Source organism: Tamandua tetradactyla, chromosome 24, assembly GCF_023851605.1.
Source record: "Tamandua tetradactyla isolate mTamTet1 chromosome 24, mTamTet1.pri, whole genome shotgun sequence".
Taxonomy (NCBI): domain Eukaryota; kingdom Metazoa; phylum Chordata; class Mammalia; order Pilosa; family Myrmecophagidae; genus Tamandua; species Tamandua tetradactyla.
Genome location: NC_135350.1, coordinates 45,978,717 through 46,050,805, shown reverse-complemented (window position 1 = coordinate 46,050,805; position 72,089 = coordinate 45,978,717). Strand labels below are relative to the sequence as shown.

At 38.7% G+C, this 72,089-nt stretch overlaps 1 pseudogene; it reads left to right on the top strand.

Annotated features, from left to right (window-relative positions):
* Positions 1–44,198: 44,198 nt before the first annotated feature.
* LOC143667954 (COP9 signalosome complex subunit 5 pseudogene) lies at positions 44,199–45,188 on the top strand (annotated as a pseudogene).
* The last annotated feature ends 26,901 nt before the right edge of the window (positions 45,189–72,089 follow it).

Sequence of the window (72,089 nt, the reverse complement as noted above, 5' to 3'; positions counted from 1 at the left end):
CACATTTCTAAAGCGGGAATGACACTACTCCTTATTTCATAAGGTTGTTGCAGGATAAAACATGACAACACTAGGAAATGCTTAGTAAATGAAAGTTCTCTCTTAATGGGTCATGGCAATTGATCCTGATTCTTCTTCTTACCAACCCCTCAGAGTTCAATCAGCCTTTTGGCTAATTTCTACAGGGCAAATTACTTAAACTCTCTAAACTTTAATTTTCTCATCTGTAAAACATAGTTATTAACATATTTTTGTTGGAATTTGTAAATTGTCTCTCAAAGATTTCATTTGCAAACCTAACATGACTTACTAAGAAGTAAAAGCACAAGGTCACAAAATTGTTATTAAGACATTTTCTGTTTCAAATGTGGACCATCTGTCCTATGCTTCTGAAGATGGCACAACAGGGCAAGACACTGGAGTTGTTTTCAACCACAGGGACTTTTTTTTTGCCCCTATCATCCATTCCCCCTTGTCAGACACTGCAAGCATATGAGAGGACCTGTTTGGATTCAGTACTCTCTCAGACAGAATCTCCTCCGTACAAATCTAATTAGTCTATGTAGGAAAGAAAATACATTCTTGAGCACCTTCTAACCTATGTGAAACCAAGGACCATTCAATTATGAAAATATCTATCTCTTCTTCTGACCTCCCTGAACTAAAAGGTAACCTCCAAAGTTGGAACTAGACATTGATGAAAACAAAAAGCTGCCTAAAATTTTCTCAAGTGTCCTAGCACTTTCACTTTTAGAAAATGAATATTTACACAGGTTTAAGAATAACTTTCTTACACATTTCTCTCCTTTCCAGATGTAGAAAGTTCAACAACTGCTTCTCCATCTATGGGTAAGAGCTTGTTGAAGGGGTTATTGCTGAACCTGAAAAGCAAACAACCTCAAAGCACATCCCTGACTCACTTATTGATCTCTTTGGGTATTGATTTTCCCCATGGGTAGAAAAGGATGATCATTTAACTTCTTCAGCAACACTAATTAAAAGCCATGCCTGAGCAGAGTGTGTTAGGTTGATCCAGCCAACACTGAATCAAATATTTGTAGAAAGAAGGAGGGAGCAGAGTCTATAGTAGCTCCTGCCTCAAGATTGGTGGAAAATAACACATAAGCCAGATACTAGGAGTTACCAAAGACCAAGGGAATTACCACGAGAATTTTCTTTCACAAGAGCTCTTCAAATACAAAGCAGCCACTCATTTTTTTAATTGTCTAAATATGTCTCTGATTAACTGTTAAAGCTTCCACCTCCCTGGAATGATTGGAGGACACCATTCTAAGAAATCAAGCAAGGCATCTATTGTCTGGAGGATAAAACAGGTAGGAATATATAAGCAAAGATCAGTACAAACAATTAAAATTGCTTTGGCATGGATTTTGGTGATTTAAGAATAAAAACCCAAATCCAGGCGCAGAGAAAGCCAAAGAGAAAACCAAGCTTAAAGGAGTATCTCAGGTTTCTGAAACGACCCCCAAATGCTGCTTAACATGTGCTTCAGGAAAAGCAAACAAACCGTGATGGTATATGCCAAGAGAGGCAGTTAATTTTAACTACAGGCCTGGGATACTTAACTTTCCTGAGCTCTTTGTTTTATCTAAATTTTAGTCTACCAAATACCCAGGCATTCACCCACTTTTCTCTTGTTTTTCTGGTATGCTAAGCCCCTCCTCATCATCTACTATTGGGATTTCCCTGCTCAAAAACCATTTTATAGACTTGAAAAGAAATTTCTCGAAAGAAGATACACAAATGGCCAGAAAGCACATGAAAAAATGCTCAGTATCATTAGCTTCTAGGGAAATACAAATAAAAACCACAATAAGATACCACTCCACACCCTCTAGAATTGCTACCATTAAACAAATGAAAAATAACAAGTGTTGAAAAGGATGTGGAGAAATAAAAGTACTCAATATAAAATGGGGCAGCCACTGTGGAAAATAGTTGGTGATACCTCAGAAAGTTAAGTAAATGACTTAACAATCCCAGTTCTAGGTATCTATCCAGAAGAACTAAAAGCAGGGAGTCAAACAGATATTTGCACAACAATGTACATAGAATAATTCACAATTGCCAAAAGGTGAAATCAACCCAAGTATCCATCAACAGATGAACTGATAAACACAATGTGGTATATATATATACACAATGGAATAGTATTCAACCATAAAAAGGAAGTTCTGATGCATGCTGCAGCATGGATAAGCTTGAAAATATCAAGTGAGTGAAATCAGTGAAACACAAAAGGACAAATATTTTATGATCTCACTTATATGAAATAATTACTATATGTTAATTCATAGTGTCAGAAATTGGGATTGTTACCAGGGGCCAGGATGAGGTAGGGAATGGGGAGTTAATTCCTAATTGGCACAGACTCTATGTTCGAGGTGATGGAAAGTTTTCTAATGGGTGGTGGTAATGGTAGCACAAAGTTGTGAATCTAATTAACACTGCTAAATTTTATATCTGAGTGAGGATAAAATGAGACAATATTCAGAATAAAAATTTTAAAAAAAGAAAAACCATAGAACTGTACAACACAAAGAGAGACCCCTGGAGTAAACTAAGAACTATTATAAATAGTACAATCATAATAATATTAATTTATCAGTCATTTCAAAGGTACCACACTAATGCAAAGTGTTAATAATAGGGGAACTGTGTGTGTGTGTGGAGGTATATGGGAACTCTGTACTTACTGCATGATTTTTCTATAAACCTATAACTGCTGTAATAAAAATAAACACTTTGTCACAAAGCAGAGATGACAGGCTGGAAAGTTGAGTTCCAAAATCAAATAAATATGACCTTTCAACCTCAAAAGGAATGAATACCTACAATTGCCAAAGATGAGAAGAGACCCACATGCAGCCAGCAAAGAGGTTGGGTTTGAAACCTCAAGAGTTACCTTGTTTTCTCATACTGAAGGACAAGGTCCTGCATTTATGAGGGAAGAGACCAAATTCTGCTTCTCTCAGGCTTGTCAGGAAAACTATAGACAGAGAGGGCTGGGACAGCTCTGGAATAGCCTTGAGGCCCACTGGGAAAGTTGTCAGACCCCCATGACTAAGGAGTAAGCAGACCTGTGAATGCACACACACTGCAGCATTGCTTAACCTGGTCACAGCTACATCCTTTGGTCCAGGGCAAAGTCAGGCCTACTTGTCCAGCAAGCTGTTGGGGTGGAGGGAGTAGATATAGACAAAGGATATTCTTGGTTCTCTGTAGAGGGAAGGCGGGCTGAGCACTGTGTGAAGCTCTCCCTACTTAGTGGCCAATATAGGTTTCATTTAAAACAGTTGATGCCACCACTCCCCACAGGAGGACAAACAAGCCAAGCATCTCTTAAATGACTCTTTGCAGAGATGCTTACAGCAGCAGTATCACCTCAGCCAGGTACGAACAATTAGATGTACCTGCTTTAAGAATGGCTATTCGTTCACCAGAAGTGGATGTGGCAAGTCCCATTTTAACCCTTTTCATTCCCAGTGTGTCTCACTTGCAAAAGAAGAAATGAGTTAACACAAATGGAGTTTGTCATGTGCTGGAGGTTGGGGGAGGGGAGTGTTTGGGGATAGCAACCTTCTAACCTAAAGACTTTACTGCTAATTATTTTTCAGATTAAAAAATAATAATACAAGGAGAAAGCAAGGGAGGCAGCAAAGAGGGACTGCAAGGATACCACTGATTTTCAAAAACATTCCTGGCATTGTAGGAAAAGAACAACTAGCAAAACTCCAGATTGATAGAAAAGGTGTTCACCTGTTAACTAGAGAAGAAATAAAAAAAGATTCACTGAGGTCCAAGAAAGCAAGAATCAGGTTCCCCGGCTTGCGGTCTCCTCCTTGCCATCCTCTCTCTTCCCCACCCCGAGCGCCCAGGAGGAAACCAGGCAAGTGAGACTGCACACCTGTCAACTCCCGGGGACACCGAGGTTTCGGCCGGCTATCGCCCGCCGCGCTGTCCCTACGAGGACACACCCTCCACCTACCTCAAACATGGGAGAGGCGCCCTTGCTCGGCAACGTGCAGCCCAGGAGCTCGGCGAGAAACTTTGCCATATACAAGCAGTGAGGCAGGGTCTCTCCCGCAGTGCTGGTCCAGTCCTTTCCCTGCTCACGAGCCGGAAGGGAGAGGTCTTGCCCGAACCTCGCTGGCCAGCCCGGGCGGTGGCTGGGGGCGGGAGCGGGGTGGGGAGGGAGTGGGGGGTGCTCCCAGCGGCGGGCGGCGGCTGGACGCACCGTGCGAGCGCCCCAGCTGTCCGCGCCCCAGCAGGCTAGGGGGTTCAAGGGGCGCGGGCGGACAGACCCTCCCGCGCCGCGGGAGCGGGGCGCACCGCTGTCTGCGCTAGCCTTTCCCGCTGAATGTCACTATTACCATAGTAAAGGGAAGGGCCTCGCCGAGGGGGAGGCTGGAGGGCCAACGGAGCCGCAGAACCCGCGGCCGCACACAGGCAAGGGCAGACCTCGGGCAAAGCGCCACGGCGCAGGGACTGGCCCGGCCCACCCCCTGGGCATGGAAACTCTAGCGACACCGCTTGGCTGGAGCAGATGCCTTAGGGCTCCAGGGGAAAATGAGAAGCGGAGGAGGTAGGGGTCTGTATTTGGGATCCGGCTAAGATGACCCCCTTCCCCAGTTTTCCCCTCCTCCCTGCCAATGGATGTGAAAAAGGCGACTCCCAGGGTTGGCTGGCTGACCCGGGCGAGATACCGCTGCCAGCGCGACCGCCCGAAGTGGCTTCCCCGCCCCCCGCCTCCCCGCCCCCGGCTGGCACCGGCCCCACCCTTCCCTTTGGGGAAGGGAATCGGCTCCACAAGCCTAGAAGGGATCCCCTATTCTCACATTAAAGCCTGGTAGTGAATGGAGCAGGTACCTGTGAGCGCCAAAAGGGAGAGGTGACATTGTAGGCTGAGAGTTGGGCCAGATATGCTTCACAATCACTGCTCCCTAGCAAAGATGGACTTGGAGGCTGTACAGACAGTACAGACAGACAGCTACAGATAAGCGGGGCCCTGTTTTTCTTCCCAAAACAATGAGGCTTGTCTCTTAATAAGGAACACACTATTAGGACACAAGTCCTATATTACATATTTATTTTACAGTTATCTCCAACTTTACTATGCATAAGAATGGCCTGGAGAACATGTTTAAAATGAGAAATCCTGGTCTCCTACCTCCAGTGTTTCTGATTTGGTAGCTTTGAGGCGGACCTCAGCATCTATTTGTATACTGGGCACCCCAGGAGAGACTTCTGCAGGTGGTGCCCAGCCTGGATTTTGAGAAACGTTGTCAATTGTGTCAAATCCAGAGGTCAGCACATACAAAAATATAGAAGCACTAGACTTGGTGACAGGCAGGGACCCAGGTTTTGTCAAATCACCTGCATTATGTGCATGGAAACAACCTGAAAAGCTTCCATTCCTTCATAAAGTCAAATTATAATAGTGACACTCTGGGCATATAGTAGGCACTTTATAAATGCTTACTTGACTGAATAGAAAATGAGTGGTTGGATGGATGGTGATGAATAGCTGGGTCCAGAAATCAGGATTCTCATCCCATAATTCTAGCTGGTGCAGCAGTTACACGATGAATTCAGGAGGTAAAAGTTGGGGGCAGAATAGAGGAAGAGACGATAAACTAAATTAGTTTTAGTGCTTAATGCTTCTGAAACTTTCAGTCATGTATCTTTCACAGTAGAGGAATTGTAGAAAGCATAAAGATTCTTTGAAATCTCCTATTTTATCTTTTACATCCCAGCCAACAAAGTATTCAGGTTTGTTATAGGGATGCCTGTCCCCATAGGTAAAACTAATGCTACAAGTATGCTATGTTTATCCGATGGTTTATAGAATTCCCTGCCATCACCAGATAATCACAAGCAGCAAAACTGAGAAATGCTGGAGCTAGGTATCCCCTGAGCTATGCTAAAAAGAAAAGAGAAAGTAAAATGTAATGAAAACCTATGAATGCCCTAGGCATTGTGTCACCACATAAGAGCATGGGCTCCAGTGCCAGTCTACCTCAACTTAAATTTCAGTTTTGATAGCTGTGAGACTTGGTCAAATGACTTCCTTTCTCTGAGCTTCAATTTCCTTCTCTGCAAAATGGGCAATAATAATAATAATAATAAAGGCCTTCAAGTCCTTTTCACACTTCAAATTTCCCTAATTTCCAATTTTACCACCAACCAGAAAAGTTCTTTGATCTTTAAGGGTTTATGTGATTATATTAGACCCACCCAGATAATCTGCCTATCTTAAACTTATTAGTAGCCTTACTTACATCTGCAGATTCATTTTGCCCTGTAATGTAACGTAATCATGGATGTAACACCAGACAATGAAAAGCCATCTAGAATTCTACCTACCACACGATTATTTTGAAGAATAAATAAATGTATGCATTTAAAACACTTTGTAGGTACTTATAATAAGAACTTAACAGTTAGCTCTTTTGTTTTCTCCACATGGTACCTCATTTGATTGTCACTACAAATCTGCATTATAACTCACTTTTTTTTAAAGGTGAGGAACTGAGAATCAGACAGATTGTCCAAGACCACGGCACAGATGAGTGGCAGAGCCAGGAATCAAACTAAGAACTCCTTGACAATCAAGTCTATGCTTTTGGTATTTCATGATTTTACTTTGTTGAAAGCTGGACACTAGGAGGTAGGACAAAGGAGAGACAATGTTCATTGGGGGAATAAGACTTGAGAAGGAGCTTAACAATACTGAGGAGCAGAAGGAATATTTACAGATCATCACCTGTCATATATCAGTAATTTATGGTTAAGTACAAGGTAGACTATTACTCAGGTTAAAAGGCACCCACATTCATTTGCTGCACCAAATACTAACTGAAATAAGAAATCCTTTAACCAAATCTGGTAATTTTTACTGAGCAGAGCCATCTTCTTGTGATATTTATCTTAAGATGCTATATATTCACTTGTGATCTATTCGTTCCTTTGATGGGTTCTTTACACCTCATCCCCCATTTGCATCTTGTAGCATCAAGAGAAAAGAACCATGTCTGAAGAGCAGCCACCCATCAACCCTGGCTGGATAGCAAGCACTTTGCTCAGATATTTTTCAAGGCATGCCCAGGCCTCAGCCACTGTAATATCTATTTCCCAAGGCTACTGGTAGAGCAAGGACAGAGACCCAGGACAAAAGGAAACAAGGGGTAAAAAGCAAAGCAAACAAGCATAAAATCTTATCATCTCTGGTCTCGCTCCACTTGGGACCTTGACTGCCAATGTTATTCACTGGGAAGGTTGTTGATAGTCTTTCCCCTAGTATTTCCATTTCTAGACTTTATCCTGAGAAAATAACCAAAGAACCACTTGAAGATCACTACACTTTGTTTCATATCCACAGTGAAGGTCATTTTTATTGGCATAGTTAACCATAGTGGTTAAGACGCTGCCTGGGTTTGAATTCCAACTCTGTCAATGAACAGCTGAGCGATCTTGGGCTAGTCATTTCAGTTTTCTAAGCCTCTGTTTACCCATCTGGAAATGGACAACTTTGTGAATGTATTTAACACCACTGAATTGCATACTTGAAAGTGGTTAAAATGGGAAATTTTAGGTCATGTGTATGTTACCAAAATAAAAATTAAAAGAAAAAGCATAGAATAATAGAAAGAATGAACCCTAATGTAAACAATGGGCTATACTTAAGTATGGTAATTTTGATTTATCATTTGTAGCAAATGTACCACACTAATGCAAAATGTTAATAATAATGAAAACTCAGGAGGGAGTGTTTTGGGAACTCTGTACTTTCTGCATGGTTTTTCTGTAAATCTAGAACTGCTCTAAAATTTTTTAATTAAAAAAATTTAAAAAATACCTATATCATAGTAATGTTGTTAAGATTTAATTAGTTAATACCATCATATTATACTAACTTAGTGGCATGATCATTATACTAATATATATTCGTGTAATTGCTATGCAATACTAACAAGATACTCAGAAGAATGCCTGGTCCATAGTGATAGTAATAAATGTTAGCTATTAGAGGGTTATAGCTAATGATATATCCTCAGCTCCTAGCCTAGAGCCTGGCACATAGCACCCAATAAAAACTGATTGACCAAATGGCTGGAAGGACAAACAAATGAACAAAGGTATTTGTCAGAGTATTATAAAGCCAAAATTTGTAAACTATCTAAATTCCAACAACCGAATATATGGTTCAATATGTTATGCTTAATCAATAGAGCCAGTAATAAGTATGTTTTAAAAGAATATTAAATGACTGAAAAATGTCCTTTATATAATGTTAGTAGGGGGCAGGAATCACTACATGTAGCATATCCCAATTAAATAAAATGTTTATGTCCGTATATATACATATATAGGGGAAATGGAAGGAAATATGCCAAAGGGCAATAATAGTTCTGAGTGATGGAATTATGGTTTATCTTATTTCTATTTGCACATTCCTGAATTTTTGATTCTCTACAGTGAACTAATTCTAATATTTTAAGATCCCGTAGATAGGAATTTGACATTTTTTAAAAATGTGATTGAGTTCATCTGAACTGATTTTAGGTCTTATCCCTTTAATAAAACATTAAGAATGGATCAATTGATACAACTAAATCCTACTACACTGATACTCTCCTTAAGAAACCTCTGGAATCTGTGCAAGAAGCACCACTAAATACCATCCAAAATTCGGTTTTAAAGACATTCACCTCTATTGTAAGAGCTAACAGTCTAGTTATCAGCAATAGCCATTACCCCAAGGATGGCAAAGACATAGGAGGCAAATATAATCTATTTTTTTAACTTACCTACTTTTCTCTTCTCATTTAGTTTAGAAGCAAAAGTAGAGGTTGAAGAGTAAAGCTCTGGAAATTATCATTTGCCCAGAATGAATAATAATTTGTGCCTGCTGAGCTGTAAAGAATAGCACTTCATTTACCCTGCTTCCTTTGTGGCTCTCAGAGAGAGAATGGGAGTTGCAGTTACTGTAAACTCTATACTTTAATATGGTCAGAAAATAGAGCAGTATGATTAATCAACTATTCTGACTAATTATCATCTATGCAACACATGAATTACCACTTTTCAAAAAATTAGGCTGTCATAAATTGCAATTAACACTAAAACTCTAGTAAAGGTTTCATAATTCTTTGATGATTCAAAAGGCACTTCAGTGTCTCGCGGGTGTCAGGTTCATCAGCGTAAAAATCATTTATCCTGGTAGGATGGATGAAGGGAGACAGCGGTTAATAGGACTTTTCAGTTGAGAGAAATGCAAGTAAGCCAGGTTTTACTATGTTTACAAGGCTGAGTGAATGTCTATTGAGCTCTTTAAGCACTTCCTGAGGAAGGCTCTCTATTTGTCTGAGATGTTATAATTATTATTCCACAGGAATACAATGGTAACATTCTATTTTACAACAAAGAAAATTAGATTACAAGTTATCCTACAACCCTCCCTCCTCCTAGCTAGGATCACACACCGTATAGAGTTACAATGGTGCCAATTACAAAATCCTTTCATGCACTGTATGTTTCTTTGGCTTTTGATGATCCAAATGAATTTCATACCAAATAGCAGCTACTGGCAGCAATCAAAACAATTTGGGGGAAAATAGTTCTATCTTCTGTGTTCAAGTAATCGATTTAGACTTAATATTTGCTTCACTTCTTTCTTGGTACAACAAGCAATTGTGTGTTTCTGTCTGAGCCCCCATTCTACCTTACTAAAAAGGTAGGAAACCCTAATGTATACTAAGCCCATTCTATCACTACCAGTTAGAAGCGAATTTCCATCAAAAAGAGAATATTTAAAAAGATCAGTCAACTCCTCCCCACCTCCATATCCCACATCCCACTTTTTTTTAGAATCAGAGGCACAGAGATTAGTTCCCATGTTTACACAGCTAGTTTGTTAATAGAGCTGTGTCCAGATTCCAAATCTCCTGGTAATCCACACTCTTTCCACTGAGTCATTGCCTCAGTGTCCAGCTTGTAAAACTCTACATACGTCTCTAAATCATGCCAGGGCTGAGACTTAGCCTGAAAAATAACAATTTCTTTGAGCTAGGTTTAAAAAGAAAGAAGAAAGGAAAGAAGGAAAGAGAAAGGGAGATATGGCCAGGGGGAGAAGAACCAAAATGCCATGTCCTGGAGGTACCCCTCCACAATCCTGGCCAAGCTTACCCGTTGCTGCAGGAATTTGAAGTTTTAACCTTGGCACAATGTACACAACGTTTACTTATTCAAAAAGATATGGTGAACAACGCTGGAAGAATCATTGCAGGATATTCTGAAGCTGTTGGCCAGAGACTCAAAGGGATATATTTGACCTTCCCAGCTGTGATAGTTAGGTTCAAGTGTCAACTTGGCCAGATGATGATTCTCAGTTGTTCTGTTGCTGTGGACTTAAATCATCATGTGTCATTCATCTATGGCTGATTACTTCTGATTATTCCTGTTAGTCAGCTAACAGGGGTGCCTTCCACAAGGAGTAAAGCTTAAAAGAGAGAGGTCAGAATAGTCAACCCAGCAGCTCAAACCCAGGCAACTGGAGATACAGAAAGGAATTGCCCCAGGGAAAGCCGCTTGAACCCAGAAGCTGGGTGGAAAAACCAGCAGGTGTTACTATGTGCTTTCCAATGTGATAGAGAAAGCCAGAGGAAAGCCAGCTGCTTAGCCTCTGAAGAACTGTAAATTTGTAACTAAGTAAATCCGTTTTATAAAAGCCAGTCCATTTCTGATGCATTGCCTTCTGGCAGCATTAGCAAACTAAAACACCAGCCACGCCCTGGGAAGGAAAGAGACATGCTTTTAAGTGGGAAAGATTCAAGATTGGAGTTAGGGTAATTAGCTGATCATCAGTACAAAAGGAAGTTGGGCTGTTTAAGAAGCTAAGTCACTCATTTGATGCCTATCATCCCTGAAAGCCATTTGTATTATATCCCATGAGGGAGGCACAGCCTAGGGAAACTGAATTGATAAATGGAAAAGTTACTGTAGTATAGGTGCAATAAGAGACTAAGAGAATAAGTCTCCACCCCCACCTCCAGTTCGGGGCTTAGTATGAGTCATGTTTGTAGGAAAAGCCTGGTTCACCACAATAACAGTAGGAGTGCTTAAGTCAACACTGATAACAATGAAGGGACAGCAGCAAAATTCAAAGTGACCTCAGAGTCAAGGGCAGAGGGCCGAAGTTCACTTGGGAAAAGCAGTAGGGCATTGAGATGGCACCTCTTGGTGCCAAGGGCACCAATGGGCAGCAGCATGTAGGATTGTAGCTAATAACAGATAAAGGAACATAAGGACAAGGCCATTGCCATCACCCAATAAACAATGGAGTCCACAGAGGCCACAGGTGATGGAGCAGAGAGAGGGAGCCAGCAGCTAGAAAGGAGAGCTGCTGCAGGGAAAGGGCAAACACGTGAGCTAGCTTGGATCCTCTGTGGGAAACAGGGAAATGGGTAGCTAAAGAACCAAAAGATTCCCTAGAAGGGAGTGAGGCAAAACTCTTTCTGTCAGCATTTCATTCCTTCACACCTCTCCTTTGACTGGGTCACCTTACAAAGTAATGTGGACTACGACTGTGAAAGTCCCCATGAAAGACAGCTGGACAAGCCAACGGACAGGCTCTTGGCTCTGGCCAGACATTACCACAGGCACCTAAAGTTTGGTTCAGTTTTAATGAGCCACAGAAGTCCAGATGTGGTCTGTAGTTGTTATGCAGTGAGATTAAAGAGTCCTGGACAAGAGCACCCCTCAGAATCCATCAGTCTCACAACCAATACACTTCACAAAGGACTCAAATTGAGACTAAATGGGGCAGTGCAACAGTGGCTCAGTGGCATAATTCTTGCCTGCCATGCCAGAGACCTGGGTTCGATTCCTGATGTCTGCTCATGTCAAAAAAAAAAAAATTAAGACTAAATGAAACACTTCAGTGGTATGGGGATGGGTGGGAGTATGAGATGAGGACAAGGCCAATTTTGGACCAGCCTAAAAGGGAAAAATAGTTCTCATCCAACCACATACCCTCCTGAATTCTATAGCACCCACATATTAATAAACCAAAGTGGTTGGTTTGTGTGCATGGCTTTTTAAATACTGTGTCTAATTTCTTTGTTCCTTTCCCTATCAGGCCCAATCTCTCAATTCTCCATGGACAGAAGCTCTTCCAGAAACAAACAGCAAAAGACATGACTTCGAATCCACACTTCCATTTTTCTCTTTCCTACATTTCTATGGTAATAATAAAAATAGTAATAATAACCAGCATGCTACTATGTGGGAGGCACTGTGCTAAACACTTCACATACATTATTTACAGTATTATATTTGATTGTCTTATCCACTTCATGAGAAAATGCTATCATAATCTCTACTTCACAACAAGGAGAATAGCATGTAGAGAGGTTTTGTTACCTTCACAAGATCACATCAATAGAAAGAGATGGTGCCTACTCAGGTATCCAGGCAATCCCTCATCCTTGCCCTATATCATATCAATATTCAACTAGAAAAGCAGAAAATACAGGGCTCTTTTAGCCTCACCCTGTATTTAGAAGAGGCTGGGAAATAAGTTTGGGGAAGAAGCTTTAATGATGCACAGTCTAATGCAAAACAATGCACATTTTGCTGACTGGAAAGAAATAAGTAAGACTAAAGAATTCTGGCCCCTATGTCCTCAAACCTCACAAGAGAGTATCCCAAATTTATTTCCAATGCTGTCACCCAACTCAACCCTTGCTAGATGAGTAATGCTAGGAGAGTTCCAATGGTATTCCCACCCAACTTGCATTTAAATTAAAGAGCTTTCCAAGTTCTGTTGCCAAATATCTCCGGCTTAAGGGAGATTTCAAGAATTTTGATTGGCTTGTATTTTTCATCTCTTCCAGAGTTTAAGACCCTCTTAACTCAATTACCTTGAAAAAAAGAAGAAAGAGTTCTAGGTCAAAGACCTACCACCCAATTAACTTTAGTCCTAAAATGAGCTATGGCAACTGTGACAGGCCTGTTTATGTTGGCCTGTTGTAACTCAAAGACACATCGAGAGTCACAAGATTTCCCTCAAAGGGGGAGAAAGGTTAAGGCCTCATCCCTCATGAGAACAGCACTGAGATTGAACCTGGGAAGACTTGTCAGATTTCCATGATCTAATCTGCACCCATCATGAAGACTACAGTTTGATCACAACCACCTCATGTGTGCATCACACATTTCCATAGACATTTTTTCTCTTGTAATATGAATTTTTTATTAGAGAAACTGTTGGTTTACAGAACAGTCATGCAGAAAATGCAGGGTTCCCATAATTCTTCCCCTGTTATTAATAACTTGCATTAGTATAGTTTCCATAGGTATTCATTTATTTCCAGGATGCAGTACACTTGGGAATATATGGAGATCAGGAAAGAGAAATCATTTATCCAAATACGCCAGAGCCATCAGAAATCAAAATGGAAAGTCAACGTAATTGTAGAGAATATGACCCTAATAACCTACCACAAAAGATGAGGAAAACACAAATGATCCAAATTAAAAAGGAAAAAGAAAGGAGGAAAAAAAGAAACAGGCTTTTTGTGTTAGATCAGGAAACATATATTATGCTTACACTGAGAGCTGGCAGGCAGATGGTTGAACCTCATACAAAGAATATTAAATCTATTTGGAGCCCTGTTGCTCTCCCGATAACAACACTGCACATGCCTAGAGGGCAAGGCAATGAGCACACAAATGTTTACAAATCACTCAGATTCTGTCATTGACTGGGACATCCTCACTGTGCCCCGGAACATGGAGAGTTTGAATGGTTTGCCCTGTCCCCTCACAGCAGGTCAGACAGAGGCAGGGCAGAAGAGAAGGTCGAGTCTCTCTCTCTCTCTCTCTCTGTCTCTTTCCCTCTCTCTCTCACATACACACAGACACAACATCTGCATTCAGATTGGTTTCTGTCATTACAGCTAGATAGGAAATGGAATACAGAAAATGCACCTAGCATAGAGCTACGTCATAGGGCTCAATGTGCTTTTACAATCTTTTCAAAATAATAATAATAATAAAAGATAATCAGGGGGGGCGGGCCGCGGTGGCTCAGCGGGCAAAGTGCTTGCCTGCTATGCCGGAGGACCTCGGTTCGATTCCCGGCCCCAGCCCATGTAACAAAAACGGAGAAACAGAATACAATAAAACAAGAAAATGTTTAAAAATGTTTCCCTTTCTTCCTTCCTTCCTTCCTTCTATCCTTCCTTCCTTCTCTCTGTCTTTCCTTTAAAAAAAAAAAAAAAAAAAAAAAAAAAAAAAAAAAAAAAAAGATAATCAGGGGGATTATAAAGGCCAGGAGAAATGAAGATTCAACAAACTTTCACCTTGCCCATTTGTCCTTCACTTTTTGTATTCCCCAATAGCCAACAATGGCAGTTCATTCTGGAGGCTATAAGGAAGAATCCACTTCCTTGCCTTTTCCAGCTTCTGGAGGATGCCCACATTCCTTGGCTAGTGACACCACAGCACCCCCACTTCTGCTTCTGTCATCATATCTCCTTCTCTGACTCTGGCCCTCCTAACTCCCTCTTATAAAGACCCTTGTGGTTGCATTTGGCCCACCTGGGTAAGACAAGTTAATCTCCCTAAGTTTTTTTTTAACTTAGTCACATCAGCAAAGTCCCTTTTGCCATGTGAAGTAACACATTTGCAGATTCCAGGGATTAGGAAGTGGATATCTTTCTGGGGGGACTTATTATTCTGTCTACTACAGTCTGTTAGCTACCCCCCGAAGACTCACATACTTCCCATAACCAAAATACATTCACTCCCACCCTGACATCCTCAAAAGCGTCAACCCATTACAGCATCAACTCAAAGTTCAAAAACCATCAAAATCTCTTCAGCTCAGAAGTCCCAAATCTCATCATCTAAATCAGATATGGTATAGTCCATCTTCAGACATAATTCCTGAACCCGATATACTCCCAAAATACAATGGTGGGACAAGGCATAGGATAATAGTTAGAGACATTCCCTTTCAAAGAGGCAGAAAATGAAAGGAAACAAGGAATCACTGGTCCTAAGCAATTCATAAATACAACCAGGCAAATTCCATCAGGTTTCAAGGCCTGGGAATAATCTTACGTGGGTCAAGGTTCTACTCTCTGGCCTGCTGCTCTGGCCTTAGAGTCGTTCTTCTTTTTTCTTGAAGGTTCTTGTGTTTTCATTAATGTGTTTGCAGCTGAGAAGTCTCATCAGTCTGTTCTCTGCCTACAGAATTTTGAGGTTCTAACAGCCTCTTCAATTCTGTCTTCTCTTTGTCCCATTTCTGGGACATTGTTAGCAGTGTTTGTGCTGACACAGCATTCTCAAGAAAACTTATGAGACTCACTTGTTTGTCACAGGGATTCACTCAGTTAGACAAAAGGCTCCATCACAGATCTTTACTGGATAACCTGGTCTTTTGGCTTCTGCAGAAATGGCTGAGGGGATCAATGAGTCACATGCCTAATGTCTTCAAAGAGCACTGTGTGACCGACCATCTCGACATTTTGATTCTGCCAAGTCACTAGCAAAATGTGGTCCAACCGCAATCTTGACTTTGTCTCCAGAGTATGCTTTCCTGACGGTTAATCTCTAATTTAGCATCCTTTGCAACCTGAATAGATTGAGAGTTCCTCAAATCATCAAATCCTGGTTTGTAGTTCATAGTATGGTTAATAGTACTTCCTTCAATTTATCTCTTTTCTCTTGCATTTTAATATATGCAACAAGAAGAAAACAGAATGTACCTTCAATATGACTTCAACACTTTGAAATATCCTCAACTAAATATCCAAGTTATCCTTTACAAATTCTACTTTCCACACAACTGCAGTATCCAATTCAGCTAAGTTTTCTGCCACTATATATCGTGTCCACTTTCCTTTAGTTTCCAATATATGTTCCTCATTTCCTTCTGAGTCCTCACCAGCAGCACTTGTAGTCCATATTTTTACCAACAGTCCGTTTTTGATGGTGTAGGTATTCTCTAGGATAATACAGAGGTTTTTTTTCCATGCTTCTCACTTCTTTCTGAGCCCTCTCTAGCTCAGATTTCTACCACCAATCTTTCCAAGGCAATCTGGGCCTTTTTTTTTTTTATTCAAGATCCTCAGACTTCTTCCAGCTTCCACCCATTACCCAATTCCAAGCCACTTCCACGATTTTAGATATTTGTTACAGCAGCATCTACTTCCATTGATACAATCTGTATTGGTTTCTATTGCTGCTGAAACAAATCACCACAAACCTAGTGACTGAAAACGACACAAACTTATATCTTATAGTTCTAGAGTCAGAAGTCTAAAATGGGTCCACAGGGCTGTGTAGCTTCTGGAGGCTCCAGGGGGCAATCTGTTTCCTAATCTTTTCTGTCTTCTAAAGGCTGCCCACATTCCTTGGCTCGTGGATCCACAGCTCTCCGGCCACTGCTTCTGTCACCACCTCTCCTTCTCTGACTCTCACCCTTTCCTCTCGCTGTGTGATCGCATTGGGCCCAACCAGTTATTACAAGATGATCTCCTTATTTTCAAATCCTTATCTTAATCACATCTGCACTGTCTCTTTTGTCATGTAAGGGAACATATTTCCAGGATCTGGAGATAAGAATGTGGACATTTTGGGGGATTGCATAACTCTAACTACCTCAATGTCCTTGATTCTAAGACACACTTAATTGTAAGATGTACAGCAACTTCGTTTGCTTTGAGAGTTGGGAACTACTACCACATTAAACATATAGTTTTTAATATGTTTCTTGATCTCAACAATATTAATATGTAAAAAATTCTACACAATCTCAGAATAGGGCATCTATGATAATGACAACAAGCACAGAGGAGCTTTGTTTTTATAGATGCTTGGGTTCAGATCCTAAGGAGAAAAATGAATACATTAACTCTATAAATATATCTTTTAATATCTGCCAGGTACTAGACCCCAAGGGTATAACAATAAGAGACACAGTCCCTGCCATCACAAGCTCATTTCTTGTGGAGAGGCAGGCAGAAAGCAGACATGCCGCTGGCGATGAGTGTTATGAAGAGTAAAGAAGAGTTAGGAGAATGGGGGTACCCTGGGGCAGGGAAGGGAGAATCTAGTTCCAATGGAGCAGATCAGGAAACGTATCTAAGGAGGTAATATTTAAGCAAAGACCTAAATGAAGATGTGGAGAAAGGAATTTAGTCAATGAGCAACCAAGCACAAGGACTTGAGGCAGAAAGAAGCTGGAACATTCATCAATTCCACGGGGAAGAGATTTTCCAGCCACCACTGCTCTCACTCAAAGCAGAATGCTGCTGAGGTAACATTAACTATAAAAATGTACTGAGGATTCCATCTTCTCCCTCTTTTCCTTAAGGTTGGGTAGTAGATGTGGGGTGGTAAGAAGGGTATGTTAGTTTGCAAGCTGCTGGAATGCGATATTCCAGAACTGAAGCAGCTTCATTGAAGAAAGGCCAGTGGGTCAGGAACACCTCTGTCAGCTGGGAAGTCCCATGATTGGCATCTGCTGGTCCCTTGCTCTTGGACTTCATTGCTTTCAGCCTCTGTTCCTGTGAGAGTTCCTCACTTTGCTTCTCGGGGACTGGCTTTCATCTCTTGGCTTCCCTTGGCTCTCTCCAGGAGAGAACACGATGCAACCAGCCCCCAGTCCAAAGATAAGTCACTGTAGGTCCAGGCCATGACGAATGTCTGCTTGATTAAAGCCCCATCAAGGGACTTAGTGCAAATCTTAGTCTTTCTCAAGAGGAAGGAAAAAGCCACTTGGAATATCCCCAGCATCATTATGACAGCTACAAATTGCCAGTTATCAATGGTCCCTAATCTAACAACCAGACAGCAACAGGAACTCGAATTGTTAATAAAATGCTGCAGAGGACCAGTTCCAAGAACAAAAGTACAAACCCACAGGCACAAAAACTTTCCTCAGGCAGCTCAAATATTCAGAGTCCTGTGGCTTTGGAGGAAAATCAGAAGGAGAATCATTAGTGATGGGAGGGCGATGCTTCAAGCTGTGGCTTATGACTAAATTTTATAGCAGAACACCTTCTTCTTGACCATGAATTATGTATCTCAGAAATGTTCCTGAAACTATACATGCAATCAAGGTAGCTACAATTAATAGAAACACTATTCAGAATTATGTAGGCAATAGAAATATGATTTTTGTTCCATGTTTTTTTTTATGAAAATATCATTCTTATGAATCTGAAGGTTATCTTACAAATCATTACAAGGATAAAATAATACAGTTTGCACTGATCTTTAGATCAAATCTCCAAATTTCAGAAGTAAATATATATGATTCCATTGTTGTTGAAACAGTCACTTTTAAGTCATATTTTTCTGCATATAAATATTTTGGCCCAAGTCCTACAGGAAATAATGAGCACCTGGAAATTTATAATTGTATTTGACCTGAGCATGAAACTGGAACCAAGAAACCAGGAAATTTTCAATAATAGCCTGGACTAGGCCGATGCTTTCCAAACCATAAATCAGAGGTTTGTTGGACAACCTTACAGGTTAAATGATGCAAGCAATTTTAGTGCAGGCTGGTGTGATGCCCACCAAAATGAAATGTGAACCAACACCTACAGGGAAATGTTCAGCCTGATCCATGAAGATTTAACCATAAGTCACTCCTTAGTGTTAATGGAGCATGGCTTTCAACTTCCAGATGACACCTTGGCATTTTATTGCCTGTAGAAAAGGTAGATCAAGGCAATAGCAGTACCAGCTGTGATCTGGGAATATTGAAGATAAATCAAGCATTTTCATCTATTACAGTTGGAGGGGACAGAGACTCAATCTCTACTTTTACTAAACTGTCAACACAGAGCATTTTATTCAGAACTCATCTGGTGTTTACCCTCAAAAACTCCCTTATGCTGTGGCAATTGTGCCCCCTATATATGTAACTAAACTGCCGAAATAGGTATGGAGGGCAGTGATTCTGTTTTATATTCTTGGATGTTTCAGAAATTAGCTTACTGTTTGGCCATAATAGCTTGCCAGTAAATGATTCTTAATGCAGATGAAAAGGAGGAGTTTATAAAATATGCTCAATTGTCTTGAGTATGAAGACTAATTGCAGATAATAAACAAAGCCCAAGAGAAGGAACAACTTTAAGCAGTTTTCCTCTTGTAGCTTTGTTCTAGTTTGCTAGCTGCCAGAATGCAACACACCAGAGATGGATTGGCTTTTAATAAAAGGGGATTTATTTTGTTAGTTCTTCAAAGGAAAGGCAGCTAACTTTCAACTGAAGTTCTTTCTTACGTGGGAAGGCACAGGGTGATCTCTGCTGGCCTTCTCTCCAGGCCTCTAGGTTCCAACAACTTTCCCCGGGGTGATTTCTTTCTGCATCTCCAAAGGCCTGGGCTGAGCTGCGAGTGCTGAGATGAGGTATGCTGTGCTGCATTGAGCTCTGGTTAAGCACCAGCCAATTAAATCAAACATCATTCACTGCAGCAGGCACACCTCCTAGCCGACTGAAAGTGTAATGAGCAACAGATGAGGTTCAGGTACCATTGGCTCATGTCTACAGCCATAGAACTAGGCCCCTTCACCTAGCCAAGTTGACACCTGAACCTAACTACCACAAGCTTCAAGAGAGTAAGACTGTCTCAGAGCCCAACAACTCCAATTAATCCCAGCTCTAAGTTTTAAAGATGCCATTTTGTCATTCAAAATTTGCCATTGCTGGGCCTAGATGGAGTATGTGTTGGCCTTCATATCACTCATTCAGCTGAGGTTAGTGTAATACATTTAACCTTACTGGGGTTTACCCTACACTTGTTCAGCTAACAGCAAGACATGCCAACTGGATTTTTATTTAAGTGTTCTCTTGGATGGCATCCTATCGTGATAAGAGATAACACAAAAGTAATGTCTGCAGGCACACATTACTAATGAGGGGTGAAGTTAATTGATGTGTGGGCAATGATGCTGATTCCTTGCTTGCACAACCACTCAGTGTCATTAACAAGATTCTAAACCCTGATAATGCTCTCTAATTGTAATTCATAACTTCCTGTCAGAGTTGACAATTATTCTTAAGAAGGATTGATCTTCCTAAATTAGGGGTAGTCAAGGATCTTAACTCACATGGGGGCTTCTCACCCATAGGCATCTTTCTCCTGTTCCAATTAATAGCTTGAAAGATAGAAATTTAGAGAGGTTAAATCACTTGTCAAAAGTTCACATGACTAACAGGTGGCAGAGTTAGGAACTGAACTCAGCTCTCGGACTCCAAAGTCCATACCCTTCTTGGGTACATGACACATGCCCTGACACCTCATGCCATGTATTTGAACTCTCGCTTTCATTTCACTTCCTAAATTTCTCCCATTCTTGGGATGGGGCATGGGGGCAAGAATCACATGGACAAGCAGAAATTTGATTTCTCTCAAAACTCCACCAGGCTTATGATTTAACACTTTGCTTGGTGGGTTGGTTTGCTTGTTTGTTTTTAGTTATATCACATTAAATCACAAGGCAGGGTATTACCGTCAAAGTTAGACTAGATTAAAAGGATTAAATTGCACTTCCTTTGGATCAATTAACTCAGAAAGGACCTAAAGGATTCCCATTCTAAAGAAGTAAGTGCAACACCCATTTATCAAACAAAATGAGTCAAAGGATACCTTCATTTTGAATGTGAACAGAGAGCTGGGCTCTTTGAAGGAAGAATTCTATCCCTAGAGGAAACTTCATCTTATGAAAGTGTTTAGTACTTACTATTGTTGTAGCTGTATAAAAATACAATATGCTCATTTTTGAAAGCTCAGGAAAAGAGAAAAGATGTAAAAACTGAAAATAAACAAAAACCTCATAACCTAGGCACCCAGAGGCAACCCCTGTTAACATTTTGGTATCGTATCTTTCTTTCTTTCTTTTTTCTATGCAGTTCTTATTTAGTTGCATTCACTTCACAAATACAGATTTTAATTCCCACAGAGATTTCGGGAAGGTAAACATATGGGGCTCAATATTAACTTTAGCATATTAAAATAATAAACATTGATCAGAGTTTCTTATGAAAGATTCATTTTCAGAATAGTTCTCAGTTTAAATTCATTGCATTTAAGAGTAGACGTAAAGGAATACAAATTTATTCAAATATTACTATTATAGAATTCCGTCAGATTTCCTAGGTAACATAACTTCATAACTTCCCTAGTGACAAGAAAACCTCTATGAGAATTACAGAATACTGCAGTCAGGAGTAAGCAAAAAAGAGATTAAAAATTGTGAGGAAAAAGACATTAAATAGATACCGTTCATTTGTTTTAATTAGTATAGCTTAATTTTAATTATCACAATTCTTCACCAGACACTAGTAAATGTGCTGAAACCATCTTGTAAAATTAACAAAGCTTTAACACTACAAGGCCTTGTTTAATTTTATTCCAATTTGCAGAGGGTTGAATAATCAGGAATCAGTCAAAAGATACTCCTTAAGTGAACACATTTTATGGGGAAGAACTTTCATTATCCTGCATTGCAAAGGACAAGACAATCTAGACTCAAAGTCCACAACACAACCCAAGCAAATGAGTGTGAGCCCATGAGCAGCAGAGCTCATCCTCTCATCCCCACAAGAACAAATACAAAACCGGCCAAACTGTCCATTGCCTACAGAAAAATGTCTTGTTGCTCTTCATGGTAATATATTTAGGAGGTTAACATCAGGAAGTACAAGTGCAATGGGGTCAAGACCTGTACTTCCTAATCCATCCAAGGTGTTTCCACTTTCCTCATTTTGTGTACCTTTGAGTAGGTCTCCCTGTCTCATGAGGATGGTTTGACCTAATGATGTGATAGCTTTGGACAGGAAGGGACGGGAGTAAAATAGAAAAGCTGCCACATTTAAGAAGCTCTCCTGATTCTAACTAGCACTGTACCATCTTACTCCTGGCTCACTTCATTTCAGTTCTTATTGACCACCATCAGATTAGATCTTGCATTATGCTACTCCTTGATTTTATCATCACATGATTCTTAATGTTCACTTGATTCAACCCATTGCTTCTGAATTTGCTACTGGATTCGCCCTGCCAAGAATATTAGCCACACTCACTCTGACCCTTAAGTTCTCCCTAACCTGCCATTTATGGCTATGCGTATCCCTTTCTGCCCATTTACCTGCAGCCATCAGCCCCACAACCATTTCTCACTCAGAATCACAACCACAAAAATTATTTTCTGCACAGATGTAAACTTATTTTCCTGAAAATGAAAGTCTATCAATTATTATAAAAGGAATACACATTCATTTTAACAAAATTGAGATAATACAGAAAATCACAAAATAGAATGCAAAGTTTCCCCATGATCAGACCCTCTAGGAACAACCAGCAGTATCACCTTATTGCACATTCTTGAGAATTTCTTTCTAATTCAACATCTTTGTTATAGAAAGAAAGGGAAAGTTGTGTTTGTGTTTATCTGACTTCATCCATCTATTTGGATTGAAAGTCACAAGGAGAAGAGACCACAGTGTGGTAAGCACATGATATCGTCAATAAACAGCTTTTGGCACTGGTTGTAGAGTAAATCAATTGCCAAGAACAAAAATGTGAGGGAATTTTCTCAGTTCCACACTGTTTGTCTTCCTAGTTAAATGCTTTAATTTCAATAACGTTTTCATTTAGAATGCTTACAGGTGTCATGCAAAGAGCTTAAAGAGATGCATCAGGATGGGTTCAAGTAATGGTTCCAGCTGAGGGTTTTTTGCCTCAATTTTTTCAATCTACTGGGCTTTCCTTTTTAACTATACAAATTTGATTCTTACTATAAATTATTTGAATTGCAGACCTTGGTTTTTGTAAGTCAGGTGTTATATGGCTTTTAAACTTTAGATAAATATGGTTAAATCTGAAGTCAGGTTAGTCTTTATGGTACAAATAAACAGATTTAAGAAAATCTCTCTGTTCAGTGGCTTGCGTTTCACAAATAGTGTTTTACCAGTGTTTTAATTCCCACAAGCCTTACCAGTCAGATATAACTAATAGTTTGAGATTCTAACACCTCTCATCAAACCTTAAAGCTTTGTTAGGCTAATAATTAACTCTAAAGATAGAAGGAGAGACAGAAACACTATTAATAGAGATGGGTATTATACATTTATACTGGGAACCAAAGAACTGCTTTCAGTCTTTGGCAGAAGTTGTTTAGATGTGTGCGAGTATGTGTTACAAACATTTACATGTACTAACGATAACATTCCATGGAAATAAATGTCCTCCCTTCTAAAATCAATGTATATTAGAAGGTTTGGAGTGTAATCAACTCACCACCTCCCTTCAGGGAATCACTGCAGGATGTAAAATAAGACCACAAAGCTGCACAGTTTTGCCTCTTCCTTCCAGGAACTAAATTTGCATTATCCTTCTGCCATATGTTCAGGTAGCTTTCAATGGTACCTCATGCAGCTGTGTCATTGAATTCCCCAACCTTAATGAATAAACTAATTACAGTCTGAAATGAACTCTTCCAGACTAGCTTTCTCCTGCCATAGATCAAGGGGAGAACTTTCTTTCCACAACTCTCTGCTAATTTGCATTAGCCATAAAAAGTGCACCAGAGCATCCTTCCCTACTCCAGATGGACAGCTAACTGCACTGATAGGATACTATGCCTTTGGTATTAATTCCTCCCGGTTCAGGTTTGCAACAGTAAATCTGCCACTGCCACAGGGTCACAAGTAAAACTGCAACTAAGAAGCTATGGATTTACTTCAGCTGGATGGCAAAGCTGACATAATTGTAAGTTTCATGGCCTTAAATTTTACAATTTAGCACTATTATTAATTTGGGTCTTGAAGTCCTTTTTGTTTATGAAAGGTTTCCATTGGCTGAAAGAAAAGTTTTTGCATCTGAAGCATTTAAAAGCAACAAGAACAATTTTTATCAGAAACAAATACACCTGAATTGACCGCACAAGGTATCAAGGAAACAAGATAAGGAGAGAAGCACTAGACTTAAATTGGCTGTCATTCTCTGAATTCAGCATCCATCCACCACATCCAGGTCCAGATTGAGAGCTTGATGTACCTGTTAATTATAACATGGGTTGGATTCCACCTACAAAGCTCTCAGATGAATACAACCTTATGGTGGTTTTGCTGCCACATTAACTCTTTCTCACCAGCAGTATGTCACAACTTTTCAAAAGACTACCTGCAGAAACCCTTAGTCTCTTTGGTGTCATTCTCCCTCAATATGCTTATAAAGTTTCCCATTAGAATTGCAAAATTTCAGAGGGAAAACTGAGCCAACATGTCATAAAAGTGAAAGTTAGGAGACCTGGATTACAGTCCTAGTTTTCTACATATTAGTTTGGGGACCCAAACATACACAGCCTCAACTTCCTTTGCCGTGAAGTGGGTCATTAGAAGCTCCATTGAGGAGTACACATTGTATTCCTTAGACACCCACATGCATTTAAGATGGCAGTGAAACCATTTTTACTTGGACTTCTCTACCTACTTCAGCCTCCTCTTGTCATTCTCCTTACAGTGTATTCAGAACCTCTCATCCAGAATATTCAATAATTATCACTATTCTAATCAACGTGTGATATTTAGAATATGTTTCAGATTTCTTCCCATAGTTAAAGTATCTTTCCCCGCTTTATGTCGTACCACAGCACAGAAGCACAAGGTTGTAAAGTAATTTATGAGATCATAATGTCCTTGCAGTTTGATAAAAAATTTGCCATTCCATTTTCCTTAGCATTGAAAAGAAGGATAAGACAGGGTATACTAATAATGGCAGGCTATTGAAAAGTAGGATTACTATTGTAAATAATTTCTATTTGAAAAATGTTCCATATATCTTCATTTCCTACTTCATATCTAATTTAATCCACCTGCATATTCTGATATCATGTGACAAAATGAATGAGTGTTTGGTTTTCAGGCAATAGTTTTATATTACTGATAATATGAATCCACATCTTTTCCTGCCATACTTTTGTCGACACAGTTTGTTTTTTTTCCCAGATTTGTAAAACTCTGAAATATATATTCCTGAACTCCTCTCCATTTGCTTGTCAACTTGTCTCTAATTTCACTTCACCACCACCAAATAAAATAAAATTTACAATATAGTGCAATGTGACATTGGCACATATGAGACTGGATTAAGCATTTGTGTAATGTCTCCAATACCAGGCTAGGCCACAACCCCCTTCAGGCCTCACAAAGACCCCCAAGGATTTACACCAGAGCTGTTCTCCTTCAATACAATATCCAAAAGATAGCAGAGAGCCTCTGATGGTTTAGGACAATCTACTCACCTCTCCCAAAAAATAAGAACAATTTCAAAATTCCTGCATGCAGTTCGAATGATGTTAGTAAGCACTATCTTTATCAGAAAGTTTATGGTTTCCTTCTTTAATAGGTCTCCCAGGTTAGTATCTTTTACCACTTCCTAAATCTTGTTCTGAAAAGAGGGTCCAAGATGGTTTGAAAGGATGTATGTACCCTAGAAAAGCCATGTTTTAATCCTAATCCCCTTTGGTAAAGGCAGCCATTTCTTCTAATCCCTATTCAGTACTGTATGTCTGAATCTGTAATTAGATCATCTCCCTGGAGATGTGACTCAGTCAAGAGTGGTTGTTAAACTGGATTAGGTGATGTGTCTCTACCCATAAAGGTGGGTCTTGATTCATTTACTGGAATCCTATAAAAGAGGAAACATTTTGGAAAATGGAGGAGATTCTGAGAGAGCAGAATGACATAGCCTCGAGAAGCAGAATGAAGAAGGAAAACACCTCCTGAGGAGCTTCATGAAGGAAAGCCATCATAGCAGATGATGCCTGTTCTAGTTTGCTAGCTGCCGGAATGCAATATACCAGAAACAGAATGGCTTTTAAAAAGGGAAATTTAATAAGTTGCTAGTTTACAGTTCTAAGGCCGAGAAAATGTCCCAATTAAAGCAAATCTATACAAATATCCAATCAAAGGCATCCAGGGAAAGATACTTTGGTTCAAGAAGGCCGATGAAGTTCAGGGTTTCTCTCTCAAGTGAGAAGGCACATGGCGAACACAGTCAAAATTTCTCTCTCATCTGGAAAGGTACATGGTGAACACGGTCAGGGTTCCTCTTTCATATGGAAGGGCACATGGCAAACATGGCGTCATCTGCTAGCTTCTTCTCCTGGCTTCCTGTTTCATGAAGCTTCCCGGGAGGCATTTTCCTTCTTCATCTCCAGAGGTCGCTGACTGGTGGACTCTGCTTCTCATGGCTATGTCGTTCTTCTCTGCTCTCTCTGAATCTCTCATTTTCCAAAATGTTTCCTCTTATAGGACTCCAATAAACCAATCAAGACCCACCCAAATGGGTGAAGACATGTCGTCCCCTAATCCAGTTTAACAACCACTCTTGACTAAATCACATCATCCAGGGAAGTGAACTGATTACAGTTTTAAACATACAGTATTGAATAGGGATTATTCTACCTTTATAAAATGGGATTTTGATTAAAACATGGCTTTTCTAGGGGGCATACTTCCTTTCAAACCAGCACAATGCCATATTCGCCACATGCCTTTCCAGATGGAAACCCTGACTGTGTTTGCCATGTGCCTTCTCACTTGAGAGAGAAACTCTGAACTTCATCGGCCTTCTTGAACCAAGGTATCTTTCCCTGAATGCCTTAGAATGGACATATTTATAGACTGGTTTTAATTGGGATATTTTCTCAGCCTTAGAACTGTAAATATTTTAAATTCCCCTTTTTAAAAACCATTCCGTTTCTGATATATTGCATTCCGGCAGCTAGCAAACTAGAACAGGGTCCATAGTTGTATCCACAACACAGGGTGTCAGCTGGAAAGAGATGGTACACTCGTACTGCATCTAGGAGACTTTACAAGGGCATGGGCAGGTTTTAAGGAAACTAGGAAGAGATAGAACAATACCCTGGGGCTAGGAAGTTGAGGGAATGGGATATTACCACCTAGGGCCTGAAAAGGCAAGGATAGGATGTAGGTTATCAGAACCCCAGGAGAAGAGCTCTACCAGAAAGGACATAGGTGATGGGATAGTGGCCTTCAAGAGAGGGAAGCAGCCAGCCTGTGGTAACCCAGCAGGAAGCCTGGATGTCACCCTCCTCCCTTTCTTAGATGCCCTGTCCATTCCCTTTATTGGTCAAACCCAACCAGAAGCCAGAGGGCAATGGAAATCCTCAAAGTAGTACTTAAAGGCCGGGTTCCTGAGGTACTGATCAGGCTGGAGGAAGGCAAAGAGCAGATTCAGAGGAGCAAACAGCTTTTCAGCACAGTAGAGTAGTCAACAGCAAAGGGTATGAATTCTCTATCTCTGAGCAAAAGACAAATTAACTTATACCATGAAGTACTCTGCATTAGCATACCATGATATTTTCCCATGTAAATTGTTTTTTCCTTTTATATACACTAATTAAGCATTTTTGAAGTTGGAACACCAGATAAATAAGATGGATTCTTACAGAATATGTTCTGGACAGGAATTCACAGATTTGACTTAAGTCCTTACCTGTAGCCAAATTTATATGTAGATGATCACAGAGAAGAGGTGATCAGTGGTGCTTTTAAAAACTGCCCAGTTGTCCAATCCAATGGCATCTTCTCTGCTTGCATTCTATTTGACCTTGTTAAGCAACCCATTGTCCTCCTGACACTATCTCATGCCTTGGGTTTTTTTTTTTTTATTAAAGGAGTTGTGGGTTTAAAGAATAATCATACATAAAATACAGGAATCTCATATACTACCCCACCACCAATACCTTGAATTGGTGTGGAATATTTGTTACAATTGATAAAAGCACAATTTTATAATTGTACTATTAGTTAAAGTCCGTGGTTTAATTTGGGGTTCACTGTTTGTGTAGTGCAATTCCGTGGGTTATTTTTAAAATTTTTATTCTGTAACCATATATACTATCTGACATTTTCGCTTTTAATCGGATTCAGATAACATATACATATATACATTTCAGTGCTAATTGTGTTCACAATGTTGTGCTACCTTTGCCAAAACATTTCCTTCATTCCAAATAAGAACCTTGTACATTTCAAGCCTCACCCTCCCATTCTCTACCCCCACTCCATCCCCTGGTAACCTATATTCTAGATTCTGACTCTATGAATTTGTTTACTCTAATTGTCTCACATTAGTGAGATTATACAATACTTATCCTTTTGTATCTGAGTAATTTCACTCAACATGTTGTCTTCAAGTTTCATCCATGTTGTTGCATGTATCAGGACTTCATTCTTTTTGATGGCTGAATAATACTCAATTGCATGACCATACCATATTTTATTTATCCATTCATCAGATGAAGGGCATTTGGATTATTTGCTTCATTTGGAAAATGAGAATAATGTTCTATGAATATCAGTGTTCAAATATCTGTTCGAGTCACTGTTTTTAATTCTTTTGGGTATATACCTCATAATGGGATTACCAGGTCATATGGTAATTCTAGATTTAGCTTTCTGAGGAATTGCCAAGCTGTTTTCCACACCAGCAGAACCCTTTTACATTGCCACCAGCAATGAATGAGTGTTCCTATTTCCCCACAACCTCTCCAGCACTTCTTAATTTCCATTTTTTTTAATAGCAGCCATTCTAATAGGTGTGAATTGGTATCTCATTGTGGTTTTGACATGCATTTCCCTGATGGCTAGTGAAGTTGAGCATCTTTCCATGTACTTTCTATCCATTCGTATATTTTCTTTGGAGAGATGTCTGTTCAAGTTTTTGCACATTTTTAAATTGAGTTGTGTTTTAGTTTGCAAACTGCTGGGATGCGATATACCAGAACTGAAATGGCCTTTAAAAAGGGGAATTTTATAAGTTACAAGTTTACAGTTCTAAGCCTATAAAAATTTCCAAACTAAGGCATCCAGGGAAAGATAACTTAATTCAAGAAAGGTCAATGGGTCAGGAGCACCTCTGTCAGCTGGGAAGTCTGATATCTGCTGGGAAGTTGGCAGGCATCTGCTGGTCCCTTGCTTTTGGGCTCCATTGCTTTCAGCATCTGTTCCTGTGGGGGTTCCTGACTGCTTCTCTGGGGCTGGCTTTCATCTCTTGACTTCCCTTGGCTCTCTCCTGGTTCTGACTTGCTTAACATCTCATGGGGAGGCACATGGCAATGTCTGCTGGGCTCCAACATCTCCAAACATCCGTTTCTCTGCTCTCTGTCAGCTCTGAAGTTTCTGGATTATTCCCAAATGTTTCCCTTTTAAAGTCTCTGGTAGCCTAATGAGACCTCCTGGAACAGGTGGAGTCACATCTCTATCCAATCAAAAGGTCACACCCACAACTGGGCATGTCACATCCCCATGAAGATAATTTAATCAAAAGTGTCCAACATACATTATTGGATAAGGATTAAAAGAACTGGCTGCCTCCACAAGATTGGATCAAGATTAAAACATGGCTTTTCTGAGGTACACCATATTTTCAAACCAGCATAGGTTGTCTGTTTTTTCATTGTTAAGTTGAAGGATTTCTTTATATATTCTGGATCTAAGTCTTTTATTAGATATATGCTTTCCAAATATTTTCTCCCATTATGTAGGTTGTCATTTTACTTTCATGATAAAGTCCTTTGAGGTGCAAAAGTTTTTATTTTTATGAGACCCCATATGTCTATTTTTTTGTTGTTGCTTGTGCTTTCAGTGTAAAGTCTGAGGAACCAACTGCCTAGCAGAAGATACTGAGGCTGCATCCCTGTTTTCTTTGAAGGATTGTATGTTTCTAGCTCTTATATTAAGGTCTTTCATACATTTTGAGTTAACTTTTGTACATGGTTGAGGTAGGGGTCCTCTTTTTTATTTCTTTTTTTTTTCTTCAAATGAAGATCCAGTTTTCCCAGCATCATTTATTGAAAAGACTGTTATTTCCCAAAGACCTAAATGGTCTTTACTCCCTTGTCAAAAATCGTTTTGCCATAAATGTGAGGGATTGATTTCTGAGCTCTCAAATTTATTTCATTGTTTTATATGTCTGTCCTTCTGCCAGTGCCATGTTGTTTTGATTACTATGGCTTTGTAATAAGTTTTAAGATCAATAAGTGTGAGTCCCTCAACTTCATTTTGGTGGGGGGGGGGCGGGGGGTACATGGTCCAGGATTCAAATCCAAGTCTCCTGCATGGAAGGCGAGCATTCTACCACTGAACCACACATGCACCTTTCATTCTTCTTTTTCAGGATGGAATTAGCTATTCAGAGCCCCTTACCCTTCCATATAAATTTGATAATTGACTTTTCAGTTTCTGCAAAGAAGGTTGTTGGAATTTAGATTGGGATTGCATTGAATCTCTAAATTGCTTTGGGTAGTATTGACATCTCAACAATATTTAGTCTTCTAATCCATGAACATAGGATGTTTTTCCATGTATTTAGGTCTTCTTTAATTTCTTTTTGCAATGTTTTATAGTTTTCTATGTATAAGTCTTTTACATCTTTGATTAGATTTATTCCCAGATATTTGATTCTTTTAGCTGCTATCATTCCTTGTTTTTACAACATTTCTTTCCTGGTTCTCCTTCTCACTCTCTTACTGCTATCTTTTTTTTTTTTTAATGTAGGCAGGCCAGGGGAATCGAGCCTGATTCTCCGACATGGGCAAGCAAGAATTCTGCTACTGAGCCACCATCACACCACCCTGCTATCTGTTTTTTATTCTGTTTTTATTGCATCCTTTATCCAGCTCACAAATTAAATATTGGTGCTGCCCTGCCTCTTCTCTCCTTGCTGTGCATTCTCTTTCTGAGCAAGCTCAGTCACTCACATGGTTTATTTACATCTACAACCCACAGCTCTCCTCTGCAGTGAATGACCCAGAGTCTTTGTCCTCTCAATCCATTTGCCTCAATGCTACTAGCATTATTTATTTATTTATTTATTTTTTTGGGGGGGTGCATGGTCCAGGAATCGAACCCAGGTCTCCTGTATGAAAGGCAAGCATTCTACCACTGAACCATCCATGCACTCTTAGCATTATTTTTTAAAACACATTTCTGATCACCTCACTTCTCTGTTTAAAACTCTTCAGTGGTTCCCCAAATGTCTAGAATGAGTTTCTGAGTATAACATTTAATTCCTTGAAGTCTTATCCATATTCCACCCTCTAGTTTCCATTTCCAAGTACTAGCACATGTACCTTACATTAAAAAATATATATATATATGTACATATTATCTGGTCCCAGCATTCAATTTAACAAAACTTTGTCTTTGCTCAGATTGTTTTCTTTCAAGCCCAAAGTTTTACTCCCTGATGAACTCCTATTCATCCTTCAAGACCCAAATCAAACATTCTGTACTCTTTGATGCTTTCCCCAAATCTACCATCAAAAGTTAATTGCTCATAATCCAGCAAAGCTATTATTACATGACAATAAGATTTTAACACATCCATCTCTTCAACTGGATTGTGAGCACTTTTACTAATCTTTGACACAATGCTCAGCGTATAGTAAATTAAAAATACATATTTGACAATTTTTATATTCTCATTAACATGAACAGTTAAGTCCTGCCTTTAGGAAGAATAGTATTCTTGAACTATAGAAACTTGGGTATATATATATAGATGAGAACTACCTAAGACGTTCAAAGTCAACAGTGACCAGTTAAGGCTGTGTTTTACCTAAGACAGAATAGCATAATAGTTCAGAACATGGGCTTTGAAGGCAGACAACCTAGACTTTAGGATACCAAGTAAAATATAGGCTGCTCAGTTAAATTTCAACTTCAGATAAACAATGAATAAATGTTTAGTAAAATTACGTCCAAACATTGTGAAAAGAGGGCAAATATTGCCTGGGCATTGTGTATTTTATTTTTTAAATATGGGAACCCTACTTAGGTTCAAATCTGGGTCTTGTGTGTTCCTAGCTGGAACACACGGAGTTATAACTAACTCGTGAGAAACTCAACCCTATGGGGTATAGTTTTAAATTTTAATGATAGAAAAAAGAGAATATGATAGGCCATATACTGCCAGGAAATGAGAATCTCATTTTCATTTACAAAAACAAAGATAAATTTTAAAAATTAGTCATTTTCTTCCATATGTAGCTCTACTATAGTAATACATCAGGAGTATTATGCTGGATTTCAAACCTCCCTGACAGTGATTAATCAAAGTCATATTGAAGGATCATTAGCCACCCCAATAAAGAAGATTCCGTGACTAGCTGGAGAAACTGGTGAATTTTACCAAACATTCCAAGAAGAATTAGCACCAGTCCCACTGAAACTCTTTCAAAAGATTGAAAGGAGGGAACATATCCTAATTCATCCTACGAGACCGAACTTACCCTAATACCAGATAAAAATATTACAAGAAAAGACGATTACAGACCAGTATGCTTTATGAATAGAGATGAAAAATCCTTAACAAAATGCTAGCAAAGTGAATCCAACAGCACATTAAAGGGATTATATATCATGACCAAGCGGGGTTTATCCCAGGAATGCAAGGGTGATTCAACATGAGAAAATCAATTAACATAATATATCACAACAATAGAAAAAAGGAAAAATATCACAAGATCATCTCAATAGAGGCAGAAAAGGCATTAGACAAAATCCAGCACCCTTTTTGGATAAAAAATTCTGAAAATAAGGAATAAAAGGGAACAGTCTCAACATGATAAAGAGAATATATGAAAAACCTACAACTTTCACCACACTCAGTGATAAAAGACTGAAAGCTTTGCCCTCTAAGATCAGGAACAAGATGAGTGCCCACTTTTACCACTTCTATTCAGCATTATCCTGGAAGTCCTTGCCAGAACTATCAGGTAAGAAAAAGAAATAAAAGTTATCCAACTGGAGTGGAAGTAAAACAATCCCTGTTCACGGGTAACATGTTCCTATACATAGAAAACACTGAAACAACTACAAGAAAGCTATTAGAGCTAATGAGTGAATTCAACAAAATGACAGGTACAAGATCAACTCATAAAAATTGCTGGTTTCTATACACCAGCAATGAATAATCTGAGAAGGAAATCAAGAAAACAACTCCATTTACTATAAAATATAAAAGAAAAAAAGTATCTAGGGTTAAATTTAACCAAGGATGCAAAGAATTTGTACATGGAAAGCTATAAACATTGCTAAAAGAAATCGAAGAAAATATGAATGAATGGAAGGTACATTCCGTGCTCATGAATTGGAAGACTAGATGTCAGTTCTACCCAGAGCAATTTACAGATTCAATGCAATCCCAATCAAAATTTCAACAGCCTTCCTTGCAGAAATAGAAAAGCCAATCACCAAATTTATATGGAGAGGTAACGGACCCCGAATAGCCAAAAACACTTTTCAAAAGAAGAATTAAATTGGAGGACTCACACTTCCTGATTATAAAACTTATTACAAAGCTACAGCAATCAAGGCAGCATGGTACTAGCACAAGGACAAACAAATAGACCAACGGATGAAATCAAAAGTTCAGAAATAAACCCTTCTATTTATGGCCAACTGATTTTTGACAAGAGTGCCAATTTCATTCAATTGGGAAAGAACAGTCTCTTCCTGTTTTTATGCTGGGAAACTGGATACTCATGTGCAAAAAAACAAAAGTGGACCCTTACCTCACACACTATACAAAACTTAGATAGATCAAAATCCTGAATATAAGAACCAAAACTATAAAATTCCTAGAAGCAAACATGGGGAAACATCTTCAGAACTTCGTGTTAAGCAATGGGTTCTTAAATTTTACTCTGAAACCACCACCAACAAAAATAAAAATAAATAAATTGGACTTCATCAAAATTAAAAACTTTTGTGCATCAAAGGACTTCATCATGAAAGTAAAAAGACAACCTTTAGACTAGGAGAAAATACTTTGGAACCTCATAACTGATAAGGGTTTGTGCCGGTTTGAAACTGTTGTGTACTCCAGAAAAGTCATGTTCTTTAATCCTCATTCAATATTGCTGGGTAGGATCTTTTTTATTGTTTCCATGGAGATGTGACCCACCCAGTTGTGGGTGGTAACTTTTGATTAGATGGTTTCCATGGGGATGTGTCTCCACCCATTCAAGGTAGAGTCGCTTACTGGAGCCATTTCAGAGGGAACCAATTTGGAAAAAGTTTCAGAGCCAACAGAGCCCACACATCTAGGGACCTTCGGAGATGCAGAAGGAAAATGCCCCCAGGGAAGCCCTCTGAAATGAGGATAGAAAGCTTAGCAGACATCACCATGTGCCTTTCTAGCTGACAGAGGGGTCCAGAAGCAAAAGACCCCAGCAGACTCCAGTCACATGCCTTCCCAGATGACAAAGTTATTCCAGACGCATTGGCCTCTCTTCAACCAAGTTATCTTTATCTGGATATCATAGTTGGAACATTTTTATAGCCTTAAAACTATAAACTTGCAACTTGAATTTTCTTTTTAAAGGCCATTCTGTTTCTGGTATATTGCATTCTGGCAGCTTTAACAAACTAAAACGACATCCTTTCCAACACTTTCCATTTTTTTGAAAGTAACCTTATTAGTGTGTATGAAATGGTATCTCAATATGGTTTTGACTTGCATTTCCCTAATGACTAACAATGTTAAACTTCCTTTCATGTGCTTATTGACCATTTGTACATATTCTTTGTAGAAATGCCTTTTCAAGACTTAAAGTCCTTTTTATTTTTATTTATTTTTTAGCATATACATATATGTATATATATTTTTTTATTTCAGCAGTTTTATTTATGCATTCTAGAATCCATCCTAAGTATACAAAAAATGGCTCCTGATATAATCACTACCACATTCACTACCACAGATACTATAAGAATTTTCATTTCTTCAAAAAAAAAAATCCATACTCCTTTTATCCCCCTATTATTGACATTTAGCTTTGGTATAGTGCCTTTGTTATAATTAATGAAAGAATATTACAATATTACTGTTAACTTTAGACCTTAGTTTGCATTAATTATATTTTTCCCACATACTACCCTATAAATAGCACCTTGTAACAGTGACATACATTTGTTCTAGTTCATGTAAGAACTTCCTTATACCTGTGCAATTAACTACTGTCATCGTCCATTCTAGGTTTTGCTAAGTTATGGAGCCCCAGTTTTTATCCTCTAGCTTTCCTCCTGGTGATGTACATGATGCTGATCTACCTCTTTCAACCACACTCACACCCAGCTTTGTCACTTACACTTAACTATTGTGCTATCCATTTCTAAACTTTCACAATCAACCTTACTATACATTCTGTATTTCTCAAGTATCAATTGCCCAATCTCTAGCCTCTTTCTATCCCCTGATAACCTATGCTCTCAAATTTAACTCTCAGCAATAGTTCATAATAGTTCATTCATATTAGTGAGACCATACATTATTTGCCCTCTTGTTTCTGATTATTTCACTCAACATAATGTCCTCAAGGTTCATTTACATTATTGCACACATCATGACTTCATTCTTCCTACAGCCACAGAGTCTTCTGTCATACACATACACCACAGTTTGCCCATCCACTTATCAGTGGATGGACACTTGGGCTGCCTCCATTCACTGGCAATCATGAATACTGCTGCCATACACATTGATATGCAAACGTCTATTCATGTCCCTGATTTCAGCTCTTCCAAGTATATACCTAGTTATGGGATTACTGGAGAACATGGCAATTTTATTCTTAGCTTCCCGAGGAACTGCCAAACTGCCCTCCAGGTTAGCACCATTCTATGTTCCCACTAACAATGAATAAGTGTAGCTATTTCTCCACATCCTCTCCAGCTCTTGTAGTTTTCTGCTTTTTTAAAATAATTTTATTCATGCACCATACAATCCATCCTACGTGTACAATCAATGGCTCCTGGTATAATAGCATAGTTATGCCTTCACTGGTAAAGAGTTTCTGTTTGTGGTGATGGAAAAGTTTTAGTTATGGATGGTGGCAAAGGTAGTACAACATTATCAAAATTAACACCACTGAATTATATATTTGAATGTGGCTATAAGGAGGCATTTCAGGTTGTATACATGTTAGTAGAATCCAATTTAAAAAACAAGATTGTACAACACAAAGTGTGAACTCTAGTATAAACTATGGACCAGAGTTAATAGTATAATTATAATATATTGTTTTATCAATTGTAACAAAGTTACCACACTAAAGTGTTGCTAATAGGGAAAACTGTGTATGTGAAGGGGTATGTATGAGAACTCTATTTCCTGCATGATTTTTCTTAAACCTACAACTTCTCTAATAAAATAAATAACTATTTTTTAAAACATGCATGCACACACACACACACACACACACACACACACACACATACAGACACATCTCAAAGCAATAAAGGACCTGCAGAGAAGGAAGATAATATATGCTTGCTGAGCAACTATTACTGAACAGGGGGGAAGCCTGAAATCAACAAAGGACCAGTCAAGGGAAATTTATAAGTTAATATTGGTCACACCTGCAAATTACTACAGTGAGACCTCTGACCACATCCAGAATACTATTTAAATGGATTTGGCGAGATATTTATACATCCCTTGGAGTCACTGAAATGCTCTGAATCGAAATTTGTCAGTTATCCCAATTAAGTGCAGTGGAAGTAACATCTATCACAGGACAGACGAAGCGCATTTAACTGTACCACCTGAGAACTGGGTGTTTCTTGGGAATCTGTAATGCACATATTGTGCATATTCACCCATACTGTGACTCAGAGTGTAAATTTATTGTTCTTATTTAATGGCCAATCAGGATTATTTTTTTTCTTCTTGCTTAAAAAAAAATCAAGATTCTCAAATGTCATAGAAAATGTTAAATACAAAACACTTCACTTGGAGCCTCCTGGGAGTTTACCAAAGCATGTATTTGTGCTGTTGGCCAAAGAACCCCATTTGAGTGACAATTTGCACCCATGTCACATCTTTTCATCTCCCTTGTTTTTGTGGAAAAGGTCAAAGCCATCAAGCTGACATGCTTAACCAGATTCGGGAGAGTCATCATTTCCACAACCATGAAGTGGAACTCACACAGCAAATGAGGCTAATCATTTAGCAAGTGTGAGGAAAAGAGATTATGAGATCATAATTTTCTCACCAATTGAGAATCACTGTGCATAAAAATAGAAATTAATAGGAAAAATTCAGAATAGTTACCTAGAAAATAAGAGCACTGTATAAAATGATCTCTCATCTGGGAAATGACTTTCCATTTCAAGCAAAAGAGAAAGCTCTCAGATATACAAAAGATAAAATAGCAAGAAAGCAAACCCTCCTGAAAACAATTTCACTCTGCTTCTTTATTCTCTAAGTATGATTTCTGAAATAGAATGCCCTTGGCGGCCTTGCAGATGCCACTCACCTGCATCAGTAACACTCTTTTTGCCAGCAAGTTGGAAATGATTCTGCTCTCATTTACCTGACTACATAAATAGATATACTCCTAGCATGGAAAGAAAAGCTTTGTAAAGATGATGAGGTTAGCTAATGAGAGGGCACTGATGCAAACCTGCCTTTCAAAACCTTATAAAAATCCTGCTTAACTTCTTTCAGAAGTTATCCCAGCAAAAAGGTTCTTTGGTTATATAGGGAAAAAAAATGTTCTTCCTCAGCTTTAGCATGCTTGGGAAAGCCTGCACAGAATTCATTTTCCCATGGAAGAAATATATCATAGATCTTAGAAAAATGTTATTTAACCCCAGAACTATGTATAAGGAGGATTTTTTTTAAAGAACAGACTGACTGTCCCTCAGGTGAGCTCCTTGATGAGTGTTGGAGATGTAAAGGTCATCCTGGGATGGGAGGTGAAGGGTATGAGCTTGGGAAGAGAGGCTCAAGAGAATTGACTTTTTCCGAATGAAAAAGTAAGAAGAATTTGGAGATCATGGGAGCAAGGGAAGAAGACAAAGATGCTGGCAAAATGGAGAGAGTCCGGGATACGACATAGGGTAGTTTGACCAGTGAGAAATATCCCTGTGGTGGGGTGGCCAAAAACATGTCTAAAGGACAGGGATGTTTAATATATGATTATGAGTTGTCTTCTGCACTGTGACTCCTTCCCTTTGATTTCATAATCCTCTAAAGATTCTGATTAATGAAAACTCTTTGTGGCTGGAAAGATTAAAAAGGGAGCTACTTGCCATGCTGGACAAAGATGAAGTGCCATCACAAGATGCAAAGAGAGAAAATGAGTTCCCCAGAAGAAATTACCGAGGAATTGCAGAAATCTTGAAAAGGGTACTGGACATTTTGTGGAATGTAAGAAATGGTGGGATCCACTTGTCTAAACAGCCAGGGACAGAGTAACTTCAGCAGACAGCTGGGTACAGAAGTTAAAGCTTTCTTTTTGCAGCTTTAACTTTGTAGCTGAATATCCATTTCATGCTTTCATTCTGGCAGGAATTCACTCCTTGTATAATTCCCAGCTCCATACCTTAGAAGTTAATTAACCTAAATATCCCCAGCCATATTCTACTCCCCAGCTGTTACATATGTACTTTGAAAATGTAATTGTCTGTAACAAAGAACTATACCAAAGCTAAACTTCATTAATAGGGAATATAAGGGAGGGGAATGGGATTTTTTTCTTTCTTTTTAAAAGAAATGGGAATGGTCTCATATAGATTGCAGCAATGGATGCATAACTATGTGATTATACCATTTTTTGTACACTTAGGATGGATTTTATGGTGTATGAATAAAACTGTTAAAAAATATATGTAATTGTTATCCAGACCACTGATTTCACACACGGGCAACCCCAGCATCCCACACTAAATTTCAGAGATACAACTTTGAAGTCGATTGGTTGGAACTGGGAATATATTTTTCCCATAGAAATAATGTTAAAAATAAGATGTTCTCAAAATTTAATATACACAAGAGTAGCATAGGAGGTGTATTAAAAATGTATTCCTGCACTCCGCCACTGAAGATCACAATGGAATCCAACAAATAGCATTTTGATCAAGAAGCAGGTGATTCTGATGCAACTACACTTTGGAAAACATTGTTATTAGTGGTGATAAAATTTTCTTGATAACCCTGCAAAAGTTCAATGAACTCATAATGTCACTGAAATAGTAGCAGTAATAATTTTCAGCCTTGAATACCCCTCCAACATATTTCCACACCCTTTAGCTAAAATCCCAACAGTGGATTGGGATTCTGAGCACCCAGAGAGCTTGATCTGAGCCTTATGGAACCAAAGGGAGGCCCCTCTAGTAAGTGGAGTAAGAAACCATCAACTGTCAGGTATTAAGTTTGCCCATGATTGAAGTTTTTCTTTCCTATACTTATTACCCCTTACATACGGATTTCTAATTAAGATCCATGTGGTTGAAAAGATAAGGTAGCTTCCCAGCTTACTTCAGTTACAGCCAAGAAATAAAACTGGGAAAATCTAGCTCCATTAATTTCTTTGTGATGATAATGTTTTCCAGAAGAGCACAGTATATTTTTGTGTCTTTCCTTATACATTTATTGGAAATAGTACTCAATTTCAGACTCCAAGACCAAAAATAAAGACTAAATTGAATGTTGTCTTCCTTGTAAATAAACACCAAGAAAAACACACCAAAAGGTTTAAGATACAGATGCTTTCTTAGCATAGTGTCCAAAATGACAAAGAAAAAAATATCAAGAATCAGCATAGTTCTAAATGACTGAAAGATTTCAGAGATCCTTTGTAAGACTGGCCTTCTAGAACATTGTTAGTCTCACAAAGATTCCTAAAAGACACTAGACAAGAACAGGCAATTTTTAACTTAACAACAACAACAAAAATCAGTCAAGCTTATAGCAGAGTAACTTCTAGACCTTGAATGATACAACATGACAATTTTATCAGCTGACCTTTCAAAAGAGAGAAAATCCAATTAGACACTCTGATGTGCAGGTTCTGAATGCTGATGAGCAGGCAGGATTCTCTAATCCCCCCACTGCGGCTGCGAAGCATTTGGGAGTAATATTGCTAATTAAAATGCAGCATTCCAACCTGAAAGCAGAACTCCCTGCTCTAGTCCATTTCAGTTGAGCCTGCTGTTCCTACTACTTCTCCCTAACACACTGCCTACTATTTTCCACCCTTAAGATTCCCCTTATTAGAATTTTCAGTATATTTCTAAATAAACGCAATGTGTTTACTTGGGTGCCTGGAGACTGAGTCTCTTCAGGTGGGTAATCATTTGAATGAAGAAAGTCAAGAAATCACTGTAATCCCCACCTCAGCTCCTGCACAAAATAAATTCCATGTAGATTAAAGACTTAAAGCTAAAAAATAAATCTGCAAAAATTCTAGAAGAACAAATGAGTAAGTTTATTTGCCACAGAGTTTATAAAAGTAAAACCTGCCCCCCCAAAATCTGACTGTTCATCAGTAGGGGAACAAATACTTATGGTTTATTCATGCAGTGAAATAATATGTGGCTACTAAAGCAGCTCTTTAAAAGGGGGACGTAGAATTCTATATATGGATACAGAAAGCTGTCTATGACGTTGAGAAGTGAAAAAGCATATTGAAATAAAATATGTGTTATAAACGAAACGAAACAAAATACATGCAAAAGGACATGCATAAAAGAAATTCTGGAAAAAATACACCAAAGCATTAAGATTCATTATAACTGGGTGTGAGAATATGAGGAACCATCTCTTTATACTTGATACTCTTCAGCCTAGTTTGAATTTTTACTATAACAAAAAAGTACAATGGAGTCATACCATTAAAAACATTAACTTTATTAAATTCCATCCTACCTGAAAAGAAGAAAGAGAAAGAAGATAATTTAAAGAGTGTTATCTTAGTTAAAAGTGTAGAGCAAAGCAGTTAAGAAAAACAACATTAGAGCCAGACTGCCTGAGTTCAGACTCCAGCTCTGCCACTTCTTAACTGTACAACTCATTTGACCAGTGTACCTCAGGCGTACTTCCTATAAAATGAGTATGAAAATAATAAACATTTTATGGGGTTGTTGTAATGATTAAGTGGGTTAATACATGTAAAGTGCTTGAAGAGTATATGACACAGCATGTATTCAACACCTGTCAGTTTTATTCTCCTCCTGCTCTTCTTTCTCCCTCTATTATTATTATTACTATTATTATATTAAAGTGGTGGGCACACCAGATTTGTTCCTTTAGTTGGCTACAGTTTTTATGCCTCTTATAGTGTCAACATCTCGCTGAGTGTATGGGATTACAGTATTTAGGGAGATATATTTCTGATACAATATGCATCCTACAGATAAGTCAGCTACTTTTAGCAGTCAGTCAGACAAAAATGGTTTGTCCCAGTATGGATGGAAAACACAGCTGTATGAAATTTATTAAAAGAGGAGAAGTCTTCATTGTGGGATATAAATATTGACATGTATACTTAGTCTATGGGTAATTTAAGGGAATTTAATGAATAACTTTTTCTCTTCCTGATTTTTTTTCTTTCCACACTAGCTTTAGAACTTAGTCACAGTACAGGAAACAATTCCTTCTTAAAACTGGAAAAAGCAATAAGCTCAAATTTGGTATATTACAGATATAGTAATTATAAAGACTACTGGACCGTTTGCATTGCCTAAATTGACCTCTTTCAGTATTTCTACAGCATATTATTACACAACAAGGGTCTCTGACTTCTATTTTGAATTACTTTGTACTTTGGCTTGGTTAAGGAAGGAAGCAGAGAAGAGTCTTCTTCAAAAGCAATGCTATAATGAATTCTATGGGTCATGGCATCACAGGGCATCACAGCACTGATACCAGTGGCACTGCAGCATGGGAACCAATGATCCTGATACAGAGAACAGGACCCTTAACATGAGGCATTGACAATCTGTGCATCCAAGACACAGGTATTGGTCAGCATCAGCAAAGAGGTATTGTTTCAGCAGGGCCTTCAGTGGGCACCAGCCATGTAGGGGTCCTCTCAGGGCAAGCACCAGAGGAAGCATTGCCACAGCGGGCCAGAGTAGCAGCCACAGATGAACAAGGTACCACCTGTGCCATCAGAGTAAATACCACAAGATACCAAAGAGACTAAGTGCTTGGAGCATAATTTGAAATTCCCTGAGGACTCTTCAGAGGTATGTGAATGAGGCTTGAGTAACACCCACCCCCAACCCTGGAATTTCGAATATATTAAAGGGTAAGACATCAAATTTGGCCATGAGCTTGGATCTAGAATCCGCAATATGCTATCTATGAAAACAGGAAAAATCTTCAAACTATTTCAGTGACTGCTCCAGTCAGGACTTATACATTACAGAAATGTTTGCATTTCTGGGGATTCTACAAATTCTCCAGAGACGATCCTCAAGAATGTCAAGAGTCCATGTAGGCTTAGAAAAACCTTACTTTCAGTCTTTCAATTGTTAAAAAAAAATATTTATGCCAAGAATTATAAAACTACACTGACAAGATTCTGGAATAATCTTTGTTTCAGTTTGCTAATACTGCTGGAATGCCATATACCAGAAATGGATTGGCTTTTACAAAGCATATTAACTTAATATTTTGCATATTAAGTTGCAAATTTACAGTTCTATGGCCATGAATCTGTCCAAATTAAGGCATCCAGAGAAAGATACCTTGACTCTGAAGAAAAGGTTGATGTCGTCAGGGGTTTCTCTGTCACATGGGAAGGTACCAGGTGACATTTGCTGATTCTGGCTCCAGGTTCGTTGCTTTCAGCCTCTGATTCCAGGGTCCTTTCTTTGCTTCTTCAGGGCAAACTCTGGATTTCATCTCTTAGCTTAGCATCTCCAGGGACACTCTCTATCACTTGGTATCCTCTCTCCACTCTCTGTATTGGCTCTCTAAGCATCTGTGCTTTCTCCAAAATGTCTGCCTCTTAAAAGGACTCCAGTAAGCAAATTAAGACCCACCTTGAATGGGCAGGGTCACATCTCCATTAAAACAACCTAATCAAAAGGTCCCACCCACAATAGGCCTGCACCCATAAGATTGGATTAAGGGGTGCATGGGTGGTTTAGTGGTAGAATGCTCGCTTTTCATGCGGGAAACCCAGGTTCTATTCCCAGACCATGCACCCAAAAAAATAAAAATAAAAATAGAGATTGAATTAGAAGAACATAGTTTTTCTGGTGTATATAACAGTTTCAAACAAGCACAATCCCCCTTGGAGACACCAGGAGAAAACATGGAGAAGTAGATGTTCAAATGAGAAAGTCTAAATCATTTGAAAGCAACCAGTCATACTGTCTGGTCAGCAGATCCAGACAGGATATGAACTTCTGTGGATATTCTCCTCAACCTTCGACTTCAATTACAGGCTTTTCTCCCTCCAGACCCTCAACAAATGCATTTATTTAATTTATATAGAGCTAAAGCCTCCTCCCCATATTAGGATAGATTTTTTTGACATACTGCAGCAGGAGAGAATACCACACAGATTCTGAAATGGTGACTCATTAGGGGAAACAAGTTTTTTAAATAGCTTTTTAAATTTTTTTTGTTTTTTAAAATTGTGGGGTTTTTTGTTTTTCCTTTTTTAATAGCTTGCAGGTTGAATTCAGAGGCTTTTAGGTGGAATATCAAAATCAGGGCGAATCTTTGGATTGGTTGATTTCTGAATGTGAAAGTCAGTGCAAGCAAGGAAAGCTTCTGAACAAGAAACAAAACATTATGAAGTTGTAATTGTAGAACTAAGAGGCTAGTTATTCCAATTTTCACTCTTGAATAATAATAATGAAGATAATAAAGAGTACACATTGTAAATGAGAACTAGAGCAATCACCCCCATCATTTATCCTAAAACCTAAGTTGTGTTCATTTTAGATTATAAGTATCCAAAGACAGGTCTGGACCTCTTCCTTTGAGCATTGTCTAGAAATGTACCATGTGCAATTATGTATTTATCAAGGCTTTTACATTTCATTGCAATAAATGTAGTGCATATCAGCCCTGCCAAAATCTCTTCCTTTGTTCATATGAAGGCACAATCCATCTTTGCAGGGATCTTTCAGAAGGAAAGAAAACAAACCAACGAAAAAGAAGGGAAGGGTTCTAGGTGTCATGGCTGCTCAAGAGTCTGTAAGGGTTTGCATCAGTGGTGGGGAGGGTCCAAAGCCCACACCCAGAGACCTAACGGGGTAAATCTGCATCTTGGTTGTGGCGGGGACAACTTCAACTCCTTGGCTATGGCAGCGTCAGGGAGCAGCATGGTCCAGAAAACCTGGGAATTGGCCGACAACATGCAGGAAGCCCAGAGCATTGATGAAGTCTACAAATAGTGTAAGAAGCAGCAATGGGAAATCCTGGCAATGAAGCCCTGGACTAAGGATCACCATTACTTTAAGTACTGCAAAATCTTAGCATTGGCTCTACTGAAAATGGTGATGCATGCCAGATCAGGAGGAAACCTGGAAGTGATGGTTTTAATGCTAGGAAAGGTGGATGGGGAGACCATGAACATTACGGACAGTTTTGTTTTGCCTGTGGAGGGCAAAACTCAAGTTAATGCTCAGGCTGCTGCATATGGATACATGGCTGCATATATAGGAAACGCCAAGCAGGTTGGTCACCTTTGAAAATGCAGTTGGCTGGTATCATAACGACCCAGGCTAGGGCTGCTGGCTATCTGGGATTGATGTTAGTACTCAGATGCTCAATCAACAGTTCCAGGAACCATTAGTAGCAGTAGTAATCAACCCAACAAGAACATTACCTGCAGGGAAAGTGAGTCTTGGCGCTTTTAGGACATACCCAAAGGGCAGTAAACCACCTGATGAAGGACCTTCTGAGTACCAGACTATCCCACTTAGTAAAATAGAAGACTTTAGGGTACACTGCAAGCGATATTATGCCTTGGAAGTCTCATATTTCAAATCCTCTTTGGATCGCAGATTGCCTGATCTTTTATGGAATAAATACTGGGTGAACATGCTGAGTTCTTCTAGCTTGCTTACTAATGCAGACTACACCACTGGTCAGGTCTTTGATTTGTCTGAAAAGTTAGAGCAGTCAGAAGCCCAGCTGGGACACTGGGTTTAGAAACATGTGACCGGAAATCAGGAAACAAACTTACCAAAGCTATCTGAGACAGCTGTGAAACTACCATAGAAGCTATCCAAGGATTGATGTCTCAGGTTATTAAGGATAAATTGTTTAATCAAATTAATGTCTCTTAAACGATCACTGAGTAGTGCTTTTGCCTGAAAGCCAGTATGAGAAAAATACTCAAGTAATGTTTTAAAATCAGTTACCAAAAATCTGATTAGAAGTATAAGGTGCTCTCAAGTGTCCTAATTATTAACAACCTGTAATAAATCTCTTTAAAATGAAAAAGAAAAGAAAGGAAGACAAGAAGTCTAGACTAAGTTACTTCTAAAGGGCCCTTCTAAGTTTAGGGATCTAGAGTAAGTAAGATATGGTACAGCTTAAACAAGGTTTATAAAAATCAGGACCTGCCCCGGGAGAGTGGTCTGCCTCCAGTGCGAGGTAAGGGCACGGAACAGAAGGCCCAGCAGGAAAAAAGGCTTGAACACTCAGCCAATTTTAAGTTATTTCAAAAGAAAACAGACCATGCTTTCAATATTAGTCATTCCTCGGGGCTAGAGGAATGCAAGGGATCCCCAGCAGTACCATGGGCTTAACCTTTAATACCACAAGGTTTTAAGGCTGTAAAAACTAACAGGCTGGATGCCACACAATACAGTAAAGAAAATATTTACTATTCCTGGGAGGGGGAAAATATGTAAATAGGCCAAGTTACCAAAATCCTTATTTCTGGGGAAGAAAGTCAACAGTCAAGTCTGCTGTGGAAGACACATTTCGTTAAGTTTACAATGTCCATTTCCCATCTCCCTGCCTTGCTAACAGAGCTACAATCTTGCCCTGCCACAGGCAATGGATCATGATTGTCCTAGCCAATCTTGACAATCCCTTTGGGGCTGAGGGAAGGAGCGGTTGTCTGACTCAAGATTGAGCAATGAAGACTAAGCAGACGCTATTAGAAACTACATTTCTGAAAACGTTTTACCTTTCCTGATATAAAGGATTGATGTAGATGGTGCATCTCATTCCCCTTTCTTCCTTCTTGAACACAGATAAAATGGCTGAGGCTGCCATAGACATCTTAAGTTCTTGAGGGAAAAGCCAAAAAACAAACAATCATAAAAAAAACAGAGGGACATCACATCCAACTGCACTGTGTTCCCAAACCAGCCTGAGCAATGGTCACCTCCAGATTTTCTGTGCAATGTGAGGAAAAATATATCATTTGTTTAAGCCACAGTACTTATTTGTAGCCAAGCACATCCCTAACTAATATAGTTCCTCTGCTCATTTCAAGTAAATGGTTCTAAACAACAATAAGTGGAAAAGGCATACTTCCTCTGAACGACAATAGCCAAACCTCAGCCCCTGATTCTCCTCTACACCTTCCACCCTACACCCACTTTTCTCACAGTGCTCCCCATATTCAGGACTAGGATGAGGCAAGCAAGGCAATCATCTCAGGTACTGTGCTGGTTTGAAATTGTTATGCACCTCTGAAAAGGCATGTTCTTCTAATCCTGATTCAGTATTGTAGGGTAGGACCTCTTGATTAGGTTGTTTCCATGGAGATGTAACACACCCAATTGTGGCTGTGAACTTTTGATTAGGTAGAAATGTGACTCCGCTGATTCAAGGTGGGTCTTAATTAATTAACTGGAGTCCTTTAAAAGGGGAAACATTTTGGAGAAAGTTCAGAGCCAACAGAGACACAGACATCTGGAGTCACTTGGAGTGCTGAGAGATGCCTGGATAGCCAATACAAAGCTAGACATGGACATTTGGAGATGCAGAGCCCAGCAGATGTCACCATGTACCTTCCCACGAGATGCTAAGAAAGGGCCCACCATACTGAAAAGCCAGAATCTGGAGAGAGCCAAGGGAAGCTGAGAGAAGAAAGCCCAGTGTTTGCCCCAGAGAAGCTAAGAAAGGATCAGAAGACACTGTGCCTTTCCGTGTGACAGGTATTGGTCTTTCTTCAGAGTCAAGATATCTTTCTCCAGATGCCTCAGTTTGCACATTTTTAAGGCCTTAGAACTGTAAACGTAACTTAATAATTCACTTTTATAAAAGCCATTCCATATCTGGTATACTGCATTCCAGCAGCATTAGCAAACTAAAACAGGTACAAAATGTAACCAGCTGTCCCCAAATTCAGTAAGACAAACAGTATTTTAATGCAATATGTTTAAAAATCAAAAGACAAGAGCAATATTACTGGTTTCTCCTTTTATTTCACTCTCTAAATGGCTCAACAGGGCACTATATTGATTCTATCTTTTTAAAATTTTGATATTTTGTTCATCATGGGTACTTTTGCCTAAATTTTTATTTTAAAATATATTGCATCAAGATATTATTTCTCTAATTTTCTGATTTTTTTTTTTTGTTTGGCACCCTCTTACATTTTGTAAGAGGCACTAAATCAGTGCCTTGCTCATACTACCTTAGTCTCAAGGATGGCACTGCTTCATAGACAAATAAGCATGAAACATAATATCAGGTGGTGCTCAGTGCTATGAAATTAAAAAATAGAACTGGGAAGGTGATATGGATGGATGAAGAATGCTATTTTAAGTAAGAGGTCTGAGAAGGCCTTTCTGAAGACATTTCTTTTCAGAACTCAAGGCAAGAAGGATGCCTGCCAGGAAATAGCTGGAGAAAGGAAAATAGCCTGCTTCCTGATAAAATAATTTAGTTATGTCTAGACCACCTCTCTCTTCTTCACTTAATACTCTGCCAGTTTCAAAGCATTTAAAATAATCAATTAGTTAATCCTTTCAACATCTCTCCTGGCTTTACCAACGGTCTCATAATATTTTAAAGATTTTTTTTTAAAAGAGACAAAAACCAGCTATCCTGTAAGATAGCTGGATTACCCAATGATACATAGCATCTGAGCAATTAGCAGCTAAAGCTCAGTGCTAAAATGCCACCAAATGATTTTTATTTCACCAGGGAACCTTTGCTTTGAGCACTCATCACTTGAATAAGAATCATCTGGAAATCCCACTGACTTGAGGTAAGATTACCAATTCCTTCTGTGGGAAATAAAATATCACTTAGATAAGCAAGAATTTGGTGGGCATTTGGGGAACGGGATATCCACATAACTTTAAACACAAAGATCAGCAATACTAAGTATAAAGGAACTAAAAGTGACTGCTTTGTAATGGTTCAGACCTGACATGATGAGTAAGTTATTCAATATAAATTGAGGAGAAACTATAACATATGGTTTTTAACTAAAATAATAATTAAATTTTGAGAGCTCATCATATTCTTATAACATCCTATGAAATAATAGTACTATCCTCTTTTTAAATTTGAGGACGTTGAGGCTTCGTGTGGGTAAATGACCGACACTCCAAGTTAGCAAGTAATGGACCTTATTCAAACCTCGATCAGTCTGACTCCAATTGGAAGATAACCTTTATGCCCTACTGCTCTCAATAACGTACACATTCATTGAATTCCTGTATCAGTCAGGGCCCCAGCCACAAGCAGATGGCACACCCCAGTTGGATTTGAAGAGAGTATAATAAAGGGCATGCCTACAATGGGGTGGGGGTGTGCAAGCCCTTCATTGGTGGAAAACCCAGTGCAGAGTTAGTACCACTGGTTGCAATAATATCCATAAGCCTGAAGGGGTAATGTGAGAAAGCAGTTACAGGAATTTGGAAGAAAAACAAAAGAGGTTGTGTAGAGACGGATGTTTTACAGAGGCTATAATCTGGTTCAGAAATACAGCCAACCCATCCAGCACTACAAGGAGAGGGGAGGGGGGATGGATACAACGACTTCAGTCTCCTCTTTCCCTCTATTCCTTTCCAACACTCCCATAGGCCAAATCCACCAAAGTCAAAGGGCAAAAGAGCCTGTTGAAGTAATCCAACCTCCAGGATAAGGAATACGGTGGGAAAAGGTGAAGATGAATCTGGAAAAGTAAAAACATTGCTCAAATATGAATTTAAATGAGAATCATGGTGTCATGAGATTTCTTCAGAGACAGCAAGAAGACAAAGAAAGTTATATGCTTCTGAAAGATGAGGGTGCAAAGTGGGAAGATGTATATTTTGGCTTAAAACATAATAAAAATTATACCTTAAGACCATAGGAAAAATATATTATATATTTAAATTTTCATTTTCTGATAAACTAAGAACATTCAAAATATGACTGTCAGTGTCTTTGATTCTTTTCCTTTCCATGACCTGATATCTTAAAGGAAGAACAAAGAATGTTGAACCAAATTCCAGGAAAAAAAAATTGGACTGAAAAGCAGCCAATTTCTGCCAATCCACATTTCCCATTTTTTCCTTTGAGTAATAAATTCAGGCAGTGCCCAAGCACTTTTTGGAAATGAGCAAAATCATGGGAACCAAAGAAGAGAGAACAAAGAGAAAATCAACAAACAAAATATAGCAACAAATATACAAAAATGGAGTCCTTTTAGTAGGCATAAGCAGAGGTATGTACCTATTCCTTGAATTCAGTAAACAGGTACTGTCTATTGAATAAATACCCATATCTATAAAGTCTTCTTTTCAAGCTTCATTATATTGAGTTTCTGTTTAATTAGGAATAACTCTATCACTAAAGAATAAATGGACATTGAAACAAAAGCCTATTAAAAAGTAATATTTAAATTGAGATTAAATACAGACATCAACACTAACCCATTATTCCTCCTAAGACAGCTCTCAATATTCAGAGGCACAGTCTTTGCTGCCTTGAACACATTATATGCTGAGAGATCAGAACCCAATTTAAAAGTGATGATGGGAAGACGGACTGTACTCCTCATGTTTTTTAAGACAGTTGAAGCTCACAGACTACAGCTTAGAGTTCTTAATAGTCTAAATGGTGCCCCACCTACAGCAGAGCCTTGACACTATCAGCACACACATCCAATAGCCCTGACGGGAACAGAGCTGGCTGCATTATCAAATGGTGAGGACTGGAGAGCCTGACTGGTCATCACAAAGGAAAAGACCCATACCCAGGTCAGCAGGCCCTCTACAACCCCGGTCCTATTCCACAGCTTTGTCTCACCAGCAGCTACAGGCTTGGCCTAAGGTAGCAACAGCTGGGTAAAGAAGTCCATCACAGATTATCAGAGCACTCAGGAAACCTAAAGCCACTCTGGTCCAAAGCCATTACTTCACAATTGAGAGAAAGGAAAGGCCAGAAGACTAAGGTGGTAAGACAAACTGAATTAGCATGCAGGCTTCAGACACTACCACGCTTTGTCAAGTACCTCAGGAGCTCAAAACCATTCCAAACAAAGAGGAAATTTATTTTTTTAAAAATTCAGTTTTAGCGGAATTTTAACTTTTTAAGTCAAAACTTATCACTTTTAGCACAATGAATAAAGTAAATAAAAGTAACCTAGAAGAGCAATCAAAAAAATAACCATGAGCTTTCTATTTATCATGCATTTAGGAGTATTATATGTATTAAAAAAAGACCCAGGGCAGTAGCTGAGCTAGAAATGGGAATGAATATATGGCAAAGGGAGGGCAAAAACCTGAATCAGTTTGTGGGCTGGAAAGTTAATGTGTTCAGTAAAGTCATACATCCAGAGGAATATCACTTACACTATAGGTATTCATATCTTGAGTATAACTTGAGCCTTTGTTATTAGCATAAAGTATTTCAAGAATGGAATTCCATTGGTGAAATTAGTGGCATTTTTTGTTTGTTTGTTTTGCTTGTTTGTTTGTTTTTTGGGAAGAGCATAGACTAGGAATTGAACCCAGGTCTCCTGCATAGCAAGCAAGAATTCTACCACTGAACTGCCCTTGAATCCCCTGAAATTAGTGGCATTTTAACACTATGCATGTTGAAGCAGGTTCTCATTGTTTGGTGAAAATTATGTTATTGAAGATAATGTGTGAGCAAAAGACTTAAATAGACATCTCTTCAAAGATAGACAAGTGACCAATAAGCACATCCAAAGTTGCTTAACATCGTCCATAAGGGAAATGTAAATCAAAACAATAATGACATACCACTTCATGCCTACCACGATAGCTATTGCTCAATTATTAAAAAAAATACTTTAAATAAATGTTGGTGAGAATGTAGAGAAATTGGAACCCTCATTCATTGCTAGTGGGAATGTAAAATGGGATAGCCACTGTGGAAAACAGTATGACAGTTCCTCAAAAAGTTAGATATAGAATTATCATAAGACCTCACACAATTCCACTGCAAAGTATAAATCCCAAAGAATTGAAAGCGGGGAATAAAACAAATAAAACAGAAAACTCTTACATCAATGCTCATAGCAGCATTATTCATAATAGCCAAAAGTAGAAACAGCTCAGTGTCCATCAGTAGATGGTAGGATACAAAAAATGTTGTATATACATAAAATGGAATATTATTCAGCTGTAAAAAGAAATGAGTTTCCGATACCTGCTATTACATGGATGAGCCTTGAATACATGATGCTAAATGAAATAAGTCAGACACAAAAGGACCAATATTATATGATTCCATTTATATGACATATCTAGAATGGGCAGATTTATAGACAGAGAAAGTAGATTAGAGGTTACCAGGGGGCAGAATGAGGAAGGGGGAGGGAGAATAGGGAGTTTTGTTTAATGGGTACATGGATTCTATTTGGGGTGATGGAAAAGATTGGGTAAGGGATGGTTGTGATAGTACCATATTGAAAAGTAATTAATATCACTGAATTGCACACTTAAAAATGGCTCAAGGGTGGGTCATGGTGGCTCAGCAGACAGCATTCTCTCCTGTCATGCCATAGACCCAGGTTCATTTCCTGGTGCCTGCCCATACAAAAAAAAGGGGGGGGGGGGGGCCGGAGGATGTCAAATTTTATTATATGTCATATAATCATAAAATATATTATATAAATAATAAAATACATTATGTTATATATATCACAATGATTTGTTAAGAAAGATAATAGATAATATGGACTGTTTAAAATATTTGTGACATTTTCCACCCTTGCACGAACAAAATAAAATAATCTATTGAGTCCTGCATCTTGTGTGCTTAAGGGTGAAGCTTCATCCTTAAATGGTCCTGTGCCTTTCCCTACATCAATAGAGTTACAAACAGAAGTGGAAGAGGGCACTGAGGGGGAGAAATAGGCAAACTGACTGTCCTACTTTGCTAGCTGCAGGAATGCGATATACCAGAAACAGAACGGCTTTCAAAAAAGAGAAATTTATTAAGTTGCAAGTTTACAGTTCTAAGGCTGTGAAAATGTCCCAATTAAAACAAAGATATAGAAATGTCCAATCTAAGGCATCCTGGGAAAAATACGTTGGTTCAAGAAAGCTGATGAAGTCCAGGGTTTCTCTCTCAAGTGGAAGGGCACATGGCGAACATGGCAACGTCTGCTAGCTTTCTCTATAGGCTTCTTGTTTCATGAAGATCCCCCGGGAGTGTTTTCCTTTTTCATCTCCAAATGTCTCTGGCTACATGGGCTCTCGTGACTCTCATGTATCTCGTGGCTCTATTGCTCTCCAGCTTTTTCCAAAATGTTTCACCTTTTAAAGGATTCCAGTAACTAATCAAGACTCATGGGTATAGTCTCCCTCTATTCAAAGGTCAATACGCACAATTGGGTGCATCACATCTCCATGGAAATAACCTAATCAAGTTTTCAACCTACAGTACTGAATAGGGATTAAAGAAATAGCTGCCTCCACAAGATGGATCAGGATTAAAACATGGGTTTTCTAGGGCACAGAATCCTTTCAAACCGGCACACTGACGTTTCAAGACAAAGATGGCATGATGCTTTTCTATTGATAGCAAAGTTCTTATGTACACAATCATTAATTTTTGTGATCTTGAATGCATTTCTTTCAAATATATACTGTATAAATTGACTATTGGTTACCAAAAACTATATTGTACTAAAAGAGCCAATTTAAAGGAAACCACCTGCTTATCCACCCCACTGCTACCCTACACAAACATACACTTTCCAGCCACAAACACAACATCACCTAATTTAGGTTCTGATTTTTTTGCTCTGCACTCCACTGGATAATGAATCCTAAAGTAACCTAATCTGTTTCACTGTCCAGTTTTCACATGGTAGCACATTGTAGCAATGTGCTGATAAATATCTACCCTGCAGTGCTTCTAGATTAAATCTTTTAAAGCACACCTCTTGAGATTTTTAATCATTTCCATTTAAGTCATTTTCAGGTTTTTGCAAAATTCTGTTTTTAAGCATCTCAAGCAATTGGGGTTTTGTCTGACGTGTTACCTTAAATATCTTCGTTAACTATTGGGATATCCATTTTTTCATAAGTTCTCCAGCGAAATGATTTTCCAAACTCCATACTGAACAATGTGGAAAAGGACATCACAAATCAATAAACTATAACATTGCCAACTGCTGCTGCTTCTGCAATATTAAACACCGAAGATGAAGCTGCCAATTGTAAAAACCCAACTGAGGTTTCTTTGCATAATGCCTTAATGAAATGAGACTGCTGAATTAGAGGGAGCTGGGCAACCCTGACCTAGATTCTTACAGGAAGTTAGTTGCCCTAGATGTCTTTCAAGATTGTGCATTAGAGTGTACTCTTAATCAGTGAGCAATCAAAACAAATATTTCACTTCACTTCATAAATCCATGCAATGTGATTGCATATGACACATCTAGAAGATAATCCCTTACAGTTCACTTCCTTCTGTTTCTAAATGTAAGCTACATTGACTTAAACAGGGCTCTCCACTCTGCTCTGTAATGGATAGATACGTGGCATGTTCAGAGAATCTGGTGACACAAGAATCCCGAACTAGTCATTGGACTATGAATTATCATAACCAGGACTGACACTGCCCGAGTTGATAGATTTCTCCCATATTGGGCAGAGGAAGAAATTATTGTGGAACTCTTTTCAATAAGAAATAAGAATGTCAGTATGCATTTCAGGCTTGTTGCAATGTTATCTCAGTGTTTTTTATTCCAGTGTTATTAGCAGTAGCAACAATAACAAAAAAAGATGAAAAAAGAAATCAGCTCAATGTTCAACAACAGGGAAATGTCTGAAGAATTATTGGCCATGTGTGCTGGTTTGAAAGGAAGTATGCCTCTTAGAAAAGCCATGTTTTAATCAAAATCCCATTTCATAAAGGTAGAATAATCCCTATTCAATACTATATGTTTGAAACTGTAATCAGATCATCTCCCTGGATGATGTGATTTAGTCAAGAGTGGTTGTTAAACTGGATTAGGTGATGACATGTCTCCACCCATTTGGGTGGGTCTTGATTGGTTAACTGGAGTCCTATAAAAGGGGAAACATTTGGGAGAATAAGAAATTCAGAGAGAGCAGAGAATGCTGCAGCACCACAAAGAAGAGAGTCCACGAGCCAGCAACCTTTTGAAATCAAGAAGAAAAATACCGCCTGGGGAGCTTCATGAAACCAGAAGCCAGGAGAGAAGAAGCTAGCAGATGATGCCGTGTTTGCCAAGTGTTCTTCCAGATAAGAAAGGAACCCTGACCGTGTTCACCATGTGCCTTTCCAGATGTCTTTCAAGATTGTGCACTTGAGTGTACTCTTAAGAGAGAAACTCTGACTGGGCTCGCCATGTGCCTTTCCACTTAAGAGAGAAGCCCTGAACTTCATTGGCCTTCTTGAACCAAGGTATCTTTCCCTGGATGCCTTTGATTGGATATTTCTATAGATTTGTTTTAACTGGACAATTTCTTGGCCTTAGAACTGCAACTCATTAAATTTCCCCTTTTAAAAGCCATTCTGTTTCTGGTGTTTTGCATTCCAGCAGCTAGCAAACTAGAACACCGTGAATGCATGGACTACTATACACTTAGAGAAGCAATATAAATTTAGATTTAAGATCACGGATGTAGAGTTGCACTGCCAGGATATCACTTCTTATTCTACCACTTTCTGAGCTCGGTGACTCTCTCAAGTTACTCAATTTATCTGGGCCTCGGTTTTTTCGAATGACAAATGCTGATAATAGTACAGGCCTTGCAAGATTGAAGAGGGTTTAAGTTTATGTAAAGGGTTGAAAGTACATTCAATATAAGATAACTATTAATAATTAAAAGAACGAATTGGACCTAGTTAGATCTAATAACTGAATTGAATGAATGTCCTTGGCAGAGTAATAGGCATAGTGGGATAATATTTTTAAAATAATTCTAGGTATCTATTTGTTTGGGCACAGCAAAAGGTATGGAAAAATATACACCATGCTGTCAATATTAACTACTTTAGGGATGGATTTGAACGGGGAAGAGAGGATAAATTTTTTCTTTTTATACTTTTGTGTTGTTTTATTTATTATAGTTAGAATGCATTACTTATTATCTTAGTTTGCATGAGCTACTATCACAAATACCACAGAAAGGATGGGCTTAAGCAACAAGCATTATTTGCTCATGGTTTCAGAAGTCAGGAGTCCAATGGCAAGATACTGGCAAAACTTCCTTTATCCCAGAAGACTGTAGCATTCTGATGCTGGCTAACAGTGATTCTTGGGGTTCCTTGGTTTTCCCATCACATGACGATGCCCTCTCTTTTCTGGCTTCTGTTACATCTAGGTCCTGTTTGTAAAGCCTCCAGCAATCTAGATTAAGGCCCACCCTCATTCATTTGGGCCACGCCTTAACTAAAATTAACATCTACAAGGGGTCTTATTTACAATGGATTCACATCCATAGGCATGCAGATTAAGAGCATGTGTATTGGAGTACATAATTCAATATGCACACTTACATAATTTATTAAATCCAGTAAAGTAATAAAAACATCTCAGCATATATTTGGATACTTAGTCAGGAGGTACTTAGTCCTGGGCTTGGATGTGGAAATTAAAACTGGGGTGGAGAAGGAAAAAAGCAGTTGACAGGCCAAGTTTGACATCATATTTCCTTCTTAGCATTCATTTATGTAACTGTCTCTCCCACTAGCCCACAAACCCCTGGAGGACACTGACTGTGTTAGCCATTAATTCTGTGAGTGCCCACAGGTGTTAAATTAATGGATGAATCCAGCAGATAGCATATGATTTGTATGTGTCAGTGAAGATAGACTAGTTTGTAATGCAGAGGCTCAAACAATAGAGGTTTCTTTCGTGTTCACACTACCTTTCCAGTGCATAAAAGCTACAGCTCTATTAGGTGTCACTGGGGACCAATGTGGGTGAAAGTTGATGTAATCTAGCATGTGGTCCTTCTCTATTGTTCTGTTTTATTCACATATCTTTCTCCCTTTCTTCTTGAGAACAAGTTATCCCTTATCCAAAACCCTCGAAGGTAAATGCATTTCAGAATTCACACCTTTTCAGATTTTGCTATGCAAAAATGTATTAGATAATGCACCAAGCAAGATTTGGGTGACACTTTGCAATAATAGTTCTGCAGTAAAACACATAAATAACTGAATTAAATGGGATAAATAAAAAGAGAAGAAAAAGCCTCACTTCACTTTAGTTGTGGTATTTCCTAAAAACCTAAAGGAAAAAAATTAGAATTTTCAGAGCTTTTTGGAATTCAAAATTGCAGATAATGGATTGTGGACCAGTATAATCAAGAATTAGCTATCGAGCGAATCTGCTTAATGTCCCTTCTTCCAACACAAAAGAAGCAAAACTCAAAATGAGTGAGGAGTTGTGTAGTAAAGAATTAAATCTCATCCTGAGAGATGCTGGCAGTTGCCCTCACTTCTGGAAGATAAGCTCTAAGCCCTTGGAATGTCATGCCTGGTAGAACGGTCCTTGTTTGCCTGGGGACCTACAGCCAGCCAAGTAGTAAGGATGTGATTTAGGGTGGAGGCTCTGAACCACACCAACAATGTGATGTAAGCTGGAGACTGTGGGTCACATAGTATCAGCTCGACTGGTACTGAACAGAGAGGCTGGACACTGAGATTAGCCACTTGGGCAGTCAGCCATGCCTATGTGATAGACCCCAACCAACACTTTGCACCAAGGCTAGGGTGAGATTGCTTGGTTCATATTACAAGGGGCAAGGGGCAGGGCAGGGTGGGGTTATATTAAGTAGGCAATTTAGAATGACAAAGCAATTTTTACCTGTTATTCCTAAGAGCTGAAAAGAATATAATAACTATCTCTTGATAACAAAGGGAACTGTAAGAATGATTGTGAACAGGAGAAGGAGAATCGTAGCTTTTATGTTCTTTTATTCAAATAAAATTCAAAATTTCCTTCTGAATTCCAAACTCTAGAATTTATACTTACTCTTTTAAATGCCAAAGTCTGGACACAGCTTCATTCAACATTTGACCAGGACTTATTGAATACTTATAATTTTCCAAACACAGGAAATACAGAAATGAGCAAACCAACGTAGTAACTGCCAATATAAAGCAGAAGTCGAGATTTACTTCTGGTGGAAACAGAATCAGGAGAGTCAGGAGGATGAGAACTAGAGGCCTGCTTTTCCAAGGGGACCTGGCAGATACTGCTGGTGAGAAGAAGCAAGGGCATTGGACAAGGATGTAGGAATCTGTTTTATAAGGGGTGCATCCCAGAAACGTCAGATGAGGTTGAAAGGCCCTGTTAGGTATTATAGCTCTATTGAGACAAGGTCCAGAGTCCAGAAGGTCAGAGATAATCAGCAAGAAGGAAAGAGCTAGTGAGCAAGACTGTCAGGGAACCTGAAGTAGAACTCCTTCACTCTCTTCCATACTTTATCTTCTCTCCCAGCTAAGTGTGGGCAGACCTGCCACAAGCCCATAGAAGTATACAATGAGCCTTACAATACTGAGGTCTGCAGGGAAGGTCTAACCTAAACTGACGAGGGAGCAGAGCTGCTGGGATCTCTCTGAGATCAGTGTATTGGCCTATTCAAGTTCTCAGGAGTACCATGAATATTTTACCTTATAATCAAACAGAAACACCCAGAGCCCAGAGAAGTGAGCCACAACCCATTCCAACTGCTAAAGATGCATCTGGGTGATACAATGGAAATGCAACATCTTTTAGAATTAATAGTAGACCTTCATATACTACTTATGCTAAAGTAGCCAAAAAATTTATTGGGAATAAATTCAATATCCTTTCCCAAGACCACATCAATATGTCACATACAGTGATACTTCTATAAAATAAAAATGGGGGGCAGGGGGGCAGAGCAGTGCAAGAGTAGTTTAGTGGTAGAATTCTCACTGCAATGCAGGAGACCTGGGTTCAATTCCCAGTCCATGCATTTCCCAAAAAACAAACAAGCAAAACAAACAAACAAAAACCAAGTAAACAAAAAATTCAACAAATGGTGCTGCAATAACGGGATACTCACATGGAAAGTAATGAAATGTGACCCCGCCATGCAGCATACAAAATAAAATAGGGGGTACATTTTCAATGATAAACTTTATTGGAAATTATGTTACTAGGGACAGAAATAATAGGTACAGTGATATTCTAGGTGGTCAGAAGAGAGTGGATCAAAGTAGGAAAATATGTCTTAATACTATCAGATGGATAAAAAGCATGAAGAGGGATCATTATATGACTTTTCATTCCATGCACTAATGCAGTCTGGCTGCATGTACATCTGGCACTGCAGCTTTGCTGCAGGTCTGCTTCACCCCAGTGGCAGAAGGACTGGCTAGAGGAAAGCCCAGGAGCTGTACATAGCAGCAGACAAATTTGGCTGTGACTTGGATGCAATTCACAGCCTACAAAACAGCCCACTTCCCTGTGTGGTTTTGTTCAAGGTCAGGATTATACAATGAAAAAACCTCCCATGTATCAGTCAGGCAACCAAATACAATTGTGGTTAAGATTCTCTGACAGGAGCCCTTCTGAGGTCATGGACACTATTTGAGACACTGTTTTGTCATCTCACCAGCTGAAGGATTTCGCCATGACCACCCAGGCACCCTTCACCACTAAGCCAGCTTTGTCAGAGCTCACCATTTATGTGACAAGAATGGCATCATCTATCATTTCTGCTTCCAATTGAACAGGAAATGAATCTTCCATCCAACACCATTTAACATTTAAATAGTGTTTCATAACGTCAATCTACATTATTCCGATATTAACTATCACTTTCATAATACACAGTCAATAAGCACTATACTGGCATACCACAAAAATGGCACTAACATCTTTAAAATAAAATGCAGAGTCCCAGGACTTACCCTCAACCCCCAATGATATGATTTTGTGGGTCTGAGGTGGGGTCCAGAAATATGCATCTAAGCAAGCACCTCAGATTATTCTCATGCAGGTCAAAAGTCCATATTTTGAGAAACAATAGGTAAAGAGTCTCAAATGATATCCTGGCCCATGAGGACATTTTAAACTACACCCATGTGCTGGTTTGAAAGGATGTATGTACCCTAGAAAAGCTGTGCCTTAATTCTAATCCAATCTTGTGGAAGCAATGGTTTCTTTTGATCCCTATTCAATAATGTAGGTTGGAATCTTTTAATTAGATGATCTCTATGGAGATGTGATGCACCCAATTATGGGTATTAATTAAAGGGAGATGTGAGTCTTGATTAGTTTACTGGAATCCTTTAAAAGAAGAAGCATTTGGAGATCCATCAGAGTGTTGATAGCACACGCAGCCAGAGACCTTTGGAGATGAAGAAGGTAAACTCCCCTAGGGGAGCTTCATGAAACAAGAAGCTTGGAGAAAAAGCTAGCAAACATCACCATGTTCACCCTGTACCTTTCCAGTTGAGAGAGAAACCCTGAACTTCATTGGCCTTTCCTGAGTTCTTGTTAGTGCCTTAATTTGGACATTTTTATAGACCTGCTTTAACTGGGACATTTGCATGTCCTTAAAACTGCAAACTTGCAACTTAAATTCCCCCTTTGAAAAGCCACTCCATTCTGGTATATTGCATTCCAGCAGCTAGCAAGCCAGAACAATCCAAATGATAGCTCCCTACCTCAAGCAACCATAAGTTCAGCACCATGGATATTCTGCTGTGGTTTTTATTCTAGCACAGGTTGGTTCACCTGTGATATAAATTATCTGAAATTCTGTATTCATCTTGAGTTTTTCAGACTATTCACAAGTCATAAATATTTTATGCAAATTCTGTTCTGCAAATAGGCAAATAAATTCAATATTTTATGCATGATTGACAGTGGGTAAGGGAGATTAAGCATTGTGCCATATAATCATATAATTTTTCCCTTTTTCATCCATAAACCTGCATCTTGAACTTGCACTTTATTTTAGCAGCAATAAGATTACTTGATTTATGTACCAAGGTAACATGCCTTGTATAATCAAGTGTTTGATTTATAATTTATTTTAAAACTGATGATACCACACTTAATAGGTTACTTTTCTTGTCATCTATGTAATTTCAACCCTCCTTTTGTTCCTAAATTTATTTTATAGTGATACAAATTTTCTCTACTTTTTTTCTATATCACTACCATTAAAATGATATTTAAACATATGGTATAATGTTGTCCACCAAAATGAAAGGAAGAAGACAGAAAGGAAAAGAACAAAGAGAAATGAGAAAGGTGGTGAATGAAAGAGAAGTGAGGGAAAAGAAGAAGAAAATAAAGAAAAGGAGGAAGATGTCTTCTGACTTTTGCATGGGGAGGTTTGTTGACTAAACCTCCCCATGCAAAATTTGATGCTATTATGGTGCACTTCTGTAATTCTCAGTGAACCATCTTGCCCCATCCACTACCTCCACCTTTTCTTTCCATTTTCCCAATGACATAAATTCACCTATCTCTCCCAGATTCATTGATTGAAACCATGTCACCCAAGAGGCACTCAGAGATTCAGCCAAACCTCTCAAAGCATACCTGGTGCCTAGCCCTCTGCCTCCTTCTCAGAACAACCATTGCAGGTGATACAAATGCATCTACTCATATCTGTGTTGGGGCTATCCCTGCTTGTCTCAACTGTTGCCCCATCCATCAACTTAAAGTCCACATATTACATGGGTCTCATCACCCACCTATGGCTATGAAGAGTAGTTCAACTTCTTTCCCAGCTACACTGACCTGGCATACAACTACATTTATAAACATTGACTAAGTGCTCTGTGTTTAATGCTGGGATGCAAAGTTTAATAGGATTTGGGGTTTACTGTAGAATAGGAGAGGCACACATATAAACAGACAGTCCTGCTGGAAAAAAAATTGTGGGAGAATTTTCATGAGGAATCAAGGAAAAGACATGAACTCCTTGAAGAAGGAGAAAGTATTAGCCAACTGAAGAACTAGTAGAAGCAAGGATTATATTTCTAAATAAGGAAGATCAACGATCTAAGGCATGGAGGTGTGGCTGTGTGAGGGTGGGGTATACAATCAGTTCATCATTACTAGAATACAAATTGACACATAGAGAGTTTCTGCATGAAGCTGAAGTTCAGGTAGAGACCAGAATGTGGAATTTTATTTTATGAACAGTGGGGAACGCTAAAGAAATTTGTGAAAGAAATAATGTAAAGGATTTTCATTGTAGGATGATCCCTGTGGTGACAGTTGAGGTAGGTAGGGTGGTGGCAGAAGAGTAAGGTTAAAGGTATCAGGACCAGTTAGGAGACACCTGCAATTGTCTAGTCAAGAACTAACAAGATTCCAGATAATGTTAGGAGAAAATAAAGAGAAAGAAATGGGTTTAAACAATATTTTAAGGGGTTAAATCAACTGGGCAATTTAGATAAGGAGAAATCTGGGAAGATTCTCAGGTTTCTGACTTATCTGACTCAGCAGTTTAGTGGAACAGTGAAGGAGACAGAAAAACTTGCCTGGGGATATGATCAGATATTTATAATTAATCATGAATTCCAAACTCTTTTTCACATGGCATTATCCACAAATTTTGAATACTTTTACAATGCTACTGGCTGTATTATAAAAGAGCTATTTTCCCAAAGACTTTCTTCACTGAAGTTTCACTATCTGAAATTTAACTTGAACCTTCCTAACTCTGAATGTTCATATACAGGGAAGGTATGTTCTACTTTCACACCTCATTTTGTCATGCTGCTCATTGAATGCTACCCAGTAACACCTACACTTAACTTGACACCTGTCCATAGTTATTCATCCAATGTTTTTGTCTCAAGGCTCTGATGCTAGGCATCGGAGAGCAGGCTGGTTGAGTGGCCCTACCAGTGTTGTTAAAAGAAAATCCAAAGCGCTCTGTCATATTTTATTTCATATTTAAAAGGAGAAAATATAACAAAGTAACAAATATTAATTCTGGTTAATAGATACCCAGAAAAATCCAGGTATTTTTTTTTCATGATCTGCCCAGCAAATACAACCCTTCAACTATCCTCCACAGCTCTGAGGAAGTGTACCCAGTAAAATGTTTTAATGTGCAGTTGGATTCATAAGTATTTTGGTGAACATTTTTGCATCTATATCCATAAGAGATCTTACTTTGTAGATTTTCCTTCTTGTGGTATCTGGCTTTGGTATGATGGTGATCATGCTGGTTTGACACTGCTGTGTACCCTAGAAAAGTCATGTTCTTTAGCTCTGATTTAGTATTGCTGGGTGGGATCTTTTGATTAAGTTGTTTCCACAGAGATGTGACTCACTCAGTTGTGGGTAGTGACTTTTGATTAGGTGGTTTACATGGAGATGTGCTTCCACCCATCCAAGGTGAGGTTGCTTACTGAAGTCCTTTAAGAGGGAAACATTTTGGGAAAAGTTTTAGAGCCCATGAAGCCAAAGAACTTTGGAGATGCAGAAAGAAAGTGCCCCCAGGGAAGCCTTATGAAATGAGGAGAGAAAGCTAGCAGATGTTGCCATGTACCTTCACAGCTGAGAGAGGTGTTCCAGCATCAGCCTGTCTTGCATAGAGGTAACTGCTTATTGGTGCCTTAATTTGGACATTTGCATGACCTTAGAACTGTAAACTGGCATTTTAATAAATTCCCTTTTTAAAAGTCATTCCGTTTCTGGCATATTGCATTCTAGCATCTTCAGCAAACTAATACAGTGATGTTGGCCTCATAGAATGAATTAGGGACTGGTCCCTCCTCTCCAATTTCTTGGAATAGTTGAGAAGGATTAGTATTAATTCTTCTTGGGAAAGTTTGGTAAAATTTCCCTGTGAAGCCATCTGGTCCTGGGCTTTCCTATGTTGGGAGGTTTTTGATTACTGATTATTCTCTTTATTAGTCATTCATTTGTTGAGATCTTCAGTTTCTTCTTGAGTCAATACAGGTAGTCTGTGTGTTTCTAGAAATTTGTACATTTCATCTAGGTTATCTAATTTGTTGGCATGCAGTTGTTCATAATATCTCTTTATAGTGCTTTAATTTCAGTGGGGTTGGTAATAATGTCCCCCTTTACATTTCTGATTTTAGTCATTTGTGTCTTCTCTCTTTTTTTCTTCACCAGTCTGATTAAAGGTTTGTCAATTTTATTAACCTTTTCAAAGAACCAACTTTTTATTTTGTTGACTATTGTATTTTTATTCTCAATTTTGTTATCCATTTCATTTATCTCTACTCTAATCTTTGTTATTTCTTTCTGCTTGCTCTGGGTTTAATTTGCTCTTGCTTTTCTAGATCTTCCAGTTTTGAGGCTAGGTCTTTGATTTGAAATCTTTCTTCTTTTTTAATGTATGCATTTAGAACCATAAATTTCCCTCTCAGCACTGCCTTTGTAACCTCCCATAAGTTTTGGAAAGTTATATTTTAATTTTCACTATCCACAAGATGTTTCTCAGTTTCCCTTGATTTTCCTCCTTAACCTGTTGGTTACTCAAGAATAGCTTGTTTAATTTTGATGTGATTTGTGAATTTTCCATTCTTCCTCTATTATTGATTTTTAGTTTCATTCTATTGTGGTCAGAGAAGTTACACTGTATAATTTCAATAGTTATGAATTTATTGAGACTTGTTCTGTGGCCCAAGATGTGTTCTATCCTAGAGAATGATCCATATGTACTCAAGAAGATTGTGCACTGTTATGTGTGGGGTAAAGTGTTCTATATATTTCTATTAGGTCTGTTTGGTTTAAAGTATCATTCAAGTCTTCTTTTTCCTTATTGATCTCCTTTTTTATATATTCTATCCATTATTGAAAATCTCCCACTATTAACGTTAGAACTATCAACTTCTCCCTTCAAATCTGTCAGAATCTGCCTCATATATTTTGAGGCTGTACTGTTAAGTGCATATATATTTATAATTGGTATATCTTCCTGTTGAATTGTTCCCTTTATCAGTATATAATGACCATTTTTGTCTTTCAAAAACTGTTTTTTACTTAAAGCAAAAATACATGTTTTATCTGATATTAGTATAGCCATCCCAGATCTCTTGTGGTTCCTACTTGCATGGCATATTTTTTTCCATCCTTTCACCTTCAATCTACTCATGTCTTTGACTTTAAGGTTAGTCACTTGAAGACAGCATATAGTCGGGTCATACTTTTTTATGCATTCTGCTAATCTCTGACTTTTGAATTTCATTTACATTTAAAGTCACTAGTGATAATGCAAGACTTTCTTCTGCCATTTTGCTGTTTTATCTTTGTAAGGTATACCTTTTTTGACTTTCAATTCTTTTACGCCTACTTTCAATTTTTTTCATTATACTATATGGAATCCCTTCAAATTTTTATCTGGATATATTTTTCATCCATTTTCCTTGTGGTTATATGGGATTAAAATTTAAATCCTAAATATGTACCAGTCATATTTGATTTAATACCACCTTGACTTCAATAGCATATTAATATACTGTTCCTATAACTCTCCATCTCCCCACCATTTTTATACTTGTTACAAATTGTATCTTGTGTATTATAAGTCCAAAATGAAAGATTTTTCATTATTTTTATGTATTTACATTTTAGTACCTGCAGGAAGTAAGAAGTGAAGTTACATGCCAAAAAATACAAAAGTACTGACATTTATAATTACCCAAATGGTTACTTTTACTGAAAGTCTTTATTTCTTTATGCCACATTGAACCACTGTCTAGCGTACTTTCCTTGAAATATGAGGAACTCTTTAACATCACTTGTAGGGCAGGTCTAGTGGAGATGAATTCCCTCAGCTTCTGTTTATCTGGGAATGTCTTAATCTCTCCCTCATTTTTGAAAGTGTCACCAGATATAAAATTCTTGATTGCCAATTGTTTTCTTTCAGCACTTTAAATATTTCAAACCACTTTGTTTCTTGCTTTCAAAATTTCTGATGAGAAATTAGCACTTAAGCTAATTGAGACTCCCTTGTACATAGCATATTGCTTTTTTCTTGCAGCTTTCAGAATGCTCTCTTTGTCCTTTTCCCTCAATAGTATGATCACATGGAGACTATATATTTGTGACAGGGCATATTTTTCTTCATTTTATCCTGTTTGGTGTTTTCTAGACTTTGTGGATGTGCATATTCACAACTTTACCTAAGTTTGGGGAGTTTTTTGTCATTATTTCTTAGAATATTCCTTCTACCCCTTTCTCTCTTGCTTTTCCTTCTGGAAAAAGGAAAATATACCATATATTGGTATCCTTGATGGTGTTTCAGAGGGCTTTTATGCTATTTTTGCTTTTTATAATTCTTTTTTCTTTTTGCTATTCAGCCTGACTCATTTCACGTTCTCTGAGTCTTTCTTTTGCCTGCTCCAATTTGCTGTTGAAAACCTCCTGGAAATTTTTCATTTCAACTCCAGTATTTCAATTTGACTTCTCTTTAAATTATTTCTTTCTCTGTTGAGATTCTCATATTGTTCGTTCATTGTTTTCCTGATATCTTTAGTTCTTCCTTGAGCATATTGCACATCTTTTATTAAAAGTCTTTGTCCACTATGTCTGAAGTCTGGTTTTCTTTGTTGGTATTTTCTGGGTTTTCATCTTGTTCCTTTGGATAGACCATCATTTCCAATATCTTTGTTTTTCTGGTAATCTTTTTTTGCACACTGTATTAGTCAGGCTTCTCTAGAGAAACAGAACCAATAGGAGATATCTGTAAATATGAGATTTATAAAAGTGTCCCATGCAACCGGGGGGAGGTATGGGCCAAAATCTATAATCTATAAGGCCATGAGCTCGCAGCTCCAGTGAAGGCCCTCAATGAACTCCTGAGGAGAGGCAGGCTGGCTGAAGTGGAAAAGAAAAATTCTTTCTTCTGAATTCCCTTAAAAAGCCTCTGGGTGATTAGATTAAGTGGCTCTCATTGCAGAAGACACTCCCCTTAGCCAACTGCAAATATAATCAGCCATGGATACAACCAACATGTTCATGATTTAAGTCTATGAAATGGCCTCACAGCCACAGATAGGCCAGTACTTGCTTGACCAGACAACCGGGCACCATCACCTGGCCAAGTTGACACATGAACTTAACCATCTTGCACACTGTACATTTTAATATTTTAGAATGTTAGCTCTGGAATTTATTCCTTGAGACATTTGTTCCTTCAGCTTGTAACCAGCTGGGGAACTGATAGAGATTTTCTTGAATGTCAGCCCTCCACTCAGGAAGGTCCATCCAAGGTGAATGCAAAGTACAAAGTCCTCCCTATCTTTTCTGGGTCTGTATGTTGTCTTGGTCTTATACTTCCTAGTGGCTTAGGAGTTCCCCTACTTTCAGGAGTTTGAATGCCCCTTCTACTTCCCAGGAGACAGATCTCCCTCTCCCAGGTGTACCATCCCTGGACTTACGGAAGGTGAGCCTTTGCCCCACACTGTCAGCCTCAATTGTTTCTTAGACTGCTTTCATGATCTCAAGCTGCTTTTGCCCGTAGGGTAAATTCCAGGAGAGGGGCACAGTAAAGAGAAATTACTCATGTCAGTCTTTCACTATTGGAACAAGGCCAGGGATCCACAAAAGGAATACAGCCACTCCAAACTTCCTTAGGAAGTGGATAAGAGAGGAACCAGGAAGGGTGCAAGGAGCTTTTTCCATGATTCCCCATAGCTGTGCTTTCTTGACCTGACCCTTGTTTTAATCATTAGACAATTTCTGTAAAATTAGCTCATAAATATATTTCCTCTCCTTATTCCCACTAATTATCTTGCTTCTCTTTTCACACACAAAACTTGGACAACTTTCTTCACCCCTTTATAAAGACTGAATTTGCTGAATGAAAAAGGAAGGAATAGGGGAAAAAAAAGTTTAATAAATAAACGAGACATTTTTTCCAAAGTGTCCCAATTAAAATCCTTATTGGGATAATGCAATAGTACCAGAAAAATATATAGTGTCATACATGTGCATATATACATTCAAGCTTGAATTATTAAAATCACCTCGAATTTCCCTGTTGATTCTAAGAAAGTTTATAGAGTATAAAAAACAAATCAGATATCTCAGCATGAATTTTTTCAAAAGACCTAATGACCCAAATTATTCTCCAAAAGTTTTGTCTAATGCTGTTCTTCAGCTTCCCTAGAAGCCACTCTGAAATGAAATTTGCATGCAGGACTTTAATAGGGAGTGTTCTCAACTGAGGGGAAAGAAGGCAGCAATATTGGGTAGAGGGAAAAATTGGGGTGCAATGCAGGGGCAAGAAAAGCCTCAGCTGATCATGTTGGCTCTTCAGTGATGTCCTAATTGGAGGTGAGGGCACCGGGTCTTTATTTATTCCTTTGCATGGACCAGATACCTTAGTTATCAGATGCAAACTTCCCTTCAGATTGGAGCATAGCCTTGGGAGGAAGAAGCTTTCTTCAGCCAATGGCATATCCCAAAATAGGAATTGTTTGAGAGCTGTTGCTGCCAATGCTTATAGTAGGTAGAAATGAAGGGCTTCATTTCTGAGGGTGGAGGTGAGGGTGGGTGGATCAGATTAGTACACCACAGCACCTACTACATTTACTTTCTAAGAAAGAAGCAAAGCCATCATAAATCACATGTTGAATTAGTATAAGCATGGTGACCTTAAGCAAGTCACTTACTGCTGTGGATCTCATTTTCCTTATCTGTCAAATGAGAGAGGAGAAACCTTTCTCAAAATTCTTCAGTGCTGAAGATCTAGATGTGGGCCAAATTCATCACATTGTAAAACTGTATTTTTATATTATCTATTCATACTTTCTATATGCATTTGGGTAAACAATCTATGGCATGCATTTATGCTCATTTTCTATGCGTCTGATTGCTCTAAGACAAATTTAGAAGTTTTGTTGAAAGACGTTTCTTTGTTTTGATGACATACCGTTTACGAAATCTATGAGTCCTTTGAGTCTAAATCAATTGGTAGGACTTGGTATGCTTGGTATGTTTGGTATGCTTCCCGTTGTGGTGTTATTGTCATTAGAAAATGCAATTAGAAAAAATCTGCTTGAGGACACAGTCTCCTAGAATGTGTTGAAGCAAAACAGCAAGGACTGTCTGTAGTAAATCACCAGTACAGAGGACACAAGGATACACCCAGAATAACAATGAACAGGGTGCTGAGAAAACCAATAAATAACAATGATTTAATGCTTTTTGTTAGTAAAATAAGAACTAAAAAAACATCCCAAGGAAATATAAGGTACTTCATGAAATGCGCTGCGAAGATCATCTAACATCTCACCAAAACAATCAAACAAGAGCATATATTTACATTCTGAGGACAGGGCTGTGAGGCTGATTCGTTAGAGTTTACTTCCAAGGCTTCCTCGGGCAGTAGGGAGGGAGAAAAATGAGCATCCTGAACATTGTAGTGTGTCAAGTCATAGTGGTAAAGCAAGAATGATGCTGAGTTTGTGCTGAGCTTTCTGGAATGGTGTCAGTGCCTGAATACCCTTCATCTTAACTCGAAGAGAAGGTGTTCCATTTCCACTCTCTTTTATCAACACCTATTTCTATGTTGTCAATTCACTTCCCTGTAGAGTCAGGGTCACATGTAATAAAATAGACTTTACTATATATCTTTCTAAAGACAGCATTTAAAAATAACCTGGTTTCCATAAATATTTGTACCAAGATGTTCATGGAAGTTCATAACAGCCAAAAAATCAATAATGCCCAAATAAAGGAGGGTATAAATACATTATAGTATATCCACAGCATGCCATGAATTATCACCAAAAGTTACATGGTGAGAGAACGTTTGTTGATGTAGGAAAGTTATATAATCTTTGAAGGAAGCCAGCAGCTTAGAAAACAGTACATGGTATGATCTTATGCATTACAGTGTTTATAGTCGTATGTTTTTCTGCATTTTCCAAGTTTTCTACTTTGTAAATGTATTTGCTCTTGTAAATTAGAAAAAGATGCAACTTTTTAACCGGCTGCATTTAGGGACACAAAGAAGATGGGTCGAGATCGGATTGCACCACGGTCTAAAGTAGTCCGCCTCATTCTTGGCGGTCCCTAAGCAGATTTGGTGGTAGGAGATACAGTTCAGAACACACACCTGTACCTCACTTGGGTCCTTTGTGAGTACAGCCACCAAATCACTCCCAGGAAACTCCAGAGGGCCCAGTGCCGGTAGAAGAGAAAAAAAACCATGCCTAAATTGCCAAAGCTGGGTCACTAGCCTTGGGAATCTGCCTATGATGTGATGGGTCCCACAGTATTAAAGCATGAGAGAGAAGCAGTCCCATCTATCTTCCAGGGAGGATAAAACCAAGGATGAGGTAAGGATGGGGGGACGAGCATGTCTCAAAATGACTTACCTTCACTAAATGAAAGTGTTACCAGGCTGTAAAAGTCTCCACTTCAAGAAAACCAGCAACTCTTCAGAAAGAAAGAGGAATGTGCGTTACCTGTAGAGGGAAAAGTTTCCTCTGTATTCTGGAAGCCCGGCCTGTCTTTTTTGCAAGGGTCGTGAAAACGTTTCTGCTGAGGAAGAAATCACCCAGAAGATGGCGGCATGCTGAAGTGAGGAGTGGGGGTCACCAAGGGAGCCACGTGGGTGGAGGGGTCTGACCCGGAATAGGAGCTGAGGCCCCAGCCTCTCTTAGTGTCTGTGGGGCAGATCATTCTTCCATAGGCAATGGGCCCTTTCCCTGCCCTCAAGAGAATACCTGAAGTGAGAAGAACTCTGAATTTTTATGACAGTTGGGCACAAGACAATAATCAAGAAATGTTTAACGGCATGTTTTAAAAGAATGCCAATTGATGTGGAATGAAAAAATTGTGTCACAGTCCCTAATAATTGGCTGTGGTTAGGAGACCTTAATGCATGAGTCCCAGAGAACTTGTGCAAATCAGCAAGTACCCTGGGGAGTCCACACCAGCTCAAGTGAAGCAGGGTAATGTAGTGAAAAGATTATAGCTTATCAAGTCAGATAGCAAGGGTTATTCCAGCTCCACCATACTGCCAATGTTGCCCTGTGCAAGTTACTTAACTGGAGCTGAATTCTAATTGTAAGATAGGGTTAATAACAGCTCCTTCCACATAGCATGGCTGTGAAGACTAAGTAAAGACAATGCATGAAGTGTATAATGTGCTTTTATTTGTGCCATAAAGTGGAAGAAAGGAGAGAGTGTATAAATAAATATATATACATTCACATTCATATTTTATTGATTAGGCATAAACAATCTTAGGAGGATATATAAGAAATCAATAATGGACATTATTTACTTATTTGGGAGGTGGTAACTCAGTAGATAAGAGAGGAAGAATTTTAATAAATACCTCTTATAATTTTTGAATTTTGAAGCATGCAAATGTACTACCTATTCAAAAAATTCATTAAATATCAAAAGATTAAAGCATATCACTTGGTGTATGTTAATTTTACTATGATAATTGTCATTAAAGCCATTACCCAACACCTAAGTTTCTAAATCAAATAGTGCTGCTCCTAGGTCCATCTAACAGGAAATCAAACCCTGGAAGGAACCCTGGAATCTTTCCAGAATCTTTACGATCTAAGACTCTCCATGGCTGGTTTAGAACTCCAAAGATGTCATCCATGTCTAAAATTCTATAATGCTGAGGTACGATCGCTCTACACTCAAAAGTTGAAATCTAAACAAGCAATTCTGATGCCAACAACAAAAACAAAGGTACAAAATCAGAAAGTGGTAGGGGAAGAGATGGGGATAGGGAAAGGGAAAAAGAAAAGAGAAAGGGAGGGGTCAAAGGACAAGGCAGGAGATATTCTCTAAATAAGAGTGTGGATATGACCCCTCTTTCACTTTGCTCACCCGCCTCCATTCACAATCACTTCCTGCACACTGCTTGCAGCTAAACACCTGTGCTATCCAGTTCTGGCAAAATTAAACAGCCTTCACCAAACAAGCAAAATTACACATCACCAGGCACTGAAAGCAGACTATCCCCCAAGGGTAAGTCTCTCCTGCTCCCCAGCTGCCCAGTCCTCAAGGACAAAAAGGGCAGTTTCTCTGTCTAGACAGTGATGGCATAGCAGGTTGTCCCCTGGAGTAGGCCAGCTCTGCAAAATCCTACAACCTCTCCAGAGAAGAACATGACCTCCTGATTAAAGGCTCTTTCCATATCTTTAATTTCAAGATCTTGCCAGCATCCGTTATCTGTTCTCAATGTTGCTGCCAGTACAGAAAGACACAAAAGATACTAAACAGCATCACAATCATAACCCAGAGGGCAATCTGAGCCAGACAGCTGCTTGCAGCATATTCCTGTGTATTAGACGGACAGCCTTATTGGACAGTAAGTTATTTAAGCAAATCTGCATTTTCATATCTTTCCCTGTGCAGAAGCGATTGGTTCCACTTGAGTGCACAGGAATATAGAGATGAGAAGAAAACATTGTGCTGCTAGTATTGGGAGCATTCAGATCGTAAAGGATTGATCAAGAGAGACAATATGTTTGATGCAAAGTTCTTCCCTCAGAGCCAAGTTGTCGCTTATGGTGTTTTTCAGTCCATATACCATGCTGACCTATCATTAACTCTCAAAGATTTATTTAATTATGGAGGAGCAAGCCTTTCAAAAAATAATTAATTACAAAAGCTACTTAATATTCAGAGGTGTCACGCAAGCAGATAACTGGCACTCTCTGTTGGTGGTTTAATTAGATCAGAAGATGCAAAAAGCTGTCACTTGAGGATGGGTGACTGCAGTGAAGGGAAACCCTGGCAAGCACTGCCAGTTGTCCATCTGTATCAGACACAAAAGCATGACTTTTCAGCTGGCCTCTGCTAGAGA